This window comes from Anser cygnoides, chromosome 1, assembly GCF_040182565.1.
Source record: "Anser cygnoides isolate HZ-2024a breed goose chromosome 1, Taihu_goose_T2T_genome, whole genome shotgun sequence".
Lineage (NCBI taxonomy): Eukaryota > Metazoa > Chordata > Aves > Anseriformes > Anatidae > Anser > Anser cygnoides.
The window spans coordinates 119,481,437-119,541,880 of NC_089873.1; the positions used below are offsets into that span (position 1 = coordinate 119,481,437).

General features: G+C 40.6%; 1 protein-coding gene across 1 annotated transcript; it reads left to right on the forward strand.

The window, feature by feature from the left end:
- The first annotated feature begins 1,006 nt into the window (after positions 1 to 1,006).
- On the forward strand, positions 1,007 to 56,330 carry LOC106036048 (amine oxidase [flavin-containing] B-like). The gene is made up of 15 exons (XM_048065936.2): positions 1,007 to 1,161; positions 20,569 to 20,663; positions 21,638 to 21,775; positions 34,216 to 34,320; positions 35,389 to 35,480; positions 38,379 to 38,520; positions 39,751 to 39,900; positions 40,570 to 40,729; positions 42,151 to 42,247; positions 43,073 to 43,126; positions 47,306 to 47,363; positions 48,343 to 48,440; positions 49,590 to 49,701; positions 51,267 to 51,329; positions 51,732 to 56,330. The coding sequence occupies exons 1-15, from the start codon at positions 1,116 to 1,118 to the stop codon at positions 51,885 to 51,887; spliced, it is 1,566 nt and encodes a 521-aa protein (XP_047921893.1). The 5' UTR covers positions 1,007 to 1,115; the 3' UTR covers positions 51,888 to 56,330.
- The last annotated feature ends 4,114 nt before the right edge of the window (positions 56,331 to 60,444 follow it).

Below are 60,444 nucleotides of genomic sequence, written 5' to 3' on the forward strand. Positions count from 1 at the left end.
CAGGGACAATAGGAAAAGAGAAGATGAGTCCCTAAATGATGAACTTTGTAGGTAATTGATCTAGACCCATCTTTATTCTTCCTCCAAACTCCTACATTTTTCTCCTTCCCATTCTCCTTACAAAGGCAAGACGGCACCTGCTGTAGCCAGTATTTGTGATTCCTATCACAGCTGTCCCTGTCTCTGAACACCACAAGCTATTACTTGAGTTATTACAGAAGAGGGAGAGGGAACCCTGTCCAGACTGCCATTGCCTACTTCCAACATACGGCTCCAGGAAAGGGAGAATACCATAGATTGCCAAGTGTTTTTGGTTCAGAAGGGTCTTAGGGCTGGATCCTTTCTGCCTTGAGCTAGCTGAGTGTGGAAGGTCAAATAAGACTGACATAATTTCTAGATGTAATATGTATGGATATGGCTGAGGAAGAATGTTTTCACACACCACCTCCAGTCTCCTGGAGCCTCACTTGTCGAATAGAAACCCAACAGATGGAAAACCCTGTTGGGTCTGTAGGGAACAAGGCTGAAGGCTCAAGGTGAATTTGTTGACGGAGTTGTTTCTGGATGGGCCAGCCTTTTTCTCTCTGGGTCAGTCTCCTGAGGGTCTGGGCAAATAATGCTCAGCGTATAGGCTGACCCCACCTCTCAGCAAGGCTCTCTCACACAGTTCAAACCGCAGTTGGCATGAAGCGCAGTTTATTTTGAGGAGCTTTCAAGGAAAGCCCTGGCTGGGGAGAGCTGTCACTTGATCCTACAGGTCTTCCAGAGTCGACAACTCCAGCCTTGGCTGCCGCGGGTTCCCACTGGTGGCCCTGGTGTGGTGGGCAGAGGCCGAGGAACCAGACCCCGACATGGCCTTAGGAGAACCGGCAAGACCACGCTGCCTACAGCCTTGGGGCTGTGCTCCTCTACGCCAGGGGCTTCTCTCCCCTCGTCCTGCGAGAGATAGGCGAGGGAGAGCTGTATCCACCCCTCAGGCGGATCCCCGCCGCCTCCCCGGGCTCGCCCTCACCCGGGGCGGTGCGGGGCGGTGCTGCCCGCCCACCGCAGCCGGCCGGGAGACACCGCCGCGGCGACAGGGCGGGAGGAGAGCGGCCGGGCCGGGGGGCAGCGCCATGGCAGAGAAATGCGACGTGGTGGTGGTCGGGGGCGGCATCTCAGGTGGGTCCGGCGGACCGGGGTCCCGGCAGCGACCCGGGGGGGATGAGCTGAGCCCCGGCGGCCGCTCGCCGGGCTGCGGTGGGGATGGCGGCGCCGGGACTCCGCCGCCCCGGGAGCTGGGCGCTGCCCGGTGCCGGTGGGGGAGAGGGGCTGCGCTGGTGCCTCGGCTCACGGGTCCTTACCTGTAAAGTCCAGGCTGAGTGTCACGTTGTGCTGGCTTTGTTTTATTTTATTTTATTTTATTTTATTTTATTTTATTTTATTTTATTTTATTTTATTTTATTTTATTTTATTTTATTTTTATCATATCTTATCCTATTTTATCTTATCTTATTTTATCTTACCTTATCTTATTTTATTTTATTCTTCTGGTTCTTCCACTGTCCAGCCCCAGCATCCCTCAAACCCCTGTAATTCCTGCCCCTGGAAGTTCGGGGCAAACAAGGGATAGGTGCTTCTATATTGAGTCCAGGTGCTTCTATATTGAGTCTATATTGAGTCCAGGAGCATTACGCAGAGCACCTCGGTCACAAATCACTAGTTTAAATCTTGGGGTATTTTCTGTTTAGAGCGTTTTCCCATAAAGGGAAAATGCCAAAAAACAGCTGGATCATTTTGCAAGTTTCTAGTTCCTCCCTCAGCACAGGTATGGTGGATTTAAGACCGTGAACGGCCCTGCAGAAAGCGGCAGCAGGCCTGGAAGCCTTGTTGCACCGGGTGGCAATCTACTGCCTTTAGCCTAATCCTGGCTGGAAAACCTGTGCATGCTCACAAAGAAACTCTCGTGCATTTTGTTCGCAGATGCACGTGCCCAAATGGATCGCGTTATATGCAATTGTTTTTTTCTTCTGTGCCTTTGCCATATCAAACAGCTGCTTTTTGGCCTGTGACTGTTGGAAGGTGTGCAATATGATAGTTTTGGTGCTAATGAAATGTTAATCTCATTAGTGCATTGCGAATATGCATCTGTCCACGGATCCAAACAGCATCTCTTGCCAACCTGCAAACAAATTACTCAAAATGTGTCACCCAACATATGATTTAATTTATCTTTTTTCTTTAATTGTGGCTTTTAATTTACACTACTTATTCCTATAAGGAATTTCTATGCAACCATTATATTAAGGTGTGAAGCGTGGAATTATGTAGTGAATAATGGTGTGTTAGTTCCCCAGGCCTTACCCACAAGCTGCCAAGATGCCTTGGAGTCAATTATTTCCATAGATAGTTCGGGCCTTTAGACTCATTAGCATCATTTTCTAAGGATGGTTCTCAGATAAGAAACTGCTGAATATTTATTGAATGTTTAAAGTTTGTTTATGTGGTTAGCAAAAATTAACCATCACTGTTTTGTGAAACATGACTGTAAGCACAGGATTATGGCTAATTTTTAACTTGTTTGACAATGACAGTATTACAGAAAATTAACCACTGGGAACTATCTATTCATGTCTTCTAAATGAAAACACCTTCAGTGGCATGTTTTTGTACAGATGCAGTGCTACAGGTTCCTTCTCTTTAATGAGTTGGAGTCAAAGAGTTAGTGTAACAGATTTTAATATATCGTTTTTCATTGTTGCCATGGGAATATTTTCATGGCAGGCCTGCACTGCCTCCATATGTTTTCCTGAAAACGCTCTTGGAGCAGAACAGAGCAGCAGTGCTGTGCTGTGTTCAGTTGTGTGCTTTGCTCTTCTCTACCTGCAGATAAAAACAAGTGGCAGGGTGTTGTAAGGAACTAATTTTCTATTTACTTTCTTCTAAACAAAATCTTCTCCAAAGCACTCTGCTCTCATGGTGTAGCAACTTTTCTCCTGCCCTCACACAGAGGCTGGAAAAATAGATACACATAAAAATTAATAACTGCCTTCAGTCGCTTTCTTTAAGCTTTTATAGACCACTCCTGATTCACCTCTGTCTTCTATCCACACACTTCTTTGTAAAAATCATCGGTCTGGCAGCCAGGTGATAAAAATATGGTTTTATCTCTTTGCTCTCATTGAAAACTCCTGCTGACATGCTAGGCTGCTGCTGAGATCTGTTCTCCTGTTGACTGGAAAATGAAGCATATGATTTTTGAAATGGGTCACTCTTTGGAGACCAGGTTTGTTATTGCTCCAGATTTGATTTGTGCATTCCTTCAGAAAGTCGCTGTTTCTAAGCTGACTCGGGAGCAGCCAACTGAGACTTTGCTGTTACTGCCTTTAGGTGAGGCAGGCATCAGTAGGTGCACTGATGTAAAACAGTGGACTGCTCCCTTGACCTTCAGAGTAAGTGTTCCTGAGCTAGCTGTTACAGCCATGAGCACAGAAGTTAACCACAGAAGAAACAAAAAGTTGCTGTGCTGATGCGAAGATGTGAATAAACATGTTGCAGACACACCATTCGTTTTTCTGTTTTCTATTTATTTACTTTTTTAGGGTAATGCAAACTCCATTTGCAGTGCTCTCACCCTCTTTGGCAGCAGTTCTGTCCATCTTTTACTCAGATTTAATTAGTAGCATCTAAAATATAGGGAGGAAAAAAATGACAGTAAAAAACCTAACAACAGAGATGGTGGGATTGAGTGCACCTTCAGGAAGTTTGCAGGCAACACCAAGGTGAGTGGTGCAGTTGATACAATTGAATTAAGGGAAGCCATCCAGAGGGACCTGGACAGGCTTGAGAGGTCGGACCACGTGAACCTCATGGACTTCAGCGAGGCCAAGTGCAAGGATCTGCACCTGGGTCAGGGCAGTCCCAAGCATGAATACAGGCTGGGTGATCAACAGATGGAGAGCAGCTCTGCACAGAAGCACTTGCAAGTACTGGTGCATGAAAAATTGGACATGAGCTAACAGTGTGCACTTGCAGCCCAGAAAGCTAACCATATCCTGGGCTGCATCAAATGAAGTGTGGCCAGCAGGCCGAGGGAGGTGATTCTTCCCCTATACTCTGCTCTCATGAGACTCCACCTGGAGCCCTGCATTCAGCTCTGGGGCCCCCAGCCCAAGAAGGACATGAGCATATTAGAGTGAGTCCAGAGGAGAGCCACAAAGATGCTCAGAGGGCTGGAGCACCTCTCCTATGAAGACAGGCTGAGGGAGTTGGTGGTGTTCAGTCTGGAGAAGAGAAGGCTCTGGGGAGACCTTACAGTGGCCCTTCCAGTACCTAAAAGTGGCCTGCGGGAAAGCTGGGGAGGGACTCTTTGTCAGGGAGTGGAGTGATAGGACAAGGCGTAATGGTTTTAAACTAAAAGAAAGTAGATTCATATTAAATATAAGGAAGAAATTCTTAACAATGAGAGTTGCGAGGCACTCTGGTTGCTCAGAGAAGCTGTGGATGCCCCATCCCTGGAGGTGTTCAGGTTGGATGGGGCCTTGGCCAACCTGACCTAGTGGGTGGCATCCCTGCCCATGGCAGGGGTGTTGGAACTACATGATCTTTAAAGTCCCTTCCATCCCAAGGCATTCTATGATTCTGTGGTCTATGATCTGTAGGGATGCTTTCAGCCCAAACCATTCCACATTTTTGTGATAGTGTAATAGCAATACAGAGGCCTTCACAACCTTGACAGCTACAGTTCTTTGAAGGCGGAGGTATTTTATACCACTGCCTTTGCTGAATCATTTCGGGGTCCTTTATTTCAAGTTTGTTGAAAGCCAAAGAATAAAAATAAAGAACTGGCTAATTTAAGTGTTACATAGTAAAAAACCTACTCAAAATTAGACTTCATTAATTTCTTTGAAGTCTACAAAAATGGTCTGTGGATTCTCTGAAGATTTCAGATCATCTTTTAATACAGTTGGTAAGACAGCAAAGATATTTGAGGAATAGAGGGATTTATTAGAAGTAGGTCCTGTATTATTGGTAAAATGTCTTCTGAAGTCTTTGACATTTTTGTGAATGGCTTGGATTAAAAAGAAATATTTTATAAGAAAACTTTCCAACTTAAAAATGCATATATATACAAAAAAACTTAACCCAGAAACTGTATGTAATATGCTTGGTACTAAGGAATATTTAGATTGGAAATGTAAAAGGTAGTTAGTTCCTCAGAGAGTTGGAACATGCATGGTGAAAAAATCTTCTGTTTGTTCAGAAGCATCTCTTTTTTAATTTTAATTTTTAATTTTATTATTGCTGTTATTATTGTGAAGGACTCCTGAAGCACAAGGATGGAAACGATTGAGAAAAGTATGGGGTTGTGTCATCAAACTTGCTCATCTTCTTAATTAATCAGACACTGGTGACAGAAATTTTCTTAAATCAAATTTTGGAATCTGTTCAGATATTTCATTTAAAAACTTCTTCCACATGTTTTCAAAACTGCCTTCCTGTCCTTGCTTTTGCCATGGAGACCTCTTTCCTTTGTTTGTTTCAAAAGAACTTAACAGATTTTAACCTAGTGTTGCTCCAGTCGTACTTAAGAAAATGCTTCTCGTAAATTAGCAGTGTGTAGATTTTGCAATTAAAGTGAGGTTGATTTATTTTTCCCGAAAAGTGAAACCTTCTTTGAGTTATTATGGTGAATGGCATTTGAAGTATGCATAGTGTTTTCCTGTTCTCAAGCAGCCTGATGTGTTCTTGTAAGTTTAGAACCAAAACCTACTGTAACATAAAATATTTCTATTTAAATGTTAGGTTTATAAAATATTTACATACCTATCATTGCGTTATAGAGATACAGTTTGCTCTGTACTCTTTGTAAGTCTTGCTCTTCATTTGCATGAAGGCTTAATACACTGTATAATTACATTATCTCTCACTCCATCTGTGAGACAATTTCAATTTACTTAAACAAAACAGGTCAAGTGTTTTGGGGGCTATTATCTGAAGACGTTCAGTCTGTTTTAAAAGAGACTGAAGCAGAGGGCAAAACTCTTATTTGAAACAAAATGGAGACGTTGCATGAAAAGTATCCATGAGATTCATAGCCTACACTACTTAATTATTGGTGTTTTCTTTTTGCTCCATGGAAGAAATTTATGCTGTCATAGTAGTACTCCTTTGGAAAGATACAGTTTGCCAAACAAAGCACCATTTTTGGAGAACATACCCAGTCTAGCGGTCTAATACTAAACACCTATTTGAAATAAAACAAAACAAAATAAAAAATGCAGGCATGGATGAAATAGCATGGATGATGAATTGGGTGGGATGATGCATTTTGGAGGACCGTGACCATCTCCAAGTTCCTGTCAGAGGGATACTACTGTCTCTGGGATGCATCAGACAAAGAGAATCTGGGATGTTTATCAGTTGACACTGTGAAGGTCTTTGTTCATATTTTCAGTTGCCTGTCTCTGCCACCAGGGGTTCCTCCTTTTGTTTTCAACTATGTTCTTGGCTACTGCAGAAGAACATGAGCCAATTAGCTGGAGCTTACCACTTGACTTAGATTTTTCACACAGTCCTTGGCAATACACAGCAAACAGTACAGAAAGCAGCTGTGTAATGTTGTGAGATAGTTTGGTAGCCTAGGAAGCAGGGACAGTAGTTGTAAGTCACTGACTGATAGATACCTCCTAACTGGTCTGAAAGTTGATGTGATAGGAAGCTTTCCATTCTGTCTGCAGGAGCAATCTCATCTCTCAAGGCTCAAAGCTGTACATCATTAAGAAAAGCTTTTCCATTAACTTATTTAACCATTATGAAAGGGTGGTATTAGGGAAAGTTTGTTGTGTTTGTTCAACAAAATGTGAAAACCACCTTGGAAAGAGCAATAGAGGTAAATCAGGTTAACAAAACTTTGTGTAAGGGATTCCTGAGTAACTAGTATGTGAAGAACTGCTGGAGAACCCAAGTTTGTGCATAGCAGTTAATGTCAGTGTTACAAACTGCAAAGTTCACGGGGTTTTCTTATCTGTACTGCTGAATTAGATGTTTTTGACAAACAAGGTTAGACAGAGGAAAGGCTGAAAGTCCTTTGTAAGAAAGTTCAGTGCATTGTTTACTTAGGCAAACACCTGCAGTGGTGTTTTTAGTTCAGTAGACTTGTCTGAGTCTACTTTAGCATTAGATTACCACCTAATCACACAAGAGGTGGTAGTAGATATTCATATGCATTAATGTATAGGTTCAGATCAGGTGTATGCCTTGAGCAGATCTCCTGATTGACCCTACTTACTGCTCTATGGCGTGTGTCACAGACAAATCTCAATGCATGCACATTGAATTCCATTTTGCATGAGACCACATGGTCTGACGTGCTCTAGGAGCTCACTATTTGAACTCCAAGCCCTAATGGGATGTTCAGCCTGTAGGGCCATATAAAGTCTAGTCTGAAATAAAGCACCTTTCATGGATATGACACTGGGTATTCAGGATACAACTGTTTTGCTCTCCAAATCTTCTCCTGTTGTCCCATACTATTTACTAGCATAAACACTGCAAACTTGCTTTCTTGGAATACTTTTAATTTTGCAGTTCAAGAGTAGTAACAAGGAGAGAGAAAACTGTTCAGTTTAGTGCTCTTCTTCCGTGAAGGTGCAGTCAAAAATAATTTACTTTGCCATCCTGACTACAGATGTGCACCTGCATCCCGTCTCCATCCTCAGTGTCCTCTCCTTGACTACTTTTTTTCTCTCCTTCCCTCTTTCATCTTCTTGTAACATCAAGAGATTGCCAAAAGATCAAGTTCTGCGTACTTATGAATTCTGATTTGTCTGTTTTACTCCTTGTCTTCATCAAGGACAGGAGTAATTTTAAAGACACATAGTTCAGCCTGCTTACCCCAAGCAGCGAGTGACTGCAGTGTCAGTCTCCAGCAAATGGAAGATGTTACTCACTGCTGTGATACAAGTCCAGGTCAGACTCTGGTGCCCACAGCCCCAGAGGCTGCGAGGAGCAGCCCACCGCTCTGGCTTCATCCTTGGTGTGCTCAGGATGTCTGACATCTGCTCAGGAGTGTGCAAGGATTTATGGATAGCTGGTGGGTGCCGGTGGTCTTACCAAAAGGTGGAGAACTGTGGCAAAAAGCCAAATAGGCTTGTTTTACTGCTTTAGTAGACAGAAAGCCTGAGCAATGCAGCCTTACACAGCCCTGGTAGTCCCAGAGGTAAGCTTCTAGCACTGCTTGTAGTATCATAAACCAGCAGAGAGTTCGCTCTATATTTGCATATCTCACACAGCAGCTAATGACAATGAATTAGGTCTTATGCATAATTTAGTCAATCAGGAAGGCTTTTCTTCTTCAGAAGTTACTATTGTGTATGTAAACAATCTGTGTGATTCTGGCACACTTCCCACCGGTCCATTTTGCTTCTCTATAGCACAACTGACAGCTGTAGTGAAATAGTTGTGTTAATTAAAGATAAAAAGCAATAATGTTTCACTGCCCCTCTCCAGAAGGAGCTTGCCTTTGTGTTTTGTCTCCCTTCCGTAGCAGCTACTTCACAGAGTGATATGGTGGTAAATTTTACATTGGTTATAGAAGTTTGCTAAGTGAAGCCATGGTGGGTTGAAAACCTTTCTTTCGCTTTCCTTTACAGAGAATGTATCTTGATGTACTTACAAAGCACTCAGTTATATGATTTCTGAAATCAGTCATCATTCAATTGGGCTTTAATTTCATGAGGAAATTGCATTCATTTCATTATAGTTCCAATCATTTAATTTTTATATAGCCATCTTCGAACTTAACGTGATTTTCCTCCTGGGCCGATAACCTATTTCATCCTTGGAAATTTATGTCAGATATTAAGGTTCTTGCAGCCTTGTGAGATAGTTTGTCAAAATGTGATCATTTATCCAATTGACTGGTTTATATACAGACTGATGTGTCTAAGGTTTATAACTTTGTAATGTATGATCCTTGTTTAAAGATACATTTTGTTGATTTCGGTGGTCAATAGGAGCACACTGCAGTACCTTGTTATATGAATCATTAATGTCTTGTATTATTTTAAATAACCCATCAATGCACTTGTATTTTACCCAGCTTCTTCTGTCCTGTCAGTTCTCTGTATCTCAGTTGTGGAGATCCTAAGTTCTGGGTGGCTTAGCAAAAAAGTTGATGCTGGAAAGTGCCTGACAAGCCACAGAGATGTTGCCTTGCAGCTATGAGTGGAGAGCAGGGGAGCTGCTTAAGGAAATGATGGGCCTCAGGGTTTTTGCAGGGCATTTGTGTCTGTTTGCACAGAAGAAGGAAGGGCAGGGGATGGGATGAGGGAACAGAGTACAGACCATCCCTGGAAGAAAAGGTAGTCCAGCCTAGAGAGTCGAAGCTACTTTTGGTCATGTTATATATGGCTACATACATCTTAGATCTGCAGATTTTTAACACAGGCTTTTATAATGATGTTATTCTATAGAGATTGCATTAGTGAGATGGTTGATTAATTCTTTATTTTTATTTTTTACTGTTTATTGGTGCCATAGCTAAGAATAAGGAATGCACAGTGTAACACCTTGTCTGAGTGTGAGACAGAATGGTCCCTGCTTCAGAAATCTTACTATGTAAGGATGAGATAGGCAGTGAAACACAGACCTAAGCCAGGGCATATACATCATCTGTGAAGTTGTACTGGCCTGGTGAACAGGCAGCAGTCTTGGTGAACTGAAAAATCTCTAGGTGAAACCTAGTAGCTTGGTTAATTTCCATCTGAGTCTGCCTCAGATATGCCTTTTTAAAACTTTTATTTCAATGTATAATTTTGATGCTAAAATTAATCTTATATCCTGAGCAAAGTGGGTGTGTAGTTTTACCCTTACTGCCTTACCTTTGCTCTGCATACTCTGTGTGCTCAGCAGCAAATGGAAGAGTCTGGCCATGGTTCTGGCATCTTGCAGTTGCAATGACTAGGTTGTGGTGGTGACCATTGTTTGACATTTCATACTTCAAGTGGTTAGAGAGTTTCGTGAAGTTTTAATCCATTTGAAGCTTCCCCATCTATTAGTTTATGTCTGTACTGTTCAACTACATCACATTTTCTACCATATAACTCAGCTGGGAGTGAGAAACAAAAAAAAAACCAACCAAACAAAAATTGTTTGTAACCTCCTGCTGCTCAGCCGGCTAGTTTTTATATATAAATGATACCATCAAGCTAGAACATCAGATGTAGTCTTCTTGGTTGACTGCACACAGCAACAGCTGATCAAACAGCCAGTTCGTACTATACATCCTGATGACCTGGGTAGCTTGCATGTAAACTTGCACCCTGTTTGCTCTAGTGATAGATCTGTGTTTGAACGCATTGAATATTGGAGCAAGTCACCTCTTTTGTTCCAATATGAATTAACATTTATGAGGCTAGATTGACCAGAGGCTAAATCAGCAAGTTATGCTAAATAGTGAGCACAGGTGAGGAAAGGAAAGAGTTGTAAAGTCTTTCATTTTACAATCTGCATGCTTCTTTGTACCTCTACTTCCTTCACCTTTTTTTCCCCACGTGTTGTAACAGAATGGTGCAAATCTGATGGAAGCATTTTTTTATATTGTAACATATATGTAGGATAAGCTGCTTAGCTCTCATGCTTTTTTTTGCCTGCAGTTAGAGATGGAGGGAAGACAGTCACTAGGAAATCCCATTCAGTTGTTCCCTTTTGTGCTTCTCTGGATGACATCTATGTTCTCAGCCCTTGGTATCTCAGCCAAATTGGTTGTTTACTTCAGCTAGGGAATAGCTCATCCTGAGCTGGCCCTCAAGAAATGGAGTGATCTCTTGGAATATCAGCAAAGAGCTGGTGGGCATGTATGGTGTTTGTACAGGATGCTGGGCAGTAGTGGGTTTCTTCTTCATTATTCTGTTGTTTAAATAGACAAAATGTTCAGTAATCCTTGTAAGCTCTACAAGCTAGTATTATCTAGTCTGTGTGTGCATATGTGTGTACCTACTTGTGTACATGTGCTATGTATATGTAGATGATAGGAGTTTCGATAGAGTTACTAGGGCATAGCACAGTGAATATTTCAAAGCGACACTGACACCGAGACATGCTCTGGAAACATAAATCCATAATTATTAGGTGCAACTGAGTGACAAAAGTTCACTGAAGATCAAGCAAAAGATGAAATAAAATGAACAGCCACAGAATGAGGATGTAGTTGCTCATCTGGGGGCTTTGCTAGCTGCCCTGTGACGTGACCTTCTCTAAATGGATGCCTGTGATTAACCAGCTACTGAGAGATGTGAGAAATTGTGTGCTACTCCTTAATATCAAGATATGAGAGTGGTAGTCTGTTTTCTTTTTTTTTTCTTTTTCAGTATCTAAATTCAAATCCATTTGATCATGAGTTTTGAACATTTACTTTTTTCCTTAGGAGACTGAAAAAAAATAGAGAAGAATTCTTTGCTTGAGAACATGCAAGATTTAACAAAAAAGCATTTCTCTTTTGAGGCAGCTGCTCATAATTTTGCAAAATTTTCCAAATTTATGTTAGTCTTTTTTTTCCCCATTTTTCTGTGTTTGGAAGGAAGACCTCTTCTCCAGAGTAAATTTGGCTGGTATTTTATTTGCTTTTATATCTTTTTGTAACTGTAATGCCTAAAAGGATGCTTTTAAGTAAGCTGTCCTTGTAGTGCCTCAGCCAGGAAGGGACTGAGTTATGCCCCAGTCATTGTGCTAAGCTTTGTTTGTTCTAATGCTATGATATGTTTGATGTAGTACTACCTTGTCTTTCAGTTATCTGTGTCTGCTTTGCTTCTTTCCTCTGCCTGTTGTGTTCAGAAGCAACCTAAGTTGTAAAGTAGCAGGAAAAGGGATGATCTAAGCTGAAGGAGGTCCTGGCGTTGAAATTGTGAGATAATACTGCGGTACGGATAACAATAACAATAATAATAATAATAATAATACGATTAACATGAACTCTTCAGCATATCCTGGGGCCATAACGAAGGACACACAGAATATATATATTTATATATTTACATATATATAGCCCATAACATAAACAAAGTGCTGAGTGTATGATTAATACTAGAAATATTCATCCTTTGAAATGCTGGAGTGCCCAGTTTTGTCAAACTAAAGTTTCATTGAAAACTTCAAGTGTAAAAATACAACAGGAGCTAAAGAGAAGCCCTGGTCAAGGGCAGGACAGGTGTGGTTTCAGTGCTTGAGCTGAGGCAGAAATGCACCAAAGGCACTGGGTTGCCACACAAATGCAATGAACTGTCTTCACGTGGCAGGGTTTGAGCTCAAGGGGCTACCACTTGGCTCATCTCACTCATCACTGGCCAGGCTCTGTTTCACTTCCAAGGTGCAATGCTTAGGACATGTTTGGGTTGAATGATTTCAATGTTAAAGAGCTCTGCTTAATAAATACAGCTCCCTGCACTATGGATATGAATCATCTAGAAGCACTGCCAGAGGGAAAAGATCACAGAAAGCTGAGGGCTGGGACTAGAATTGATGCTCACGTAAAGTCGCATTAACTCACTGGGATGTTCATCCTGACCTCAGTGACAGGTTACAGAGCCAGCTCACAGATGGAAAAACTCATAGCCTCAGCTCAACAATGAAATGCTAACAAAAGTAAATTATATTTATTCGTAGAGTTCTGTATCCTAGTCAGAAATGTTGTGTCGTATGTACAAATATTTTAAGTAAATGTACATTTTAAACAGATAGGCAGATTGATAATATCTTTTTTTTTTTTGCTCCTTGGGATTTCAGAAACTGTTGCTTTTTTAAGTTCTCCAGTGTTGTAGGTGAGTGATATTCATTTTAATGGTATTCATTACTGCAAAGCGACAAAGCTTAGGAAGACAGAGTATCTCTCCCCACACGACAGCTACTTGCAGCAGAGGAGTTGGTTTGATACCTTTCACTCTGCTGTTCAGTGCATGGAGGTAAGGTATTGAGAATAACCAAGTTGACGATTTACAGAGACCCAGCTCTACCTTGTGCTGAGGTTCTGAACTGCGATTTTGTCTCTTTCTTCCATGAGATTGAGTAAAATATCTAAAATACCTTTGTAGATATAGCCCAAATTGGAGAGGTGAAAAGGGTACCTTCACCCTGAAAGCCTACGGATCAAAGAGAAAAGCTAAGTTAATAAAAGGTACTGTTGGGTTGCAGTACCTCGTTGTCCTTGTTGCCCTTTGCTTTTCAGAAGGATTGCCATCCAGAACTCCTGGAGCAATCTGGATACTGCAGACCTTGTCCGCACTAAGGACTAAGGATGCAATGAAGAAGGAAAACTCACTCTTGTGCATTCTTACTATTTTTGAAAGTACTCTGCTGGTCTGATGTGAACTGAGTTTCAGGCATTGTGCTCTTAGCTGTGTCTGTAAAGCTTCCATTAGGATTCTGAGCATGTCCCTTGAATTTATAAAGGGAAAGTATTCTTCACAACAGCAAAAATCTCTTGACCTTTCTGTGAGGCGAGGAAAGCTGTAAAAAAATGCCTGTATCACCTTATCTCACCCAGACCCTGGACCAATGTCTTTTTGTCTTTATTTATTTATTTATTTATTTATTTATTTATTTTTGCTTACAGTCCTTACCTATACTGCCTTACAGGCATTATTGTCTGAAGCCATTATTTCAATTAAAATATTTTAGCCGACTAATGATGAGTGACAGAGTTAAAGGTGACCAGCGCCAGGTTCAGTCTCTCAGCAGTGGAGCAGTAATCAGATTGTGCTCATTAGAGTGGTCAACACAAACAAAAACAATGCTATTAAATTGCAGTTTCTGACACACTAATGCAATAAAGAAGCCATAGAAGATTTCAAGGGGACAAGCCACTGGTGCAAAATGGCTGCTTAGATGCAGATAAGAACATGGCTCTCCTCTGCTTGTAGTCTCCATCCCTTCTTTTACTTCAGTATCGCAGTGATATGCAAACTGTGTCCTGCTAATAGCACTGAACATACAGGATGCTTTTGGGACAACTCTTACTTAAAAGGAGGTCAGAGAGCCCTAAGGATAAGCAAGGAGGCTTTTTTATTTGAATTTTAGAGTAACTAGGTCTAAGCAGCAGGAAACAGAATTTTTCCATTAACTGATCTAATTTTTAGATGCTAGGAACTTAACACAAGAGGTTTTCTGTTTGAAAGAGTGTTTTTCTGCTTTCCCCAGGATTTACCCCAACTGCTTAGGGCATATTCCTCTTTATTTCTTCCTATTGCCCTTGGTCAAACATGGCAATTGTGTTAACCACCAACAAAGGGGTTCTCCTTGAAATGTCTTCTGCAGTGAATTTTGACAGTCAGGTGTGTTTTATTTTACTGGGCACAGTGCAGCAGTTTTGGCCAAACTCATATATTTGCCATGTGCATTTTGTATGTATTCCTGAGAAATATAACATCAGACCAGGTAGATAAGGGTTACTATGTGAAGACATCTAGAAGCAGAACAGTTGTTTCCCATGTCATCCCACAGCAGTGTTGACACCTTTGTAACTTTGTGGAGGTTTTGACAGATTTGCTGTTTTTTTTTTCTTAACATTTCAGCTAGAATCATAGAATCATTTAGATTGGAAAGGACCCTTAAGATCATCAAGTATGACCATCAACCTAACACTCCCAAGCCCACCACAAAACCATGTCCCTAAGCACCATGTCCTCTTAAATACCTCTAAGGATGGCAACTCCACCACTTTTCTGGGCAGCCCGTTCCAATGCCTGACCACTCTTTTTGTGAAGAAAATTCTTCCTAATATCCAACATAAACCACCCCTCGTGCAACTTGAGGCTGTTTCCTCCTGTTCTGTTACTGCTACTTCAGGTTTCACGATTATGTGAAACTCATTGGTTTCATTGGGAAAATAAAATTTCTGTCTCTCTGGTCAAAATAAGACTTAAAATCAAGAAGACAAGTACAAATTTTGATTTTTCTGGTGTAGCATATGTCATATGTCCATGGACCAAGGTGGTCTGATTAATATTTTTGAATACCTCTGTTAAGAAATACTGGAGTTCATTTACCTTAGCAACCCTGAACTCAACTTTTGTTGGTTTACATATAATCAGTTATGGTATTTCCCCTTTTTTTTTGCTGTCAGTCTTGTGAAACATTCCATTATCTCCCAGTTTCCCCATTATTCACTGGGCAGAGGTCTGTGCTTGTTCAGCAGGCTGTTATTAATGCCATTTCTGAGGTGTATTTTGTGACAGAGCCACTTACTGAGCCTCACACGATGTTCGTTTGCTGCCCTGGACCTCATAAAACATTCTCAAGCAGGGGCTCTCTGTTGTGTTGCTGCTGGCTGCTCTGCAGGCTCAACCTGGGTGCAAAGGAGTCTGCTATCCGGCGTCTCCGCAGACAGTGATATAGCTGTGGCCAGACAGGCTGAGAGCAAGGAAGAAGACCTCAAGAAACATATCTTGAAGCTTTGAGCTGGAGGATGACTTGCAGTGCAGGTGCACCTGCAAAAACACAGTGGAAAAACTAGAATTTGGCCCGTGCTAAAACACACATTGTCAAGGGGTACACTGTCAGCAATGAACCGAGCTAGTGTAGAGCTTGTTCGCTATGTACATTCAAGTTGTGGGGGCTCAACAAAGGTAAAAATCAGCTCCTTGCCTTTTCTGGAGGCGGTGAAAATTTCTAGCTTACCTGTACAGATAATGCTTATATGCATTGCCAAGTGTCTGGCATGTGTTACAAAACAAACCTCCCCTGTTTAAAACTCCCCTGGCCAGTACTGTGTAAACATACCTTTGGTGCCAAAATAAATAAGTAAATAAAGAGAAAGGAATATCAGCGATTTTTCTGAATCCAGGGAAATCCAGGTGTGAGTTGTGTAGGTGACTATGCAAAACCAGGGTTTCAAATTTTCCAAGCAAGTACAGTACAAATATGATGGCAGCTGTTCTTCATTCTCAACCTATAATTTTAGTTGGAGAGAGAAATTTTTAAGGTTATAAAAGTAAACAAATTTCTGTCAGTCACCTTGGAAACTATTGAGTGAGTGCCATTGGTTTAGTGACTTTTTTTTTTAATGTCTCTCCACCCCGAATAAAAAGTAAGAATTTGTGGATAATTTTTACAATTACATATATGAGAGAAGATAGATGCTTTGTTCCTAGAAGAGAGATAATAAATTTTGGGGGACATTGTAAAATAGTGAGCAATTCAGAGAGGGTACAACAGAACAACAGAACAGAATGTTTTCACAGGAACTGTGGAAATGCCTTCAAAAATATTTTTTTTTTAAAGCTTTATAATCTATTCCCCTTCAGCGTACCCACCCTATCCCATGTGCACTGCAATGGAATTTGGTATAGCCTGAAGGAGAAATAAAATCCCGCAGATGGACTTGCTGTTATGTATTGCTTGTCTGGCTGTCCAGAATACGACAGAGGCGTCCTATGAAAAAAATAATGAAGTGGAGAAAGATGCAAACATAATTTGGAGAAGTATCAGAAATGCAACTTCTGACGTTGTCCTTTTCAGTGTTTTTTTTTTGTTTGTTTGTTGTTTTTTTTTTTTTTTTTAAATGCTAAGGTTTAAAAGGTATTTCAGTAAATTTGCTGATTCCAAGCAGAATCACAGCAGTGTTACAAAATTTGGATCCATTTTTTAAACGTGTGCTTAGAAATGCTTTTAAATAGTCAGATCTGTTTGACTCTAGGACTTCATTGCAGTCCATAATGCCTGAGGTCCAGAGGAAGAATGTGACTTGTCACACTTGTCAGTCCAAATGTGAGTATGGATTCTGCCCTAGTACAGAAATTCAAGATTACCATTTAAAAGAACAAATACAAATTAATTGTTCTCTTACTGTAAAGGAAGGTGTGAAGGTTAGGAAGTGAGGTGGTAATGAAGCCGTCTAATCCAACGGTGCAGTTAGGGTGCTTAGTAGGCACAGAGATATCAGAGGGGAAAGAAAGAAGTTGGAAGTGGAGGTGAAATAATCCTCGCGATTATTACATCTGGGTAAGATCTGCGTGAATGCTAAGTGGTGCGTGATGGAGAAACAATTTTTGTGGCTTGAACTTACATTATAACATCCTCTGGAAGGCAATCTCTTACCAGTATCTCCAGTGGGAGCATTTAGATACCAGGTTGCCATGGTAGCTGACGAAGGCTTCCCTGCTTTATCATTGTCTGAGGCTTCAAATAAGACTGTGCATCTTTGCTTCTTCGTTGTTTGCATTAATTGCCTGCATGTTGCTTCTCCCAGTGGAGCTGCAGGTGGGGCTGCTTAACCATGTACGATATATATATTCTGTATATGAGGTTATGCTATATATATATTCTGTATATGAGGTTCTGTTGCACTTCTGTGAGCTGTCCTGCCATGGATGCTGGACCAAATTCCTGTCCTCGGCCAAGTGGTAGAAGTGGTCCAGCCTTACGTTGCGATTCAGATCAGGTTTGGTAGAAATGTTCCCAGGGAGGAGAGCATGGTGTCACTGTGTGGCAAAACGTCATATAAGAAATGGGAGTAACGACAGCACTAGTCACATTTTTGGATGGGCTTAACATTTGTGTGTGGTTGGTTACATCCCTTTTTAGCAAAGTGGACAATATAAAGTATATAAATAAATTTAATCTTCCTCTTGCTAGTGATGGAGAGTGACAGGTGAGCCAAGACAGCGCTGAAACATCTGAAATCTGTGAAGGGTTAAACTTCTCAGGATGAGACCTTACCTACAGGACAGTTGTGTGATAGATTTTTCCAGACTTCCTGACGGGCTCTGTGCGTGCTTTATGGCAACTGGAGTATCGAGCACAGAGAAGCCTCTTGCCCAGCCTCTGGTTCTTGGTCAGAAAAGAGATTGTAGTTTGTAAGGATTTTCCCGCAGCAATTCTTAATTTCTGAGAAGTGAGCCCCAGCCTCATGCCTGATACTTGTCCACCGGTGTTCATCTCCGTTTTAATATGTTTTTGTTGCTGTCCTTGTATCACTGTGGCTGTCCTTGTATCACTGTGGCTGAGAGCTCGCCCTCTGCAGCACCCAGCCCTCTCGCTGTTACTGCAGAAACATCCAACAGCCCCTTTGGGGGTCTACAGTCTAGCTCCAGGAGAGAGAAGGAAGGGGTGATGTGGCTGTACCTTGGCAATACCAGGATGACAAACGTGTGAGATGTGAAAAACAGCAAAATACCTAGGTATTGATACTGTGCTGAAATGTGGTATTAGCAAGAGCAGTCTTGCCTTGTCGTGACCTGCGTGTGCCACGAGGTCTGATCTGGTTCTCTGCAGTGCCACCGGGACCTCCGGAGCCCCCGCCTTCACTTCTTCCCCCTTTATCCCCAGTGTTACGTGTTTGGCATTTCTGTTAGTGCTGTGGGAGAGGAGCTGGAGGGTGGCTGTGTCCCCTGCCTTTGTCTGCAGTTACCTGTGCAAACTTCCACTTGAGTCTAACCAACTCTCCTTTCACAGTATCACAGTATCACAGATTTCTAGGTTGGAAGAGACCTCAAGATCATCGAGTCCAACCTCCGACCTAACACTAAGTACTCCACTAAACCATATCGCTAAGCTCTACATCTAAACGTCTTTTAAAGACCTCCAGGGATGGTGACTCCACCACCTCCCTGGGCAGCCCGTTCCAATGCTTAATAACCCTTTCGGTAAAGAAGTACTTCCTAACATCCAACCTAAAACTCCCCTGTCGCAACTTTCGCCCATTCCCCCTCGTCCTGTCACCAGGCATGTAGGAGAACAGACCAACCCCCACCTCTTTACAGCCTCCTTTAAGGTAACTGTAGAGAGCGATAAGGTCGCCCCTGAGCCTCCTCTTCTCCAGGCTGAACAACCCCAGCTCCCTCAGCCGCTCCTCGTAAGACTTGTTCTCCAGACCCCTCACCAGCTTCGTCGCCCTTCTCTGGACTCTCTTGAGCACGTCCATGTCCTTCCTGTAGCGTCCTTCCTTCACAGTCTTCTCTGTCTGCTCAGCTCCTGGGAATAATCTTGCTCTGTTCCCAGCTGTACTGAAATGTTTATTCATTAGATTTTCAAAAAGAAATTCAAATCTCATATTGCTTAATCAGTGTCGGTTACTGAGTATTATTAATTGATTAGTAAATATCGGTTAGCATGATAAGCCAGCAGAAACCTTTTCTGATAGCAGCCTTCAGATTATATATTAATTCTGTAAATTATTAATAAATACTATTGATCTTGTCTTGGCTGATCAAATATTTGTCTTTTCTTAAAAACAACATTTTTACTTGTTTCTTTGCATAGTAAGCAATATTGTTTAGGAGTTTTGCTGTCTATTTTTCCTTCTAGAACCAATCTCTTCTCAAAAGTTGATAGGAGATCTGTCCCATGTTTGCACACCATGACTATTTTTACTGTATTCTGTTCTTCCGTGGCATCCTCAAATGTTTGTGAGGGTAGTCAAGGCTACTGATCCAGCCAGATGTTTTTATAATATAATTTCCTCGATAAGGAAGTATGGAAAGACCTTGATATCAGTGTCATTATTGGTTTTCTCTACTCACTAGGACTTTTGTGAAAACCTAAGATAAATAAGTTCATGAAGCTGGAAATAAAAGCAGGATAAAATAATCTTTCAATGGAAACATCTACTGCCTTTATTTATTTTTTCCCCAGAAAATGCCAAAGGCCTTTGAAAAGATAGGTGTACAACACTGTCTCTCTTTGCAGGTGGGGAAACAAAGAGCTTAAGTGATATAACCAACATAGCTTGGTTGGTTCACTGCAAGTGCTGGGAATAGGACCTGGTTCTCCTGGTCCCAAGCCACTGTCTGACCACCAGGATGTTCTGTAGCACCTTTAGTAGCTCTCATTAATACTCAGTCTATCTAGGGTTGCTATATAAAGGCTGTATATTCATCATTGCCATTTCATTCAGTCCTGCCATGCTAGCTTTGCCCATCTGTTTTTCCTGCCAGTGCTTTTGCTGTTTCTTCCGTGGCTGCCTTCTGCTTAGAACAATCTCCTTTGACTCCACTTTTCCCTCCTCCTCCTCAAAAACTACGTGTACTAGGACATCAAGAGGAAAATGGTCGCCCTCTGATGGTGACGAAGCAGAGACCCAGAAGGGATAAATAAATTATGCTGTGTGAGTGTGGCTTCTAGCCTGGTCTATGCTCAGCTTTATTCAACGTATCTTATCAGTGCAAGAGGACCACACTACCCTTCAGAATGAATCTCTTGCTGTCCCACCAGAAATTCATCTACATGGGACCAAAATGAGAACCTTGGTTGATACAAATCTCAGTTTATTTGTGATAAAGTGGAAGACAGAGGTGATCTTAAGAAGTTTAGAGATGGCGAGTTGCATTCCCTCCATGTTATACATCCTTTGTAGTTCCCATCATTCCCATAGTGTCTTGACTCAGTTTCTGGAGGGCCTGACTGATATTTTCTCTGCAATTGCAAGGATTTATGCCATCAAAACTAAAATGAGATGTTCCCTCCTGTATTTCCTTTGCTTCCTCTTTTGGTGTCTCAGCGTCAAGAATAACAAGATTAAAGAAAAGCGTGTGGAGAAAATGGATGAGGAATGAAACTAGTTCCTAGCCCAATTTTTAATTGCTTCTTTTCTTTCAGGTCTCTCAGCAGCCAAACTGCTGACTGAGTCGGGCTTGAACGTGGTGCTGCTGGAAGCCAATGACAGAGTTGGAGGAAGAACTTTCACCGTAAGGGTAATTATCTCCAAACCCATTTGTACTCTATTTACACATACATAGCATATACTATACACATGTATAATGTAAAATTATGCACACGTATGATATATATATGTGTATATTATAAATATGCTATGTGAATAGTGCACATAATTTTATTAACTTATTTATTTAACTTTCCTGCTAGTGGTCCTACTTGAGGGAAAATTGCCAGAGCGCTAGCAGGTGGGAAATTTCCTGATACTGTACAAGCAGGAGTAGAAAAAGAGCAGCAGAATGATGGGACAGACTGTTTCCATGTGATCTGCAGGCTCTGGAGTTATCAGTCCTTTCCTCTGGGAAGGAGAACATGATTAGCTAATTTTCAGAATCATCTTCCAGGGAGAGATTCAGGTGAAATCCCTGTGAAAAGACACCTTTAAAGCCAACTGTGCCATGAAGAAACTCAAGCTGAACTGTAACAAACCCTGTGAGGAGTGATGTTGGTTAGAAGAATGGCAGAAGTAGCTGGTGATTAGAACCAGCCTGTCTCCTTCACTCCTTTACCGTGTGCACTACCTGGACCCATGAGATCCCTTCCCACTTTGCTCATCAGAAAGTCTCAGCTTTGCTGTTCCCCAGTATAGTCTGTTTGAACTAGTCGCTGGCGAGACCAGGGAGGAACTGCACAAACCTCTCACTCTTTCTTTGTCTGTCTGCCAGGGTCTTTCTTCTCAATTTTGTTGCATAGCCCGATTTTACATTACAGTCTTATAACAGCTGGTTATGAGCTCCATATCTGAGATTCTTGGTAATTGCCACTCCTGAACTCTTAACAAGAAAATGGAGTTTTCCGTGGGGAGAGGAATCTTTGCCAAACTGCTCTAGGAATGTTTCCCTTGAATAAATCCTCTGGATTGCTCTTTTAATTTGTGTGGTATTTGCAAAAGGCTTATTTTTTTAATCCTTTTTTTTTTTTTTCCTTTTGTGTGTTGTGTGTGATAAACTAGAATAAGCAAGTTAAGTATGTGGACCTTGGAGGAGCCTATGTGGGGCCAACACAAAATCGTCTTCTGCGGTTGTCTAAAGAGTTGGGAATAGAGACATATAAAGTGAATGAAGTTGAGCACCTGATACACCATGTCAAGGTAAGATGCCCTCAAGCCTGCTGCTGTAGACAGGTAAGTTGTAGTGATCTCCTTTCTCATCGTTTACCAGCTGTGCTACAATGGAGTATACCAGTTTCAGTATACATCTTCTGAGTTTCTTTGAGAAAAATAAGTATGCTGGTAAGGAAGAACTCCTACAAATTACTATATGCATACAATTACTATATATATCTGGATGTATAACCTGTACATGCACCCTGGTAACTGATGCTTTGGTTCGAGTCTGAGCTATTAGTTAAAAGCTATCAAAAATCTTCAGTGTTTCTGAACAGTACAACTGTGACTGTTGTGTACATGCCAGCTTTCATATAACCTGCACAAGGTATCTGAAAGGTCCTTTCACAAGTCTGGGAAATGAGCATATCTGGAATCAGGCTGAAAGTTTCTGAGGGTAGGCTTTCTAAATCAAGGGCAGCTATTATCCTGACTGAAATAAACATGACAGGATAAATCTGTTTTGTGGATGGGGAAACTAAAGTGCAGTGTAGCAAAAGGCATTGCAATTGGAATAGTGAATGTCTCTGGCAATCCAATATTCTTGTGCGGGCAGATCCAAACAGTCTGGGACAGGAAGCTACAGTAAAGCCGATAAAAAGCCTATATTTTTTCAGTCTTCGTCCTATGTTTTATCCAAAAGAGTATTCTTCCTCCTTTTCAGATAGAGCAGTGTTGCACTTCCATAGAAAAGATACTTTCTATGTTAGTTCTGAGGAAGTTAACGTTGAGTTTCATTATATCCTTATGAAAAGATGTTGTGCAATGACCAGCAAAATATTTGTCAGATGGTAGTTGGTATTTGATCAAAGGTTAAGGAAAATGTTAACATATTTAAACTGACAGTGATAGAGAAAAGGTGTCTTACCATCTGTTTTCAAGAACTTTTCCCTCTCAGTTTTTATTTAAAAAAAAAAAAAAAAAGTATGTTCTCAATGCACTTTGGTATGATGACTGCCAAAAATTACTCCTGGTGTGGTAGAACTGATGGGTGTATCCTCACTGTTTTTTTAAGTGTGCCTCTGGTATCATCCTCAAAGACAGTTTTTCTGCTTGTTCATACTATTTAGCCTTCAGAGTCTCCTCAGTGGCAGCAGGAGTTTGTGCCATGAAGGGGAAATTTATGATAGAAGGCAACTGACGTGACCAGTTTGGATGACCATCTCTTAGGACAGCCTTGCTGTCCTAGCATGGGAGCTTTCCAAAATACTACCAGAAGTCAGAGAATCACAGAATCACCTGAGCTGGAAAGGACCCACAAGGATCATTGAATCCGAGGATCATTGGCTCCACACAGGACCACACAAAAATCAAACCCTGTCTGAGAGCATTGTCCAAACACCTCTTGAGTTGCGGTAGGCTTGGTGCTGTGACCACTTCCCTGGGAAGCCTGTCCAAGTGCCAGACCACCTTCTTGGTGAAGAACCTTTTCCTAGCACACAGCCTGACCCTCCCCGTCATAGCTCCATGCCATTAAGTCACTGAAGCATACTTGGTACTGCCAACTCTGGAGCTGACTTTTGGGCCTCATTTATTGTCAGCAGCCAGCACAAGTGTGGCTGCTAGTTTTGTAATCCAGACCCCATTTCCTTTTTGGGTCTCTAGGAAGTAGGTCTTTGGAGGGATACTGGTATTAGTATGCTGGTTGAAATGATCTTTTGTTTTCCAACAGGCTTTTAGAGTGAGGAAAACAGAGAATGGCACAAAAGTAGAAGTTTGGGCTCTTGCCAAGGATAATCTGTCTTTCCCTTGACCACAAGTGTCTTATTACATGAATTGCCAGAGGTAGGTCAGGTTGTGTGTAGCCTTTTGCCATCACCTGTGGACATCTTTTAGCCTAGGGCTGGGAGTTCTGGTGTGAGTCAAGGCTCTCAGCCTTCCTCTCTACCCAGCACTGACAGAACTTGCTGGCATTGAGGGATATATCCAGGCTGGCAGAGAAGGATATGCCTTGGCTTTTTCTGTGTGTTGGGCAGAAAAAGGGCTTTGCACTGCGGCACTAAGGCTTATCCCCAGCTGAGGACTGAGTCAGCAGTGTCCTTCCAGGCCTTAGGACTCAAGTCAAGGGAACCTATGCAGCAGTACAAATTCTGTCTGGAAATCCAGAGTTGAGAGAAGACGCTGCTCCAGGAGGCATTTAAGCCATCCAAGCCTGGGATGTGGGATGCTTGTCACTTTGACTGATGCCTTCATCTGTGAGCTATAGCTGCAAGCAGTTTCTGGAGGATGTATGAGAAGGGCCTGGACTCACTCGGACACTCAAGTGCCTGTGCTGAGACCTGCAGGTAGATGCTGGTAGGACATGGGTGATGTCCTTAGGTATAACAGGGCGATGGGGCATCTGTGATAATTTGGTACAGGCAAGTAGCTTGGCAGAGGCCTGGCAGGTATGTGTGAGATTGGCACCATGGCTTACACAGACCCAAGAAAACAGCTGCCCTGGAGTGGATCCTTTGAGGTTCCCAGTCCAGCTTGGGCTTGGAGCTAGGGCTACCTCGCAATTAGGTCAGGTTTCTTGAAACCATGCCCAGTCAAGTACTCAAAATCTCCAAGGAGAGACATCTCACCTCTTGGTGGTTGCTGCTTGTGGGAGAGCTCCTGAAGGGAGGCAAGGGAAAAGTGGTCAGAAAGAGAAGTGTGTGCCAGGACTCCCTGGTAGCCAAGAAGGAGTGAAAGAGGACATACTACACAGTCAGTAGCTACTCATTTGAATCTCCTAATTTCATTCATTTTTAAATTATTTCCTTTCTGCTACTGTGTTTACACAACTGTGGGGAAAGTATTATAATAAAGAATTACAGTTAAAGAATTAGAAGATGAACACTATACAGTAAATATATGCATCATTGTGTGGCCAAATGAGTGTAATAACCTTCAAACTTCTGCATTTCATATAACTGTAATCCATTCCTTGCAGGTCTCTCACTTTCAGCCATGTGGCCTGCCCTTGCTTTCCCTGCAGATGGACAGTACTCTTGTGTGCTCCCTGAAATCCAAGCAGTACTCTTAAGTCATACCTTATAAAACAGATTCCAAAATATACAAAGGTCTGTCACTCTGGCATGAATTTGAATTCACCTGCTGACCCAAGCTTTATGACTATGGTCAAATTTAATTAAATTCTGGACCAAAAAATTCTCTTTGAATCCAAAAAGGCAATGAAACCTAAAGGTATTCATTCTTCTCTAACTACACTATCAGGCAACACAGTGCATCTTGTAAAATCAGCTGCTGTTTTTACATATACCCCAAGGCAAAATCAAGCCTTTCATAGTTAATTAAATTCATTTTAGAGGCTTTTTAATACAAGTAATATATGCAGCTTCTTTGTACTACAAAATGAAAAGAGTGCATTTTGTTGATCTCTGGGAGGGTCTCTGCTAATTAGGCTTTACCAACTTGATTAGGTTGTGTATTTTCTTCCCCTTTAATCCTTTTTAATGCCAGATTCTATTGCTAGAATATTTTTGGCCTTGCTTATATTGTGTTTGATATCTTCACAGAAACTCAAAATTATATTTCTTGCCCTATTTTTTTTCATTCCCTCCACTGGTTAAACGGCCTTTTTCATGGCCTTTGAAAGGAGATTAGTATGTTCTTTTCATTTGTGTAAGTGCTGGTTCATCAGACTCGGCGAGAAAATTAGGATAGCTCTGCAAGTTGTATTTGGTAGGCAAATAGCTGTCTGAACACCATTGCTATTTAATAGCATAACTGAAGGTAGGTTTGTAAATCCAGATTTAAAAAGCAAAAGCAGAAGTATCTGAGATGTCAGCATCTCCTAACAGTGCTCTCACTGAACTGGTAAGCAGATATGAAATGCTTCTTAAATCCGGTAATTTTTCCTTATCTGCCTAACTGAGGATTCAAGGTCCTACCTTAGGTAGATCTGCAGCTTTTGAGCACTGGCTTTTATTTCCCTCACCAAAATGTCTTCAAAAAACAAACCAAACTACATGCAGTCCAGGTAATTTTTACTTTTGCTATGTAAGTCTCTGGAAAGAGGTGTTAAAATATGAAAGCATATCAAATCATTGTGTAGGTTTAATTAAGAACAGATTTGGTTGGTTAATCCAAATTGCACTTCACTTTTGTGCAGTCCGAATAACCATGCAAACTTACTGCATTTTAAAGCACATATCTTGTGTTATCAAATGTAACACAGGTTCCTCTGCAAAGTAAGGTAACTATGGAACTGGTTTGCTCTGCTACCGTAACTGTGTACAGGAACATTTGTTTGTATGACTGGTTTGCTGAATTAATCTTTTTAGAACTTGATTCCTTCATATACAGTAAGGTTGCTCTACTTTTTGTCCTGCTGTGATGCTAGCTGAGCACACTCTGTTCCCATTTTCACTGATGGAGAGCTTGCATGAAGACCTGGCAGCATAGACCAACACCATGACTCCCCTTACTGGCTACGTGAGACCAACAAAACTTGTTTCTCAAAATCTGATCATTAGTCTGTGGTAGATCCCCCACTGCCATTGATGCTCATTGTCATTTTTTTCCAGATCTATTTTTCCACCAGAACTGTCTAGGGGGTAATACCATGATCCTGTCTGGGATTTCCCCAGACAGCAGCATCATAGCTAGAAAGTGGTAGTAACATTTATTCCTCTTCATCTCTGTGTTTTCTCACTGCAGGTAGTGCTAACAGTTAGCTAGGTGGCTAGTTATTTGGACAGAGTATTGCAGGTGGAACGTTCCTCATGTGATGATAATTGTTATAAGCCCTGCTAGTTGTTTCCTTAGCACCAAAAGGCAGGCATGTAAATACTGTGTACGTCCAGGGAGATCTTTCAAGCCAAAATGCTGGATGAAACATTAAACATCCCCTCTCTAGTCAGCAGACAGGATCTTGGCAGAGAGTTGCAGGTACTTCATTACCACAGTTCAGTTTTCATATGAGGATGGACTTTCATCATGTGTTCCTCTGCCAGCAGCACTGGCTAGAGGTGTCTGAATGCATGTCATGCCCTCTCCAAGGTTAGCACAACCTTCATGCAAGTAATCGCAACCTAGCAACTCTGAGGAGATTGCTAAGGTGAACTCAGTCTGCCGGATATCACTGGAGATGAATATTTAGTCTTATACACACAATACTTTTAACTAGGACCACAAATCTACTCTAATGTTAGCAGGCTACATACTGATCTACAATAGATACGCAGAAGAAAAAATTTACAGCCCTCTTGGGTGTCATTCATTTTCAGCACTATTGTGTTTATTAAAATGCAGTTTGCTGTGGTCTTGTTCATGAATAAAAATGTGATGGCCCTGTTGTATTGGGATTTAATTAGCAGCAGCATCAGTGGTTGCTGTATCTAAAGTTATAGAATTTACTGAGGTTTCTTGTGTGATATCACTGATACATGTACTACAGCTAAACAACATGATGTATTTAAGCTTCAACCCTGCTTCTTTGCAAAGTATTTCTTGGTACAGTGTATAATACATAGCATAACGGCTTAAATGGATTTTGAATAACTGCATAAAAGCTCTTTCATTTTTCTTTTGTGTATCTTAATTAGAGTGCATTCAGAGAAGGAAAAGTATGTGAGACTGAGTTACCATCAGTTTAAGTGAGGTGAAGTGTCATCATATCTTTTTTTTTCCCCTTTTCGCTGACAATTTGTAAGCAAGAACTTAGGGAACTGGGGGGAATCATCTGAATCATGAAGAAGCTGGGCATTTGGTGTCTTGAAAAGGAAGCCAAGTAAATTCAAAGACACTGAAATTACTACTGGGCTTTGGCACGTTCATGCGTCCTTGCTGGAATGCAGGTCTGCACTGCTTAAACTTTCATAGATATAAGCATGCAGGCATTCCTGTCACAAAACACCATGTCATTATTCACTCACTGATAGCCTCAGGATAGGATCTGAGCATTGAGTAGGCTGGGGTAGGTGAGAGTATGTGCTAGGCTCACAAGGGATGTCCTCCATGCTGTGAATGAAAGCGATCATCAGTAGGAGTATAGAAACGGCTGGTCTTGTTGGACCTGCCCTGTAAATAAAGGGACATTTTTCCCTTTTTTTGTGCCAGCCACCTGGCAGTAATTGCAACAACTTAGTTTGTAATTAGGCCTTTTTCTAATTAAAAATGGATAATATTTGTATTACAGCAGTCTAAAAGGGTCAAGATAACGTACACCGAATCTGCAAAGTGATCTCTGCCAAAGGGGACCAAAAAAAAGGGGCTCACAAGAGATGTTTATTGATCAGGAAAATTGGCTGGAAGGCTGACAGCTGTGACCTCATGACAGCATGAGGATGAAAGCAGTAAGGAAAATGAACTGGAAATAAAGTATGCATTTCTTAATTAAAACTGAATGCAAAGAAACTTCCTCAGTCTCAGCCCTCCCAGACCACAGGGTCTGTTTCCTAGGAGATAAGGAAAAGGAGCTCTGCTTCCACCTAGCTTATTTAATTCAGGCTGCTAGGAGAAAAGCTTCAATTGCATTTGATTACAAGAACTGATTTTTGTTTCCCTTGGGAAGCTGATTGAGGTCTGCAGAAATACAGAATACATGTGTATTTCATACTGAAAGAACTGGCTGACACTGCTGGGTTTCACACATCTGTAAAATTTTATGGAAGGTTTCATTTTTTAGGTAAGAAATTTTAGAACCTGGAATATCTCAGAAACAAAACCAGTGAGCCTAATATTATCTCCTGTGTTAAGTACAGCATTCTCATTTTGAGAACTAGTGCTCAGTTATGTTATCTGTGGGCAGGCAGGGAGCTTGCTTCATTGTTTTCTCCAAAATAAAACTCCTCTTTTCTCCTGTTTTTATTTATTTTTGTCCACTTATCTGCTTTTGGGAGGGGAAAGAGTTGTTGGTTTTTTGAGACAAACTCTAGAAATACTCAGGAAAGGTTTCTGTTGATTTTATCCACTTCGTTGGGAGGTTTAATTCAGGTGTTGAAAGCCTTGTGCAGGTCCAGTTTGAAAGAGCGTTTAGAACCACAGTCCTTTGAAATATGTACTTCATAAGACACTTGAGCACTTTTTGTAAAGGTGTGTCTTAAATCTGTAAATAAAAAGTCTGGTTCTAGTCAACTTTTTTCTCAGCTGATTGGATCAAAGGGTTATATTCGCTTTTAAATTCAGAGCAGAACCTCAAGTTTTCTTTCTAAAATACCTCAGTGTTATTTTTTTTTCCCATTCTGCCTTTTTTCAGACAAGACATGTATTCAAGTTTTTCACTTATGTGGTGGCAGAGGGAAGATGGACTTTATAATACAGAGGAAATACATTGTTCCCAATTAGCTCCTTTCGTTTTCAAGAGGCATATTTCAGGCCGATGTTTCTGGCTATGCTACACTTAAAATGAAATTACTTTTGATGATCAAATTTCACAAAACACACTGGCATCCAGAGCTGGTGATCCAGAATTAAATACTGAAATATATTTAGAGGGTATTCTGGCACGTCTTAATATTGCAGATTTGCACCATTAGTTATCTGGATTTTCTTGCACTGCATTTATATTTTCCGATCTTTGTATCTTTTTATTTTTGTGATACCTGTCAGCATAGTAATCAGCTAAGTTTACGAATGGAACAGTTTCCCAGAGAAGGGAACTTCACGGTTCCAGTTTTCTCAGCAGGTCAGTTTACCTGTCTCAGCTGTTGGACGTCATTTGGTCCAGATAGTTGCCACGTTTTACTGAGAATTATGATTAATCAGAGGTTGAGTCCCAAGGACACATGTTGTTAGATGTTATGGATAAAACAAAAACAAAAAGGGGGACAGTTTTCCATGGTGCAGCAGATGACAAACTGAGCGTGAGAAGGTACTGAATTCCAGCCTGATGTGACTCCTTGCTATTTCTCTTTTTCGTTCTCATGACTTTGTATCTTACTATTTCTGCGCTTTACGTGAATGACATTGGATTTTAAGCTGAGAGAACAAGGCGTGTGATGCACCCGTGCTTATGAATCAGCAGATGGCACTACATGCCTGTGAAGCTGTGTAACTGCAGATTAATATGCAGACTGACATCCCCGTGAAGTTAGAAGCTGCTTCTCCAAGGCTTAGAGAGCTTAGCTGAGGGGGTATCTGTGCTCATTCACGGGTGCAGAGATTGCATCATGTAGTCTCATTTCCTACGCTGAAAGCTGGCTATGTTTATGTTTGTACCACCTCTAAAAACTGCACAGATCGTTGGCATGAGGGGCTGCAGGTCACGATGTGGAATACCGCTTGGGTACTGCCTGGGTACACAACATTTTAGGGGAGCACGAAGTGGTCTTGTGCCTGCAAAACCAGACTTTCTTCTGAGATCTCAATCTGCAGTGAGATACTGATGACACTTCCTGGCAGAGCATGTCCTTTCTCCCCTAACCATTCTCTCAATCCCACTTCAAGGAGGAGGTGTGTGGGACCCTTCCTTATGACCTCCCAGGTGCTGGGGCTGATACTCAAGGGGCTGCTGGTATTCAGTTACCATGCTGTATATTTCCCCAGCCCTGTAGTAGTAACCCATTTCTTGTTATGTTATCCGTTTGCCCTCAGGCAGAGCTGATGTCTGCAGAGAATTTATTTCCATACCACTTATATTACATGGGTCTAGTGTAACTAAGCCAAACACTGGTTGACGTGATATTCTTCAAAACACATAAATGAGAAAATCTTTCAGGAATTGTAATATTTGTGACATCTTACACTGGATTCCTCATTTTCCTGTTTGTTTATTCCAGAGACAGCTGGGTTACTAGAATTTGCTCCCTATTGTTTCAGCTCCTTCAGTATGCTTTAGCCCATACTGCGGCAACAATCTCCTTAAGCAGCAAGTGACCCATGCAATAGCGGGTAGACCTCCAGCTGCCAGTGCTGGTGTTTTGCTTTTGGAAGCATTGCAAGTGGCATTATGAATCAGTTTCTAAAAACTATTTATGCCCTCTATTAAATACCACTGAGTGCGCCCTCACACACCCACCAAAAAAAAAAAAAAAGGTAAGAAATACTTCTGATCATTATTGGCGTTAAAATATTTTATCAAATGATTAGATGGGATTGATGTTATTACAGCTTATATACTGCTCTGATTTGGGTATTAAAAACATTTGAAAAGTAAATGTTTTGTGCATTTCTGAGCATATTTTTCATCCACATATCTTGTTTTTCTTTAGAGATTATGCAGCACCAGTAGTTTTGGAGAATGCTATTCCCAGCAATATGATAGAAATAGGCAAATTTTGCCTAAGGATCAAAAAGCTTGTTGTACCTGCAAAAGTACAAATTCATCAGTAAAGCTGAAATGTTTTGTTTTGTTGGAAATTACTCAGAAATATTGTTGTCTTTCTTTAGGGGTGTTCTTTTTGTTTCTGTATAGATCGTAGTCTTGCACTCTCAGACTGAGTTCTGCCTGGCAGCTCCTGGAGTTTTGTCTACGTAGGAAATAAGGATCAGGCCTTACATAATGTCTTAGGAGCTCTTAAATGTAACTTTCACAGGAGACTCCCTCACTTCTGTGATTATTTTTATTTTTCCAGGTTGAGATTTGTTCTTGTGCTTTATGAGACTGGTTGCCCCAGATTTCTGCACAAGAGACATACCCAACTTTTCCCTTTCAGCAGTTCAAATGCAGTGAAATAGAAGAATACTAAAACAAAGATGTGTTTTATGTGTCTCTCAGTCGTGCACTCATGAAAAAACACCACAGGGAATTCATAAGACTTGAGTTAACTCAGAGGGGATAACTCAGGTAGGATTGCCTCTGGCAGAGCAGGAAGCTCAGAACAAAATCAATAATTGGAATAACCCATTCTGATGCTGTCCTGGTTTTTGTGGGCACAGCAGTATACATGTTTCATAAATTTAAATCTGGGAAATGCTAGGTATTAAAAACCAAACCAATATACTCTTTCTTTGGAATACCTATGCAGGTTTGTATGTGTGTGAAGGGTAGCTCCAGTGCTCAGAGCAAGGCACAGCAAAACTGACTCGTGGCTGCTATGAAATCTTTATGTGCCCCAAAAAGCGAATTGGTAGTTGGTGTTGGTAATTACCAGCACGGTTCAGATTTTACTAGTTGGGATAGGAGGTTACTTAGTCTGTGACCTATTGCTCTTCTTTCAAAGTTCCTTGACAGTAGACCATGAAGGTGTGTCTCAATTCAAATTATTTTCATTTTAAGAGATTCCATAGTAGTACCAAAAATGCCCATTTCAGGACCAAGTGAAATATAAACTTACAGCAATTCATGATCTCCATCTATAGGCTTGACTCCAATATAATATATTTTTATACGGCTGAGCACAAGAGCTGTATAGATGCACTTTGTTCCACGTTGAATGAAAGCAAACCTTTCCTGACATTTTCTGCAGTATTTCTGAACATGTGCTGTAATGTGCATTCTAAGATTGGAAACACGAGGCTTTCAGCCTTGGTACCTCTGCCTCATGGAGTGACTGGGGATCAACTCCAACTATGACAAAACTGCTGATTGAAAACTTTCTAAATATTGACATTTTGGCATGTTGCAAACCATAATTCCCCTCAAAAGCACTGCAAAATGGAATTGTTGTTTTGCAGCTACTTTTTCACATGTTCTGCAGAGTTACTTCCTTTCTTCCTGCACTTTGCTTTCTTCCAAACTTTCATTACCTTGGTGTTTCTTATAAGAATTCCATTAAAGTCTCACGGCCTTACAAAGACTAGGTGAAAAAAAAAGTTTCTTCTTCACTTACTCAAACCTGCTCTGTTTTTTTTTTTAAACCGATTTTTAATTTGATCATACTCTTATACTGAGGTTTTGTTTTTGGAATTTCTGCTTTTTAAGTTTCTCTCTCTTTGAATTAGAAGTCCTCGAAGTTACAAGTCAGCATTTTTCAAGGTTGTATGTATTTTTGTTATTCCATACCAAGTTTTTAGTCTCTCAAGATCCTTTTGTGCCATTTTACTGTCTCTCCTGGTGTTTGCAACAGCTGCAGATTTGAATAATGTAGTTTCTGTCCCTTCTTTCACATTATTAATTAAGTGTCTATATCAAACCAAGCCTGACACTTCCTCATGTAAGTGGTCTTTGTATACTTATCTTCAATGAGACACAGTGTTTTTTGTTCATTGTAACCTGGCTCTAAATATTTAATCCTGATGCAGCATTTCTTCTGAAGCCAGGGTGATCAGTTGGTGTGGCACTGTATCAATATCTATTAAAATTTAATACTTCTACCAATTGGCATTCATACTGATGCAGTGCCCCCTTAAATATGTAATTTAATATAAGTTTTGAAAAATCAACAGTGCCACACAATATGGCCTTTATTGGTCATCAATTTCATGGAGTCCAGAATGTGTTGTAAAGAAATGAGTAGCCATATAATGCTAATGTGCATTTCATTGTGACTTTTTATAACTATTATGTTGCCATACATATAGTAAGCCAAGGAAATCCCTTGTAAATAAAAGAGCTTTACAAATTAACTGTTGTCTTTTGCCCTTAATTAAACTGGACTTTCTGGACTGATAGTAGTGGCTACATTTATAAAACCTAACTATTAAATGTATAATGATGAAATTATGCCATTCATATTGGCCAGACTGTCACTATCAGAAATGTAGGGCCAGAGGTGTGGTTGTTGAATGGGAGAAATAGTGATTATTAGTAAATACTACATTTTCTATAGGGCTGTGGATGTGTATGTTAGCTGGAAAGAGTTTGTTCCAGGAAGGTCTCTGAGCTATGATTTTAGTGTATAATAAAGCTCATCACAGCTGCTTTGGTCTGATTTTGAAAGAAAAAAAAAGTCACTAAATGAAATTACCAATTAAGTTTTTTCATGAACATTTAGGAAAATATGTAACATATCTTTCTTGTTTTCAGGAAAAAAATAGCTGTTTTTTCATCTCAGTTGAGCAATAGTGTTCTGTCTCATTTTTTCGTCTGATATTAGTGACTCTCCTGCAGGATATTAGTATTATTGCCCAGAAGTACCCAATTTAAAACTTTCAAGATACAAGGCACTACCAGTTTTGCACATGATTGACTTAACTGTGTGTCAAGTTTAAGTTGCACGCACAGAATCCCAGAAAGGCTGAGGTGGGAAGGGAGGCCACCTACTCCATCCCCTGCTCAAGCTGGGCCACCCAGAGAAGGCTGCCCAGGACCATGTCCAGGCAGCTTTTGGAGATCTCCAAGGTTACACAACCTCCCTGGATAACCTGTGACAGTGCTCCATGACCTGCATGGCACAGAAGTGCTGCCTGGTGTTCAGATGGAGCCTCCTGTGTCTCAGTGTGGGGCCCACAGACATCATCTGTCAGAAGCCATTACATGTATTGATTAAATTTATGCTTTCTTCTAGTCAGAACTTAACTATTTGGTGTGGTTTCCCACACATAGAAACTATCAGTATGATTGTATTTTATTTTTTATGAATTTGTTGTGTTTTGTTTTTTTTTTCATCTTGTAGGGTAAGTCTTACCCCTTCAAAGGTGCATTCCCTCCTCTGTGGAATCCTTTGGCCTACCTGGACTACAACAACCTGTGGAGGACCATGGATGAAATGGGAAAGGAGGTATGGCAGGAGGAATTGCAGCTGACCGTTTCCGCTCAGCTTTGTCTCCGTGTGAAGCTGATCAGTGGGGCAGAGTGAAGATGGGACTAGGATGTAGACAGGCAAAGCTGGTCTAGCTTGAACATGCCTAGCTCCTGACAAAAACAGTATTACAACGTGTACTTTGGTACACACTGGTGGTCAGAGCACATGCATAAATGGCATCCTGGCATTCTCATTCTGAAAGCCACGCTGCTAAGCCTGTCTGCAATCCTACCATCCTACCTCTTTTTTTTTTTAATTATTATTATTATTTTTATTTTTTTAATGAACATCAGGGTTTATGCTTGTGATTTTAGCATTATGCCTGGCAATTGAGTAAGCAGCATTTTAAGAGTCTTGTGGGCCTGTAAAATATGTCCTTCTCCACCCTCAAATTCAACCCAGCCATTTTAGTTTGTTACCATTAGTGCATATTTTCCATTGAGCTACAAGATTTTAAAAAGAGGTGGCTGTTACTGGCACAGATGAACAAGAGAGCTATTGAACAACCCAGACCCATTCCTCAGCACTGTCCTTTATCTTTCTAGCTCTTAACTCTAAAATTATTCTCTATTCTCATATCTAAAAATACATACATGAAAAAGAACGATCCTTAAAAGCATCTTCTGTTAAGTTCACTGTACTACCTGTCAGGAATTTGCAGGCAGAGTTATCATGTAAAGATGAGATTATGTCTGCAATGTTGCAGATACTGAGGATAAAGCAGAAGTTCTGTTCGCTGCCTCTTGTGTTACGTATTTCTCTTTCATGCAGTCATTCAGCTTCGAATGTTAGTTCTCTCCTTTTTTTTTTTCCTGAACTTTTAATTCGAACCCAAAGAGGTAACTGTTTCTTATGAAAATAACGCATTCAGAATGAATTATTAAAAATTAATATTAAAACACTATATCAAAGTTATTTTGACAATAGACCTAAACAGCAGTCTGGACTTCCTCATTTTAACCTGAAATCAACCTGTTCACTTTGTTGACTTTTTCTTATGCCACTCATTCATTTGCTGATGAATACTATTTTATGTTACCTTAGATTCCTAATGAAGCCCCATGGAAGGCTCCACGTGCAGAAGAATGGGACAAAATGACTATGCAAGATTTCATAGATAAAATTTGCTGGACAAAGTAAGAAACTCTGTAATATGGAAGTAGATATAAAAGCTTATATTTATATGCCTTAGAACTCCAAGTAGACATTATTGCTTGGCAAACAGATATAATTATCACTAGGATACAGCTTTTTTGAAGACGTGGGATGAGAAAATATTTTTACAGTAGACCACAGCACCTATCAGCACACACAATAGTTTCTGTTACATTTCCATAACTTTTTAGACTAATACAAAGATATAAGGAAAATGGATTTTGTGGGAGAGGTTACTTCTGAATACTTGGGTAATACCTTCATCTGTTACATATTACTATGTGTTTAAGTATTCAAGGAAAAATGCTCTGGCTACAGAAGGTTTTTGAATCATATTTTTGATGGAAGAGCATACATTTATTCTGTAATGGACCAGCTGATTTTACCAAAGTACTATAACATTTGTCTTGAAATGGCAATAAATCACTAACATCCATTGTTCTATTGTTTAACTGCTGCACTATATACCACCCAGGGAAACTGAGAATGCTTCCTGTTTTTATGTATACATCAAAGCAATTTTTCTTTACTTGCCATTCAAGAGCAGTTTGATTGGTTTTCTTCACACTGAAGCAAAAAAACATGAATTCAGCCTTGCTGTAAAGCAGATTGATTTCTACAGCAACAGTGTTAGAATTTCTAAGCATCCAACACCCTGCTGCAGGGAGCAGGCACAACCTTAGTGCAAAAGCCTGATAGCACCCTCTCAGAATGACACTGCCAGTGGCACTGGGAGACATTTTTATGGATTCAGTCAGCCTTTAGAGAGGAACGTGGGCATTGCTAATGAACAGTAGGCTCTTGTGCAAAAACATTCAGTCTTCTGGTCATTTTGCTTTCATTTGCAACAAGAGTTATCGCTGTACACAAACATTTCTCATTTGTGCCACCATCCATATTCAGTGAAACGAAATAGAAATGTATGCTGTCCACTCTGCTGGCCTTTTTAACCTCTGATTTGGTAAGGAACTACTCGCGTTAGCAGAATACTGCACACTGGTAGCTATTCAATATCCAATAGGTCACAGAACTACAGTCATATTTTTTCAGACTCTCTGATGGAATAAGACTTGACATTTTACCTCAGTATTGGCATAACTGTCAGCCTCCCTTAATTCCAAGATGCTTTTCAGATTTCATATGTGCATCTCAGCTTGATTTGCCCAGTTTGCTCAAGATTTAGATAACGTTCTGTAAAAACTTCCCACCACGGAAGGTAGTCATCCAGAAGGGTAATCTTCTACTATTTCCTCTCATCTAACAGACTGTACAGATTTGCTTTTGGCTAGATTTGCATGCTGGAAATGCCCTGTTGAAATCATTCTGCCATTGCCAGGTAAAACATCAGAAGAAACTGGGAAACTGAAATGCTGAAAAGCAATGGGAGAAGGCAGCAGAAACAATGAAGGTTTCACCACTGCCTAGTACCTTCTGTCTATGAAATATTAATAAGTACATACACTAATTCTCCCATTCTCCCATCCTTCAGAGCTGATCATATTTTTCAGTATGTTTATATAGATAAAAAATGATAAATATTTTCTGTATTATTTTTGTCTGTCAAGAATGAAGCCAGAATGCACCCATATTTTAGAAAATGGGGCAGAATTTTACTACAGCAGGGCTTTGTACATTTTTAGCAAGGACATCAGACGCTTTTTTATATGTAGAACTACAGCTGAGCTTGAAATAGTATGTTTGAGTTATGCTTTTCTCTGTTTTTTTTTTTTTTTTGGAAGATCAAAGACTGAAAAAAAGGAAGAAACAACTGAAAGTGAATTCTGTACTAGCTTTGGAACTTATTGATTACCTGGTGCTTGGCATATGAAATACCTATAGGTGCTCAGTCCCTGTGGTTCACAGTGCAGTTAAGCTGAGCATCTCCTGGTCGTGTTCTCCATGTCACTCTAAAATATTTCTCAGAGTGAGGACAGAGGAAGTGTTTACTTTTAACAGGAAGAATATTTGCCTGAGCCTTAATTAACTGTCTTAGTGCACCTTAAAATGTTGTACAGGTTTATACAATAATTTCCAGTAGAGCTGCCATTTTGCTTATTCCTGTAATGAAAGCACCAACTGGAAGACATAAAGCAGTGATTCTTCTTCAGACACAGGCCACTTTTCCACTTCTGTGTTCATCACCACTGGGTACCAGACCACCATTTAAAATACTGAGTTGTGTAACCAAAAGTATCCTTTCCCTTTTTTCTTTTTTGCCAAACTTATGTGTTAATCTGTATAAACTACAACCTCACTTACGTCTTTCTATTTCACTTCTTTCCTTGGTATGTTCCTGCTGCAGCACCCTCCCAGAATACAGCAGAGGAGAGAGCAGTGAGGGGTGCTGACTAACCAGAGAGCTTAGATAGTTAGCTTAGACAAGATGCCTAACTTTTTTTTTTAATGACAAATGTTGAATAATCCATATGCTGTGTGCTTGAGGGACATGTATTCAGGAAGTGCAAACAGAACAGCAGATCTTGGATATGACCCAGGAACCATGGGAGGACACATTGGTTTTGCAGTCCAGTGAAGACATGAGAGCCTGCTTCCCTTATTCCTGAGTCTGGAATGACAAGCTAACTTTGTATTGGTAGCGTAAAAATGGTATAAGCTTTCATTGGCCTTTGTGTCTCCTGGAGCCCTAATTTGGCTGGTCTACAACAATACTTAATTAACATGTTTTTACAGGGTTCCTTGAAAAATGTTCCTTAAAAGCAATTAATATTGTTTTCTGTTGCAACTGAAAAAAAGGAATCATTTGCCCTCAACTTCAGTGGAAGAAGAGATTGCCAAAGACAGTCTCTGCCGTACTAAAGAATGAGATTGTCACCCTTTTCCAAGCTTTAAATTTACTTACTTTCTTGTCTTTGCTGCAGTGCTGCCAAGAGTTTTGCAACTCTGTTTGTGAACGTGGATGTCACTTCTGAACCCCATGAGGTCTCTGCCCTCTGGTTTTTGTGGTATGTGAAGCAGTGTGGGGGGACAGCCAGGATCTTCTCAACAACCAATGGAGGGCAGGTATTGTCAGCCATCACCTTCTGCAGCTTGCGATGAGCCCCTGTTTAGCTTCATTATTCTGCTTGTTTATTTAAGTTCAGAGGGCGAATGGATACACCCGTGACTTTGACCCAGTAGCACATTGGTAACTAGCTGTATGCATTTACACATTAATCAAACTCTTGCTAAACTCATGTTGAAGGCTGTTCCTGTGCTGAAGGCATTGGCCTAGGGATCAGTACATTTGTAACAGCTCCTGACTGTCTTCCTTTTGGCCTCTGGTTGGAATACATACTTTGTTTATTCATTTTTTAAACAAAAGAAAGTATCATGCTTCCTTCTGGTATAAGGCTGAAGCCAGCCTTACTGCTTCAGAAATACTTCATGAGGATGGTAATGCTAGCTGCATAAATGTGCAGAGCACTTCAAATCAATACTGGAATTGTAGCCTGGAGCTGGGTTCCTAAAGACACAAACTTCCAAGGATTAAAACTGTAAAGATTTAAAAATCAGTCTGAAGAAAATGAACAACCATGCTGAAGTATAGCATTGCTCTAAAATGACTGTAAAACTGGTACCTTGGTGCTGCTTCTGCATTTCAAAGAAGTAAAGACTCTGATAATGGTCTTCTACTTTAGAAATGCAAATTTTAGTTAATATGTTAGAAATAATTGTATTTTTACCAGTGTAAGTTATTTAATCACAAATAAGTACCCAAAGACAAAAATACAAAGCTAAAAAGCCCCAAAGATTAAAAAATACAAAGATAAAAATTACAACACATAAAAATTCATAGATAAATGTGCATAGATACATCAGTAATTATAGATAATTTAATTGTAAATACATTGCATAAAATATTATTTGAATCCTCCAGTATGTTGGAGGTTATTTGAGTTTAAGTTGGGTTGGATTACATACTGCAGGATATGTGATCAGTGTTGCTGATGCACACAGGTCTGTGCAATCCATTTGAAGATCGCATGAGAGTGTTTTTTTTCTCATGAGGTTAGTGATACTTCTAGTTTTGGCTGGTGGTCAAACATGGGAAGTGCAGGAGTTCACTGAAAGAGAAAAAAAATAATGTGGAGACTTTTTCCAAGATTGCTAAACTTTCTGAAGAAAGTTTGTTAACAGCAGAAGAATGAAGTTTATTTTGAACCCCAAGCAAAATATTTGTCATGATATGGACTTTGCATGCACTGCTTTGCTGATTCCTTCTCTGCTGAGTTGTCATTTTCTGTCTTTCAGGAGAGAAAGTTTGTTGGAGGCTCTGGACAGATCAGTGAGAAAATAATGGAGCGCCTGGGAAGCCGAGTGAAGCTGAGGAAGCCAGTAGTCCGCATTGACCAGTCGGGTGAAAATGTCGTAGTGGAAACCTTAGATCATGAATTATATGAGGTGATGAAACCTCATACGTCTAAACAACCATTTGTATTGGGACAGCTAGAAAGCTTTCAGTTTTTCCTTTTTGTCTTGTCCAAAATCCTGTAAAAAAATGTAGCAGAGACCAAAGTGGCTATGACAGAATGTCACGTTTTCTGATTGTTCCTGCGTAATAGCACTGACAGAACTGTAAAATGATATCTGAAAAGCAAAGTGTCTGTTGAAACTTGTTGTTCACTACCATCTTTTCTTTGTGTTCAGTTACCTTCAGAATTAAAGGGTAGTGGTAAGGTGAACATGATACTGTAGCTTAATAATAAACTTCCTGTGGAAAAAAAAATAAATCAGGCTTTGCTTCCAAGTTGTAACAGAGGAGTCCAGATGGAAAGGACACCAACGGACTCTTGTAACACAGAAAATCTCTCCACTGGATTTTTTCAAGTGCTGGGAAAAGAGCAGCTGCCCATCATTGGAACAGATGGCTGTTTACATAATGCTTGTTTGTCGTTTTAACAACCAGGATTTTGTGAGGGTTCAGTTTCGCAATTCTTGTGCTAAATGCCAAAATTGCTTTAGAAGATACACCCTGCAACCTCTCCAGATGTCTGCTGAAATCATTAGAGCAATATAGTTAGGTTGAAGTAGTGGAGAATGTCACTGGCTTATGTATAATTTCTTCTGCAGGGCAAATATGTGATCAGTGCCATTCCTCCAGCTCTTGGTTTGAAGATTCATTTCAACCCACCTTTGCCCCCAATGAGAAACCAGCTCATCAATCGAATCCCAATGGGCTCAGTCATCAAATGCATCGTGTACTACAAGGAAACCTTCTGGAGGAAGAAGGGTATTATGTTTTAATTAAAGGAAATAGTAGTAGTAGTAGTAGTGGAATAGAGAGGGAGAAGGTACATGGTAACAGAGTGGAATCTGAGTTTAGGGAATGTTGGATCTTAGAAGGAGATTCCATATACTTCCATGCCGTTTTTGCCTTTCCTTGTTTGAGAAACTAGAGAGAGGTTTGGAAGACTGGGTGGATGGGAGAAGAAAAAGAAGGGGGTAGGCAGAAGGGAGAGGGCAAGGTACAGTCATGCCTGTTGCTTGTTGCCTTGGTTGTTCTTTGTTGTCCTCTACTTTTCCTTTGGAGGTGCCTGGTTATGAGTTTCTCCCACTCGTACAGTAATCCAAAGGTACAAGAGACGTATGATGGAGAGAGGTCTTATCCCATCAGCTGTCAGTCTGCAAAACCTCTGCCTTCTAACTGCTTTGGGCAGGATTCATTTAGGTTGTCTTCCCATGGACATCTCCACCTGCACCCTTTATATGCTGAATACTTCCATTATGATTCCTCAAATCTCTTTTATAGCTCAGTCTCAGACAAACTGTGATGTAACAGCACCCATTTCTCTTCCGTGGTTATAATGAGTCCACACCTGTTTGTCTACAAGTGTCACACCCCCTTCATCTCTGTGAATGATTTTAAGAGCTCTGGATTTTGGCATATACTGGCCGTTAAGTTTTGGGATGGATTGGCAAAAGATAACTCCCACTTCCTGGTACAACCCATAGTTTGCATACTGTGCTTTGATAGCACAGTTTTTCTTCTTTTAAGAAGAATTTATTTTCTTCAAATTCTTCTTTTAAGAACAATTGCGTTTTCAAAACAATTTACAAACATCTCTTCCTTTGTCTGACATAAATGTCACATATGGAAACAATTGTGCTAGGGGCACTTGAACATCTTCAGTATCTGAGAACAATCTGTTTCTGTGCAATTTCTGTGCAATCTTGCTAACTGGGTTGGAGTTTATTTTTGTATTGTGAATTCAACAATAGATTCCTTTACTGTCTTTCTGCTTTAAAGAAGAAGACAGAAGCTTTTCTGTTTCAAAAAGATTGCTAATTGTCAGCACATCTCAGATGCAAACTTCCTCTTCAAGATAGGATCTAACACTTCTGTGAGCCAATGTGAGCTGCCTTGCAGCTCAGTGAAGGATACATGTTAATTTTTGTCATTTGATGTTTGTTTTGTTTTGTTTTGTTTCTTTCTCCTTTGTTTCATTTTCATATCTCCTTATATTAGAATCACAGAGTCAGAGAACGCTATGGATTGGGAGGGATGTCATCTAGTCCAATGCCTTGCTCAGAGCAGGGTACCTTTAGATCAGGTTGTTTAGGGCATTTTCCGGTCAAATTTTGAATATTTCACAGCTCGCACATGTGTCTGAATACATGGATCCTAAATTCTTTTCCTCCTTGTGCTTACAGGGTATTGTGGTACCATGATGATTGAAGATGAGGATGCTGCAATTGGCTTAACACTTGATGATACTAAGCCTGATGGTAGCTTTCCTGCCATAATAGGGTAAGAAAAAAGATATGTAGTTAATGCCTCTTTATTTTGTCTTAGAGGCAACAACTGAAGCAGAAAACCTGCTACTTTTGAAGGGAAATCCTTTAATAAAATACACTCCACAGACCATGTGGATCGCTTACAGCTCAGAATATTCTGATAGTTAAAGGGTTGTTTCTCAGCGTATAGTGAATATTTTTATGAGTTTTTCTTTCCAAAAAATCCTCACTATGATTTAATAGGAAATTTTAAATGATGAAATTCTATTGTTTCTTCTCTTTTTCTGCCTGTCATATTTTGCCTTGTCATGTGGCAAAGTATAAAAATGGAGAAGCAGAAAGAAAGGAGAAGGAAAAAAGGGGGTTAATGCACAAATTTAAAGCTTTCTCTAAATATTTTGCCTCCCCAAAACTTCCAGTTCTTTAAATGAAAATTTGTTTTCTAGCATTACATTATTTTTATTTAAAAACTGCTTGATCAGTCTTAGAAAGTTATTAATTTCCAGGTCAATCCCAGCGGTCAATCCCAGGTTTAACCTCTTGTTTTTATATGCCTGCACACACTGCTGTATAAAATTTAGGTCACTGGGACCTAATAATTTAGCTCATACAAATGAGCTCTGAACTCTGGAGTGGTTTCTTCCACAGTGAGTTTTTTCCATAGTAAGTATAGCATATAATTTTACACAGTAAGATGAAATGGATAGTTTGGATAGCGACCCAAAAGTTAATATTAATGATCACATCATCTCATCAAAAGGTTTTGGCATGTTAAATAATGCAGGAAACATAGTAACATGATGGAAACAAATTGTTTTGTGGTCTTCCTTTTTTATAGTTTCATTCTTGCTCGGAAGTGTAGAAGACTGACAAATCTCACAAAAGAAGAAAGGTGAGTACAGATGATAGAGATTTTAAGAGACTTAGAGTCAAACTTCTGTTATAAACAACCAGAGCAGGAAAAGGTGCCCTAATCTGAAGGAAGCTGTAACCTTGTGACAGTAGGTGGGTGTGTCACTTTAAGGAAGTAGTCCTCTTATTTGTGGTGTGGGGTTTTTTTGAGAACTCTGTGAGGTCTTCATCCAAACTGGCAGCAGATGTGGCAGCCAGTCCTTGTCCTGTAGAAACTCCTCTGGACCTGGTTCTCAATCTGCTGCTGGGCTGCTATACTTATGTGACTCCAACAGATGAACTGCTCTAAGCTGCTGACTGTAGACGTAGTGTAGATATCCTTCTGCCCTCACTGGGAAGGGTCCAGGGTAGCCTCATTCCCACTGCTGCCCCTCTGTTTCATGCAACTGCACTGAGCAATTTCAAAGCTTGTCAGAAGGGTTAGGTTTGTCCACTGTGCTTGATTTTGCTAGTCACCCTGGTGGGTCATTTCAGCATCTGTAATTTAGTGCAACCCTTGCACTGCTGTAGCTGCTGTGAACAAGATCTCAGTATCATGAAGAGTTCAAAAAGCTGCCTCCAGCTCTCAACCCTCAGCTGCAGAAAAAAAATGCCATCAGGCACAGGTGAAGTGTTTTTTTTTTACTGTCTTCTTAAAACAAATATGTGCGTACAGTACTCCTCTTTTGTCTATTATTAAATTAGAATTTAAAAAGTAATTAGTTTTTTTTTTTTTCCATCACACGGTTTCACAGTATCTGATCAAATTAAAAGCTACACATAGAGTATGGATATGAGAAGAGCCTTATTTTGACATGGAAAAAATGCATTTGTATTTCAAGCATGCCACAAGGAATACTGTGTCCAAGTAAACATTTTTACGGTAATAGCCAGCCTAACTAGAGAAGATGTAGTCATCTCAGATTAGCTTTGCAGGTAGTCTAGCTGTCTGTGGATAATGGGTCTAGATGGGGCTGTTAATATCCCAGGCTTTTGAAATGACAGCCAGGTATCACAGAGCTCCCTTAATTTTGGCAGGAATGGACAAGGCTCTCTTTTCTTCAGCACTCAGGCTTTGAAATAGACCCCCAGCAGGTGATAGACGATAAAAGCAGTGTAGGTATTCTGAAATCCAGCATGCCTAGCATTTTAAGCCATCATAAAAACCAAATGGTATCTTACAGTGTGTGTCAACATACGAGATACTACTGAGCATTTGCAGTACTTGAGAACAGCTTCTATTTCTGTGAAATGAAGGGCTGTCCTAGCTATTTGTGAGGCACCATTGAAGAAAGGCTGCTCTTCCCTGGGCATTAAAAATGTTAGCATGACCATCTGACCACTGCTGTCTACGGTCAAGCTTTAAACAAAAGGATTTAGAACTCTTGTCTTTTGTGCAATAAATCTTAGAGTAGGAAGGACTTTGTTTTGGTAAAGAATGGTCATGAAATGTGCGAGGGTTGGTAGATGCACCCTGGTGCCAGGGCTGGGGGTGCCTCTCTGGTCACAGTCAGACAAGGCAGGAGCCTCCTGGACTGCAGCTCCTCCCCTGAACATCAGTACAAGGCTTCTTCACTGGAAACCAAGCTCCAGGAGAAGGCAGAGTGCGAAGCTGAGTCTCCTCCCACTGTACGGTCAGGAAGCAAATGGTTTGTGTCATTTAGACAGGGGCTATGGTGTTTGCAAGGAGGGACTGCAGGAGCAGGGTGGGCTAGCTGCCTTGCTGAGACAGTGCTCTCCTATCAGCAATAGCTGGGTTCTCCCTTTATCGTGGCATGGACAACAGGGTTAGGTTTTCAGTACTGCATATGAGGAATTGGATGTAGAGTCCATGGCAGCTATTTTAATTTGTGGCTGAACAGCAGTGCTGGGAGGGGATGGGAGCTGCTTTACAGCTTAAGCCAGATCCAAAGGAGTGAAGCCCACCACTGTCTTCCAGCTGGCGTTCCCAGGCCAGGTGCCAATGACTAATTACAGTGTTTAAATTGTGCCCTACCTTTTGCAACTGTGCAACAAAGGCATCACACACAGCCTTGGCATGAAAGAACACGGAGGAGAGCAGAGTGTCTGCATGTGTACTTCATCCTCTCTGCAGGGAGGAAGCACTGGGCATGGTGTCGGTCTCAACAGGATCCTACCTTGGTAGCTCCAGGCATAACACTCCTCCTATTTAGTGCTGGTGGTAATTTCACAGCTGAGTTCAAGGCCCAGAAATAAGGATTTTACTTGCTGCATATTCCATATGTTTCATACGGGCACTAGCCACAAATTTATAAATAAGAATTTATTTAAACTGCTCCAAGACAAAAGGTGCAGATGGTGCAGAGAGGCCAGTGCATTTGCAAGGATTGCCTCTATTAGGGGGGATGTCCTCAGTGAAGGATTATTGTTGGTACAATTAGTCCTTTGGAAACTGATTTTCTGTGTGCATTGTTGTTGTTTTCTTTCAAGTAATACCTTGTTATTGAAAAATAATTCCTCCCAGGGTTGAAGTTCCTTTGTAGTCTGAAGATGCCCTTGACCTGAACCTTAATATTTTCTTTTACACAACTATCTTAAACTAGCTTTATGCATGTTTGCAACGTAGTTGGCAAACAGCAGAGGGCTTGCAGTGTCTTGGAGCCCTGCTTGTGCCCATACATGAGAATCCCTACCAGCCTCTGCTGTGCCATTTCCAGGCTCCCTGGAGGGTCTGCAACCCACATGTGGAAAAGGGGCAGGGCACAGGCAGACCTGGAGGGACGCTCCTCACCCCTGTCATGGTGCTGGGAGGAGCAGAAGCAGATGGGTCGCAAGGTGATGCTCACTTTGCCATGAAGCCCTGTGGTGTTACTGAGCTGCCTTGAAAGCAGTAGCTGGTGGGTGTTTGCGAGGGGCAGTGGGCAGACCGTAGCAGGGGGCTTTGCTGTTAAAATGGCTTCATTTGGTTCAGATGCTGTGGGGGTGCTGGCGGTCTGCAGGGCAAGGTGGTCACTTCACTTGAGGAGAGAGACAGAGATGGAGGAAATGGGCCCTTCCATTATGGCTGTTGGTGGATCCCTGCCACCCCCTGACTGCAGAGAGATGTTCATAGTTATATCCCGCAGCTCTCTGAGCCCCCTAGCCAATCTCTGTGTCACCACACGTTTCTGCTTCTGTCCTGGGGCTTCAGGAAGGGGCTGCTTCCCTTCATCGCTGCCACTGGGCCTGTCACCTGCCAGCAGCAACACCACGCCAGGCCCGCAGCTCTTCCCAAGCAGTAGCAGCCTCCGTGTTTGCTGCTCCAGCCCCAGCCTGCACAGAAGGACACCTTCATCAAGGGCCTTCAGACCTTCCTATTCTCTTTCTCATCCTCTTTCCATAGCATTCTTTGAGTTCAGCTGTTTGTGGTATAGCTGGGCTGCGTTGTAGGGCAGTGTCAATATGGTTTCCTCATAGTATTATAGAGCTCGAAGCGCAGTCTGTGCGGAGCTGGGGCTGCTGTATTGCTGTCCCTTGTGTCCAACATGGCCCTCTGTGGAGGACAGAATTTGCTTCCAGAAGTAAACCAAGTAAATGTCTTCCCAGCGTTGTGTTTGCGTATTTGTTTGCTTTTCATAATCGTTAACCATTATTTCATCTTGATCATTTTCTGTTTGGGAATTGGTGCAGTACAGCTAACAGTAAGACCCAAAAGCTTGTAGGAACGAACTTAATTGCATTTGGGGCTTACTACAGCATGAAGTATATTCATGGATTTATAGACTCATAAACTAAAACAGGAGGAGATTTTATAGATACAGAAATAAAGTACTGATTCTTGGAGAGCCTCAGGCTATCAATACCTGCATCTTTGTAGGAACAAATTATAACTTAGACTATGTGCCAAGACAAAAAAAAAAAAAAAAAAGTTCAATGTCTTCCTTCTTTTCCTGACAGCCTAGAGAACCTTTGGGTAGTATATGAACTTGGTCTGCTAGAGGTGTCAAGGGAACAGCTTGCATAACTGCTGGTGAAACTGGCGCTTATGCAGCACAGAAGTTTGAGTGAAAGATCTCTGAAGTCATCTGCTCCGGAGTCTGAAGAACTAGAATAGATCCCCAAAAGCTGGAACCTCAAGTTTGAGCAGATACTAATGCTTGTTCTCTTGAAACTGAAACATTAGAAGCAGTCTATTTTCTCTTTCCTTACACATAGGTCTTCTGTTGCTTTTCTCTTGCAGGAAGATGAGGCTGTGTGAGCTCTATGCAAAGGTTCTGGGATCAGAGGAAGCTTTACATGTAAGCACACAATCTAAACCACGGTGTCTCTCATTGGTTGTGTTACAGTGGGGAAGGGGAGAAAGAAACTGGAATGCATCAGTGCTCTGGCACAGCGCTGTGTAGCATTTTGCTACAGGAGTGCATGCTGCTGTCTGTGGAGGAGTGGAGAGAACATTACTGCAAGTCTTGCATTGCATTTGACAGTGAAGATAAGAATGGGTTTATGAAACAGTTAAAAAGGCAAATCTAGCCTCATTCTCTGCCTTGATGAGGGTAGCATTCATTGTGGTTACCACCACAAATCTCAATTGTCGAAATTCCCTCATAGTCCATATTGAGCATAATGTTTCTTCTCTCTTAGTAGTTGCTAAGATCCATTGCTGCATCTGTTTTTCTTTTTGCCTTTCCCTTGTCTTCTCTTCCCTGTAATGGTAAATAACTGATAGGATTTGTGTGAACTCACACTTAGTTTGTGTGATTGAAGCCCTATATCCTTCAAGGGCAATTCTATGTGAGTTAAATGTTGTAGACACCAATCTCAAGATTGCATCATTTTAAACACAGTGATATCGTATGCAGAACCATGCAAGTACCACGTCACATTTTTTAACAGTATGTGTTTGTATCCAGTGTATATATTACAAATATTACACCTGTTTACAGCAGAGGTTAATTTTTCTTTACATGGCCCAAAACATAAATTTGTGCTCAAAGTGTAGAGTTACATTGACAGATTAAGAGGATTATGTTCTACAGTGCCCAGATTAGCTTAAAAAAAAATAAAATAAAAAAAATCAGCTAGCAGTGTCTAAAATTAAGGTTTATTTTATTGTTTCTGATCCATGCTGCATTAAGAGACTTGTTAAATGTGCTCATTATGTCAGGCATTGTCATGCAACAAATCATAAGCTATTCTTCACCGCTGTCTCCTCAGTTCTTTTATTAGCTTCCTCAGGACTTTGTCTTTTCCTTGAGTGAATTAATGTCTGTGTTACAGCCAGTACATTATGAAGAGAAGAACTGGTGTGAAGAGCAGTATTCTGGAGGATGCTACACAGCCTACTTCCCACCAGGCATAATGACTCAGTATGGAAGGTACGATGTCTATTTATAGTGGACTTCAAAGTAGCAAGATAAGACCAAGTTAATAAATAATCTCAGAAAGGGTCATAAATCCTCTGTCATTCTGTTGGCTTTATACCTTTGAGATTGCTAGAGAATATTTTAAACAGATATTATAACCTTCCACTTGTCTCAGTTGGGCTTTATGATGGATGAGTACAGTATCATTAGGGTTCTGTCTTTCTTTTTCTTTTTTTTTTTTTTTCCTTTTTGTTATTTGGTGAATACAACTTAGTAGGCTTTTGGAAAGGAACTGGGAATTTTTCACAATCTGTTTACAAAACAACCTTTGGGTATTTGAGATCAGTGTTACCATTTCCAGCACATCTTTAACTGGTGTTTTGTAAATATGGGTGGAGAGTTAATTCCTGTCAACATTGACAGTCAAGTGATTTCTTTGGGCTGTTCTTTTAGCAGACAAGGCTTAATACAGCAATCAGTGTGCCATTGTTTACAGTCCTCTCAGGCATAAATTTTTGCATGGAAATAAGATTTACCAAGAAGAAAAAGGCTTACTGCTCAGACCAGTTGTTGACTTTCAGATACATATTTTGTAATGCCTACTTGAAATGTAAGTTTTCACAATTTAAAAAGAATTTAGATCAATAAAACAGTTGTAATGAAGAACGTATGGAGGCCTTAGTTTTTAAAGTAATTTTAATGACACTAATTGTGAATGCTGGAAAAAAAAAGCATAAAAATTATTTTATTTTGATTGTTGCTTAGATATTATGGGGACATATTTTAGAATGTTTCATTGTGAAGTGTGAAGAACCAGCAATACCTAGCACCGATATTTAAGACATTGGCTAAAATCACGAGATACAAAATGTCTCATCTCAAACTAATTGTCTTTTACACCTACATGAGCATTAAAATCACATCCAGAAATAGCACTGCAAGAAGTGCAGTGTAAACGTTTAGAAAATACTAACACTGTTGCACTTACTGTAAGAAAGGCAATGCAATGCAGACGGCCTACCCATCCATCTCAACTCATCCAAAGTTAATATCTTTAAGTACCCATTGTCATTTTAAAAACTACCATTCCAATGTTCACCCAAGGATTTCATTATCTTTCCTGGTATGGCTGACATGACTTATTGCTTGTTCCCCCGTAAGGATTCTTCGGCAGCCCATTGGCAGGATCTACTTTGCTGGCACAGAGACAGCCACAGAGTGGAGCGGATACATGGAGGGGGCCATACAGGCTGGAGAAAGAGCAGCCAGAGAGGTACAGGCACAAACCCAAAGCAGGCAACACTGTCAAATATCCTATTTAACATGGAAGATCTTCTGGTTGGAGGCAAAATGGGACTTGAGTGTTGACATCCTCAGGCATTCTGAAAAAGGGTGAAGGGTGAAGAACCCTTAGACTTGGAATGCTTAGGAGGAACTCTGTTTGATCAAACTCCATTCTATTTCCAGCAACAAAATCCTTTTTTCTTCTTCAACAGAAATCCAAGATTCTCATCTAGTCATCTTTCCCTCAGATGGGCACTTCATGTTAGTCATCATACTGAGAGATCACGGCTGTTAGCCTCACTGGGAACAGCTCAGTTCTGCAGGTCTGCAGACCAAGCCAGTCCCTTCCTCAACTGTTTACAACATCACCATTTATGTAGTGATATACCATTGATATAGCCCTATATATAGTCCTTGAACAAGAATTTTAATAGTTCATTTCTGAGAAAAAGCCAATTCCTCAAATGTTTTAATGAATATTATGTTTGTAGAGCAGCAAAAGGAATTTCATCTTTGTTTTATGACGTGAAGGGAAACTCATGGCTAAAAACTACTGTCAAGACAGGGATCATCTGTCCCTAAACTGTCCCATTTGTGAAGGTTATACCTGTTCTTGGAAAAAACTGTTCTTGAAAATCTCCAGAGGTAGTGCTTTATGACCTCTCTAATGTAAGACTATACATTGCAGCACAATCTCCATGGATGTCAGCAGGGAATTTGGCAAGTGAGCTTGACTGGTAAAAATATGGTATCTTTCTTTCCCTCATTTGCTAGTGGAGGGAAAATATGTGTAAAATCCAGTACAGGGATGTTTCTCACTCTCCTTTATTGAAAAGTTGATGGTGTTCCTGAATCTTGTCTAGAATAAAAGCCCATCACAAAAGATGGCAGATCTTTTTAAATCTTCAGATGAAATAGGAAAAACTTTTATATCACCACCTCCGTTTCATTTTACTATAGAAGTTGTTCATCTTGCTGTCTTTCATTACTGTCATTTCAGACAATTTGCTTTCCTACTCATCTCTGTTATGTTTGGTACTATGAATGGTTAGTTTTCCATTGTGAAGGTTTCCTCTCTAATCTTGCTTTTCTCTGGCTGAAAGCAGTGATCTGTCATTATGCACAGGATTCTGTTTCTCTTCCTACATCATGTTAAAATTTGCAAAACAAACCACTCCTGGCTATATTGGTTGCACTTGTTGTAGCTGGTTTATGCACACCTCGCTTTGCCATGAGTGGATACTGAACTCTTAGTTGTATTCATATTACCCTATTCACATGAGACTAGTCAAATTCTGATATCACATGGAACAACTAAACAGAGAGCTTTTTCTGTTACTGTCTCTATTTTCTACTAGGAGCAGTGTCTTATTAAATATCAAGTCTCCCTGGAAATGTGTTGTACAAAGATTGCATTTTCTTTAAAATTTGGATACACAAAGATTTATGAATTGTTATCTTTATCATGCTATTTTAAAACAAAAATTGAAAACAAGGCCTTTTCCCTTTCAAAAAAATGAGTGGTGCTTACTAGAAAATTTTGCTTATTTTCAGATACTGTTTGCTATGAGGAAAATCCCAGAAAGTGAAATTTGGAAGCCAGAACCTGAATCAGTTGTAAGTTTTTCTGTTAAGTGGATTACTATCTTTCCTTTGGTGTTGTTGATGAGTTAAATTTATGGGGTTTTGTGTTGTTTTTTAAAATTCTTTAAACAACAATAATCTTTTTCTTACTTAGCAAAACTGTCCATCCCTAAACAGGAACATACCAGAAACTAAGAGAGGGTACCCATGTGACAGCTCTGTAACATGGGATTAGAAAGAATTGCACTTTTAAACTAGGCTATGAATCCTTTTCATGTGTCTCTTCCTATTCCTTTTAACTGAGTAGAAAACTTTGATGCCCTGAACTTCTTGGTAACATGAACTGCTTCAACCCAGTTCTTTTTCTGCTCAAGAATCTTTTGATTAACATCCTGCCTCTCACTGTGGAGTTTGTAATGCATGCTCTCTCCACAGGATGTTCCAGCTTTGCCCATCACTACAACCTTTTGGGAGAGGAACTTGCCATCTGTGCCAGGACTGCTAAAGCTGATTGGATTTTCCACTGTATTCACTTCTGTGGCTGTGGCAGGGTTACTTGCCTACAAAAAAGGACTTCTGGTTCGAAACTGAAAAAGGTGCCAACACAAAGCCTCACAGTTTTGTTTTTCTCAGAGTTTTTTTTGGCATGTACTTCCCTATCTCCAAAAACAGATCAGGACTGGGGAAGAGGAGAAAACAGTAGAAGAAGACCCTAGAGTGGAGAGATAAGTGGAGATCCATATTCAAAAAGAGCCCTTTGAATCCAGGCCTCCTTCTAGCAGTAACTTTTTTTGTTGTTGCATTTCTAGGAAACCCTGCCAAGAATTATCACTTTGAGATTTTTATCCAGATTTCAGAACACAGGTGACAAAATGCCTTGATAAAGCCTGTTTTGATGAGTTTTCCAGTGTTTTTTACACTTCTGAACCAGGCCCTGAACTCCAAGTCTTCTTGGCACTTCATCCCTAGCTGGAAACAAAGCATTTCTGCCCTCCTGTGTGACTGAGAAAAGAAATCCTTAACTTAAAGTGTAATTGATTAGTTCATGCAAATTGCTGCTAAGGACCTTTTTAATGATTTTTTTTTTTCTCCCAGATGTTCAGAGCGCAGGCAGCACTGAAAGAACAAGTCAGGCTACCATCTGAAACGGCCGTAGGTTGTTAGTATTTCCAATGGCATATTTGTCATTGCAAGTCACATTTGTCATTTGTCAGTGAGTTAAAAGACAATGTTTTTACTGCCTCTGACAAAGGAGTTGCAATTCAGGCTCCCTGGCTGTGTTCACACTGCCTGGAATGGCAGAGCTCATGTGCCTGAGTCTGTCCCTGTAAGGGATCAGGTCTTCTCTGCCAGCAGGCTCCAGAGGACAGCCAGTGTGTAGAGCAGCATGGCTGGTCAGGCTGTTGGGCCTGAGTGTGAACTGGGAACTTTGTGTAAATGTGATGATACAGACAAAGCCTTCTGAACTTCTGTCACCTTGTCTGACATCTCTTTGCCTCCAGGGTCCCCCTTTAGATCCCTAAAGGGAGCTGCAAGATAGCAAGTGAACAAATTAACCTCTGCTTACCCCCAGAAGCTGTAGAGCTGTCCATACAAACTGTTTTACCCCATTTTCTTATCTTCTTCCTTTCTTTCATCTGCTTACATTTATACTTTGAACACCTTGAGGGTGTCTGTTGCCTACTAGGGCACAACAGGCTTGGAAACGTACCTTTAGCATAGTAAATAATACCCTTATCTGTCTCTCAACGCTTACTTCATGCTGAACACAGCTCAGCTGATTCAGAGCTCCAGTCTCTCCTAACAACCATATTGATGTGATTAGCACTTCCACTTTTGCCTGCTGTGTGGTGTTGTACTGACCGTGCACTTTTGGTAAAAAAAAAAAGGGATCAAAGGTAACCGGGGATAGGAGAGTCACATACTAGTGCTTCTGCCCTCCCTAGTTTGGTACCTTTCAAACAACATTAACCAGAAAAAACAAAGGAGGGAGGGGAGGGCAGAAACACATACACACACAAAAACAGCAGCCAAAAAGGAAAAAAAAAAACAAACACCACCAAGCCACCCATACCATAGGTGTCCAGCTGTCAACTAGGTATTTCTGTTGTTTAACATCTTTGCAGCACAAAAAAAAGCAAGTCACAGGTATAACTGGGAACAGGATGAGGACCAGTGCATGTGATTTGAGGAAAGTTACATGGCTGGAATTTTTCTGACCCCATTTGCTACACTTCTGTCTTCAACCAGCTGTGATTTATATGTAAAAAATAGCATTTCAGTAAAAAGCTGTGGAGGAAAGTATAATAAGAATATATTCAGCAAAGGGGTGAGCAGACGGCAGAGGAACTTTACCACCAGTCTCATGCAGACTTTCTGAGCTAGCATCTGATCTCCTTGCTTGTGCTGAGTAGTACTTTACTCTCCAAATAGTCCTATGGAAATCCACTAAACTGCCTATAAAGCTGTAATATTTGTGAGCAGTGCATCAGTTTCTGGCCCTTAGGTTTCATTCTTTTTAACTTGATGTGCCAGTTAAAAATCTTCTCGTAGCAGCAGCTTGGATTTTATCACAAATGAATATTCTCATAACAGCCTTTTAAAATGCATGGGGGAACTTTTCAGACATAAAGATCTTTAAGTCAGAAGAACAGTGCAGCACTGTACATATGGCCTTTCTCATTGTATCACATTGAGCACTAATTGGCCAGGACATTTGCCTACCACAGAGTGCTTCTACGTGGGCTTTTTTCCTGCGTGATTTATTTACTAAATGAATTAGAAATCCAGAGCTGAATAGGAACTCTGTGAGTTCGGAGCTTTTGCAACTCAGACAATTCTCAGGCTGAAAATGAGCGTAGGAGCCTAAATTTGGGAAGAGATTCTTGAAGTCTTGCCCCAGTATTTCTAAGTGTTAGACAGCTAATGCATACTTAACATATAAAGTACTGCTGCCTTTGCAGATAATTTCCCTGCCAACAGTGTTTGGAATTCAAGTCCCACTTCTGCCCCAGAAATACTCTGCAGGTCTGGAAAGGGGAGCAAAACTATGAGACTAAAGAGGATAAATTGGTTTTATTAATGTCCAAAAGGTATCTTCTTTTTTGCTCCTGAATCTGACAGAGTTTTTTCCTAGTCTAACAATAAAAAGCTGCGTGCTGTAGGAACAGAAAATGCAAGGAAAAGAAGAATTTAGATGTAGGTAGAACTGGATTGAATCATAACAACACCTTTTCATGAGGTTGGTCTTCTTCTTTTTTAATGTGTGTACAGCTATAAACCTTTCTTGTTCGTAGTTTCAAAATGAAACAAAAATGGGGAAAAAAACAGAAAAAAAAAACACAAAGCATTTTTCATGTTATTCTGCCACTACTAAAAGTAGGGTTGACATGAAATCCCAAATTAAATTTGGATTCCCTGAGGTTTCCTAGCCAATGCTTGCGGAGCTAGGAGGTCTGATTTGCCACATTTGTATTAGCACTCAGAAGTCTTTGACTTCTTCATTCCAGAGTACCTAAGTGTTAGGATTGGTCTCTTTGTCTCCACAGCCATGTCTTTACATTGTGCTGTGGAGCTTGTGAACACTGCGTGATTAAAAAAAAAAAAAAGTGCTTGCTATTGTTTTCTCCACATCTTCTACACAAAATGAATATGTGGCGTGTTGAATATGTGTATGCCAGTATGATGAGAAAGTTGACAAATGTAGGTAGAGAATGAGGCTGCTTTCCCATGGATAGAGGGAGCTGTGCTAGCATTGGCTTACACTTTAAAATTCCTTCGTGCCAGCCCTTTAAAGAGAAAGATGAAGTCTGGTTTAACGGGTAACCAGTAGTGCTATATTTTAACATTTGATGAGAAATGAGTTTACCAGATTAGTGAAATGTATAATAGGCACAACTATGGAAATAATTGTATTTGTCTCTTACAAACTAATTTGTGTTACCATGTATATTTTTAAGGGTCTTAAGAGTTTGCTACAAAAAGAGGTTTACTTGCTTATACCCTGCTGCAGTAGTAACTGTATACTGCAAAGGATGACAAGTCATGGCAGGAAAATCTGTGTTAAACAAAATACTTGGAAAAATACTTGAAATACTTGAAAGTTAATTTTACAAACTACTCAACACTAGCAAGGAAATAAGCACTGTAAGGTAGCCCCTTGTCTTTCCTTTTCCAGTACATTTTTCACCTCATGCAAATCTTGATTCCAGATAGCATATCTGCTGTCAATAAGACAAAGACATTAATCACACAAGTATATATCTAAACATTGTCCAAATTAGAACCCAAGATCTGGTGGAGCAGCTAGGGACTTCTATTAAAATAATCTTCCTGTTTCCTCAGTGGGACTATTTTTCACTTACGTAGAATTTACAGAAGTGCAGAAATTGTAAGATTTTTTTTTTCTTTTGAGACATGAAAGAAAACTATTTTTATGGAAGAAGGAATTGTGTGTACTACAGAAGTACTTGGTTGCAAAAGGGAGCCAGAATTAAATGACAACAGAACTACTGCTCTCAGGCAAGGAGCAGACCCACTTAAATTGCAGATTACCATTGCTCAGGAATAAGCCTGACCTGTGTTTAAATAGACTAACATTCTCTCTCACATCTCCACCTTAAGATCGCCTTGATCTCACAGTCCATTCTTAGAAATAAAAATGAGATGGCCAAAGCAGTCTTGTTTTCAAAGTAACTCTACAGTCAAATCGTTTAGGCGTTGTTATAGACTGCTTCTTATAGTGTGTCTCTTGTGACCGTGTGCGGGTCAGTGTTAAGTGATGCCTGCCTCTGTGTTTTGGGAAAAAGAAAAAAAAAAAGTGACTTTGCTTTGCAGGAATATATATGCTGTGTGTGTGATGAATTTGTGCCTTTTATAACTGTAGCATTTTCTCAAGTGCCTCTGTGGTGACTGTCTCTGTTGATTTACTTCTTAAGTTCCCTTTTAAATTGTCTCTGCAGATATTTTTATCTGACAGCTGTGAACCTTTTTTTAACCTTAATTAGAATCAATAAATATTGTTATGTCACTTTACTGTTTGAGGCGTCTATTTTGTGGATCCAGAACCTCCCTATTGATTTGGTTGTGATGGTGAGTATTATTTAGTAACACATTTCACATTGAAGACAGTGAGATATCTTTAATTCTGTAAAGAAGGAGAACAACATTTGGCAATAATTCTTCTTAACATATAGGTGGCCTACAGTCTTACACTCAAGAAGTATTTTTTATTGCTGTAGGTGGGTTTAGAGTGTCTCCATCTGAACATGGGGAGAAACAGACCTTATACCAAATACTATGTGGTGTAAATGTAAAAAACCTGGAAGAAAAGAGAGGCAAAAACATTGCCTTAATTTCATCCAGCAGCTCAGTATCAGCGCTAGAGAGAGAATCTCTACCCAGCTGCAGCACAGCTCTTCGTTTACCAGGACACAAATGAGGAGGGACACATTTTGTAGCTGATGATAGGAGTCAGGGGTAGGTGGTGCACGGCTGTAACTGAGGAACAAAGACGACCTTGAGAAGGGACCTGTGCTTCACCAAAAGGTCGTCTATGAATACTGGAAAAAGCTTAACCATCCACGTGAAAAACACATTGAAAGCATGCAGTGCTCTGTGTATGGGCTGAACTGTCAGTATTACTGACAAGTTATATAGTAACACAAATACCACGAAAGCAAATGTCCTGCACTAATGCACTGTATGCTTTATAAAGCATATGTCTGCAAATAAATGCATCAGAACCAACACTTCATTTCACAGGCCCTCAAAATGGTTAGCAAATGGTTGTGACTCTTAAGCATCGCTGCCTTGGATCAAATTTAAACCCTCTCTTTAACTCTTTGCTCGGATGTATCCAGATTAATACAAAAATATATTTTGTGCAACATCTATAGCAGATACTAATATGGTTTCCTGAGAAACCAAATTAAAATCTCACTCATTTTTTAGGAGAGGATAGAACAGCTACATGTATGAAAATCATTTGACTAAATCATCCAAAACTTCTAATATGAGAATTGAGGTTTGGTCTTGCTGGTCATTCTCTGCGTGTGAAGGGGAGAGATGGACTCCTTGCACAGAGGCTCAGCCCATGCAAGGCTGGAAGAGGCCTACGGACACATCCTGCTCTTGCTCTTGGTGGAGAAGGACACCTACATGGACCAGGTTTCCAGCTTCGGTATCTTGGTTCTGCACTTCAAAGACATGGGAACATGGAATTAACTCAGTATAGGAGATTTTATACCCAATACATGTGTTTCACTTGTCTGCAAAGACGTTAATAACAGAATTAGATATTTTCAAGGAGTATATGATAACTACTCACCTAGAGAGCAATTCAGGAGCCTTCAGACATCTGAGGGCACCTTGTCTGGCCTCCAGCTGCTGCCTCAAAAGGCTACAGGTCTTCCTGAGGCCTTGTGCCATCAACCAGCCCCGTGCAGGTGGCATAGATGTGCTGTGGATATAAAGTGAGGCACCTTCTACGTCCCACCAAATGTTGATGACAATTAGGCACTTAAATGCTTCGTTGGGATATTTAGCTTAGGAGAAATGCAAACAGGAGTAATGTAGGTGCTGTGAAGCTTCTGTGATCCCAGTTAATGAATCAAATGTTAAGAGGTAGCTGCACGTACAGGGTGTTAACACATAGCTACCCTCTATGCAGAAAGGTTATACAATGATTTTGTTGGTCATTGGAAAGAAAAATAAAGGCATGGTATTCCAGTAAGTTAGGGTATTTGTGGTGTTTGCTAGAAAAGCCATCAGTAGCTAAGTGCTAAGATAAGCTGTAAAAAAAATACAACCATGTAACAGGATTTGTAACTGATTTTCATTTGCATGTTTTCTACAGAGAGCAGCAATAACCTATTCTGAAGCTGGACTAGGAAAAGCTCAAAAAAGAATTTCAAATAGCTCTGATAAATTGTAAAACATACATTAAAGATCTCGTCCATTGGGTCTTTACTCGGCATCATGCTAGCTCATCCCAGCTTTCCGTTCTTCCTGGCACTGCTGAAAGAGGTAAACAATTGTTTTGAGCTTTTGCATCCACTGTAGGTTAACATCAGTCTTGCTGTGTTTTGACAGAATGTGAGAGAGACCTTTTCTGTTTTCGAAGTGATGAGCTGTTAGCTTTTACTCAGGTTTGGTTTTTGCTGTGCACATGGAATTTTCTGTTAGGAACTTTTACAGTCACTCTGTAGTGGAACGGCCCCAGTGAAATAATTACTACCCATCCAGCTCTGTTTCATCTGGTGTCATCAGGTTCTGCAGACTCCAGCCCCGTCTTTCCAGGGGAAAAAGTCTCATCCGAATCCAAGTGATCTGTTTATCTGACCTCTGGCAGAATGGGGCAGAGCAAATGCAGCCCAGCCTCATCTCCACATGGCCCTATTGTCGTTGAGGGTCAATGGTAACTTTCCAGGGTCTCGTTGGTGCTATTTCTGTAGCACAGCAGAGACTTGAAGAAGCACTCAAGGACGTGGTATCCAGCAGAAACAGCAGCCTTTGGCTCATTGGGTTTGTCAAATGGCTGCTGTCTAATGGCATTCTACACTGCACTCGAATATGCTCTAATGCTTAGGTGGGAATGAAGGGAGAAAAGGAAGGGTATTAATAATGCACTGAGGCATCCATGTCAGCTCTCAGGCTGTTCACTAACAATTTGCATATGCTCCAAGTTGTAAGAAAACACTTTGCACAGCAGTGTTGCATTTAGCAGAAATTACATTATAATTTCAGATGTGGAAAATACTATTCCAGATCCGAGCTCCATCGGGCTGCGCAGTCATTATCTGAAACAATTGAAATGCGTGCTTGTGCCTCATCAAAATCAAGGAGAGACGTTGCTCCAGCCTGGGCACCCTCAAACAGAATGAGAATATTAAACTAAATTAGAAAGTATGTTATTTCCCAATCACTTCTTTATGAGCTGGAGCTTGGCCAGAGTGCTTTCCAGAGGTGGTATCTTTGAGCCGATGCCTCTGTCTGTCCCGATAAAGTGCACTGCCCCGAAGTGACCCCTTCTCAGCAGAGGGGAGTGTTCAGATGCATTTAGATCCGTGCTCATGCTTTTATTCCAGCTCCTTCATGCTGACAAGCAGCTGCAAAGACGTAAGCTGTCCCTTTTGGGGAAGCCTTGAAGCTGGGGACCACTTGCATCCCTTTCCTTCAGTGTTTTGATTCCATAGTTTTTGGTTGCCCAACAGGACGTAAGAACATGTGCAGAAACGCCGAGACCTTTCTGCTAAGCAATGCGCCCAGATTTTCCCTGTGAGATGACAAACTAACGGGGTTACAGAGCCACCAGATGGCAGCCTTGATTTCAGCCTCGGCGGCGGCCAGCCCTGAGCCAGCCGTCTGCAGCTGGTGCGCATCAGGAGCTGTCCCCCTCAAAAGCCAGGCTCTGCCTCTTATCATTCACCGGATTTAGTTCATATTTGGATGAAAATGATGGTGTTCAGGCTATAATCGAAGGAGTTTTCACGTGAATGGTCTGGACGTGGAAGGCCAAACCCCAGCACAAACTGTAATTACAGCCTTTGCTTCATTGTCAGTCCTAGAGGGAGGATGAGCTACCTGTCGTGCTGCACTGCAAATGGTGATGGAGCTTTTTCCTTTCCTAAGTAATGTGGTCTTCCTTGGGAAACTTTTTTTTCCCCTGTTCCTCCTACTTGTCCCAGGCTAATCTGTCTCTGCTATGTAAGGTAAGGCCAAAATAAAATTTATAAAAAGTATAAAGAGGCAGACAGAGAGAGAACAGAAACTCAGAAGCCAAGTGCTACCAAAAAAAAAAAAAAAAAAAAAAAAGCAGAACAGCAAATGCAACTGGAGCTGAAAACATTGATTGCCAAGTGCAGGGGCTGAGTGGGAAAAGGAAAAGTTACAGTTCACTAACAGCGAGCATATTTAATTTCCCCTTCTGGATTTTCACCAAGATGAAATTTGCTTTCTCTGTGTGTGCATGTGGAAAGCAACTCTTGCAAGGAACATTTACAAGCAAAATTGGTTGTTTCAAACAGCCAAAAGAGAAGCAGTCCAAAAGGAAAGAGAGAAGAACCAACAAAAATTATTTTTCCACAGAAAAGGACCCTCTGGATTTTTCTTTATTTTTCTACTTGTTGGTGCTGCTGTTAGGAAATTG

What these genes read in the sequence shown, in the direction of transcription:
- LOC106036048 (XM_048065936.2), top strand. Translation starts at nt 1,116, where the DNA reads ATGGCAGAGAAATGCGACGTGGTGGTGGTCGGGGGCGGCATCTCAG. An exon ending in TAGATCATGAATTATATGAG is followed by an intron (nt 39,901 to 40,569) that starts GTGATGAAACCT and finishes TTTCTTCTGCAG; the next exon opens with GGCAAATATGTGATCAGTGC. An exon ending in GATCAGAGGAAGCTTTACAT is followed by an intron (nt 47,364 to 48,342) that starts GTAAGCACACAA and finishes TCTGTGTTACAG; the next exon opens with CCAGTACATTATGAAGAGAA.